Raw genomic sequence first — 72,089 nt, forward strand, 5'->3', positions numbered from 1 at the left:
CTTAGTCTCTTAAAACAGCACAAATTTATAATCTTACATTTTTGTACTTCTCAAGTCCGATATGGGTCCGCTAGGCTGAAAATGGCGGTGTGGACCAGGCTACCTTCCTTCACAAAGGCTCTAGGAGACATATGATTTCTTTGCCTTTTGTAACTTCTACAGACCATATGTATTCCTTGGCTTTTCGTCCCTTCTTCCTTGAAAGCCAGCAACATCACCAGCCTTAGTCTCAGCTGTAAACTCTTCTCGGTCATGAGGTTACAAATTCACAGGCTCTGGGGACTGAGATGTGGACATCTTTAGGGAGACATTATTTTACACACCATACCATCCAGGGTATTTTATAACCTGTCATTTTCAGCCCTGAAAGTTTGATTCAGATTTTTTCAGTTTCTCCCGTGTCTCTACTTAAACATGCTCAGTCTGTCCCCTGCCTTCTTTTTTTTTTTCAGTCTGTCCCCTGCCTTCTTTTTTTTTTTTTTTTTAAGATTTTATTTATTTATTTGCCAGAGAGTGAGAGAGAGAATGACAGGGGAGAAGGTCAGAGGGAGAAGCAGACTCCTCATGGAGCTGGGAGCCTGATGCAGGACTCGATCCCGGGATTCCGGGATCATGACCTGAGCCGAAGGCAGTCGCTTAACCAACTGAGCCACCCAGGCACCCCTGTCCCCTGCCTTCTTAAACATACGAGATATAGTTACAATAAGTGTTCCGATGTCTTTATTATCATCTGTGTCATTCCTAGTTCCGTTTCTATTGATTGGCTTTTTTCTTCTTCTTCTTCTTCTTCTTCTCATATCGGACCTTATTTTCCTGTTTCCTTGAATACCTGGTAATTTTGATTGGGTGTCAGAAACTGTGAATTTTATCTTGTTTAATGCTAGATATTTGTGTGTTCTTACAAAAATACTGAGTTTTGGGGGCACCTGAGTGGCTCAGACCATTATACGTCTGCCTTCAGCTCAGATCATGATCTTAGGGTCCTGGGATTGAGCCCCACATCGGGCTCTCTGCTCGGCGGGGAGTCTACTTCTCCCTCTTCTCTGCCCCTCGTGCTCTCCCTCTCTCTTTCTGTCTCCCAAAAATAAATAAATAAAATCTTTATTTAAAAAATATGGAGCTTTGTCCTGGGAAACAAATAAGTCACTTGAAAACAATTTGAAACTTTTCGATGCTTACCTTGAACCATTTTTGGGTGTGCCAGAGAAGGCTTATTCTAGAACAAAGTTATTCTCCTCTATAGAGGCAATACCCTTCTTAGTACTCTCATAGCCAATGTCCTTTGAATTACAAAGTATTTTCAGTCTGGAAGACTAGAAGAAAAAATAATAATTATTATAATTATATATAAATAATAAATATAATAAGTTATTATTATTATTATTGTTATTGTTATTATTTGGTGTTTCTTTGCCCACCTTTGGGTAGACATTTCCCATGCTTGCACACTGATCTGCTCTGGGCTTTCCTGCTGTTCGTGTCTCTTCCCATCACTCTTCCAGGAAGACCACCAGGCTCACACGTTCCTCCTTCCTGTGCAGCAGCCTGGAACCTCTCACCAGACAGTCACCTGGGGTAACCTTAGGGCTGAATTCACCTGTTTCCTCTCTCTCATGAATCACTGCCCTGTGTTGCCTCACATCTATGTCTGAAAAAACAAATTTTCTTGTATTTTGCCTGGGTTTTTGTTTTGTTTTGTTTTGTTTTTATTTTCAGTTTTTTTCAGGCTGATGGTAAACTCATTCTCTGATACTGCATCTCGGCTGAAAGTAGAAGTCCTTTTGCCTTTTCATTCCAGTAGAAGGGAGCTCATCTTAAAGACACTTGACATACCGTACCCTCTGAAGGAAAGGGTAACAGTGTGTATACTGTTCAGTGTCTTATGAGGATTTGATCCTGCATCGAGTAAATGTAATAATTTCACATACCAGTACAGATTTATTATTTTTTTTAGTTATAAATTCAAACTTTAAAGGAATGGCTATCAGGAAGACGACACAGGCTGGACAATGTGTGGGTTAAGGGTATTGATGTTAGAGATATTTGGATCCTGTTACTTTAAAGGGAAGCAGTGCAGTTGACCTGTTTGGCGCTGGGAAGACAGGAAGGAGGGGCTGCGGGCGGATGGTGCCAGGGAGCCGGGAATTAGGACAGCTGCCCTTTTTGTTTAAACTGCCACCGGCCTTGCCAACACATGTGAGCCTCTCACAAATCATGCAAATTTCAGGTTCTTTATGATGCCACCTTTGATTCATGCAGGCAGTGTGAGGGAGAGAAAACACTTGTGCGTGCATGCACACACCTACACACACGCTTGCAGGATTTGGCAAGGATTCTGTAACTGCTAAATCATGTGAAAAGAGAGCATGGCTGCTCTCACGCCACCGAGCCCGATGGCTCAAGGAAAGTGGACACTTTGCATTTCTCCTGCCAAAGGGAAGCAGAATTAGGGAAATGCATGACCTAGGCTGACCAGCTGTTCTGCCCCATTGGAGGATCCTGGAAATCCTCTCCTCGGGGATGTCTTCCCCTGACCATGGCAACACTCATTGGTTTTCCTCTTCCAAATGCCTTTAACACTTTGAGTCTGTCCCATGCAGTTTAGGACACAGCTGGCTTTTCTTTCTTTCTTTCTTTCTTTCTTTCTTTCTTTCTTTCTTTCTTTTTTTCTTTCTTCCTTCCTTCCCTCTTTCCCTTCCTTCCTTCCTTCCTTCTTTTTTTTTGTAGCTATTTCCTGTTGAAAATCTATTCTCTCTTCAGTCCAATTGAGTTCTGTCTCAGGACAGGACTTCTGGGTGACCCGTTTATGATGCCCCTATACCCCAGCTACCGCCCTGATTGTGTACTCCCACTTAAAGATGAGTTTTGGTTGTGTTCCAACCTCTTTTTCTAGAGGTCATCTTTGTATAGGCTAGTGACTCCTGCCTAATATCATCACCATCATCATCATCGTCATAGCAGTCAGGGTGCTGGGGTCGAGGAGAAGACAGTGACAAGGAGCCACAAATCAGCAGCCTCTTACAGCCTCTCCCTGACATGAGGTCATACGTCAGACTGCAGTGAAAGAAAAACTCAACCTGATTCCCGTTGTCCTCCCTCTCTGTCCATTCCTTCCTGTCGCATCGGCCTTTACCAGATCAAGTGTTTCCCAGCACGGATAGCTCCTAGTCATTGGTAGGTAAGCATTTGGGCCACTTTCCTATGGGGTCTGCACTTCAAGCAAGAGACCCTTTAAAAAGGGTCAGAATAAGTCCATGTGACTTTCAAGTTCATTTGGAATCTGCACAGTCAATGAATGCCCCCAAAATAAAGGGAAGCAGGTTGATTTGATTGAGGACAAGCAAAGTGATCCACATAAAGGATAACATTTGGAAGAAAACTCTTATCATCTCCCAAACTTGGAAAGGGGAGGAATAGTCCCATAAAGCACAAAAACCAAACAAAGAAATAAAGGGGAGTTGTCGTTCATTGGGTATAAAGTTTTGGTTATGCAAGATGAGTAAGTTCTAGAGGTCGGTGGTACGACGTAGTGCTTATAGTGAAGACTGCTATATTGTGCACTTAAAAAATTTGTTCAGGTAGATTTCCTTTTAAGTGTTTTTACCATACACAGATAGACACACACAAGAAAAAGAAAAAAAAAACCACAGAGAGGCCTTAGGAAACTTTGGAAGGTGATAGATCTATTGCATGGACCGTAGTGATGGTTCTGTGGGGGTATGCATGTACCCAAACTCATCAAACTGTGTTAAATATGTGTAGGATTTTTGCATATCAATTATACCTCAATAAAACTGTTAAATGTGTATGTGTCTGTATGAATAAGGATTTATAATATTTGATCATTTTAGTTTCAGAAAGCATGGGTTTCCTTTCCAAAAAAGAGTAGTCACCGCAATAATCGTAGTGATAATGAAAAATTGATCATTTAAAAGCATATTAATGGTTATTAAGCATATTAATGATTCCTCTGGACTTCACAGAATATTTACTTTTTCCTTTTTTCTTCCTGGATGTATAAATAAGGAGTGCTTGAGAGCAGACGGAAATACAAGATGATAGCCCCTCTTTCTGTTGCTAGTGTGGTCCTTTTTCTCTCCAGTGTCATGATTGGGAAGGAGCTGTCCGTCTCTCTGTGAGTCTGGTAGAGGGACTCAGATTCAGTTGCCTTTGAAATTTACCCCCTTCCTGGTTGGAGCTGAACAGTCAAGGGTCATATCTGCTTGCCACAGTGTAGCAGCTGAAATTCATTCCTGGTCTTACTAATTGCCAGTGTTTTTTTTAATTAATAAATTAATTTCATTTTAAAACCCATTGTTGCACACAGGAACCAAGAATAATGGTCTTTGCTCCTTCTTGATCATTACAATGACCGAGCAAACATTATTGGAGATTTTAGAAATAGTGCTTCCAACATGGTCCTATGTTTTGGATCATACCAAAGCTCCTTGCATTTGCTCGTTGTCTTGCAATACCATAAAAATATGTTAACTTTTCAGTAGAAAAAAAAAAAAACATGGATCAAAAACAAGGGAACAGATCATCATAGCTAAATCTATTCAATTTTCCAAATTCAAGGTAATTTTAACGAATACTTACCCCATCCACTTGGGAATAAAATTTTAGATTTCAGTCATCTTAATAAACACTGGGATATAATTTTTGCCATTAAAAATTATACCACTTGAAGCTCTAGCCTGGTAGCTGCAGGTCGAGGTAGTATATGTAATTAATTTAAACATTCCACTGAGAAAAGGCTGCTTGAATCTGTATTGTCGGTTTCAAGTTTCTATCTTACTCTTCATATACAATCAAATTCTGAGCGCATTTCCCTCGGGAAATACTTCCCGCTTGGAAGTTTGGAAAAGCCCTCTTCTGTTCATGGTCTGTTCACACGACACAGTTAAGAAAGGGATTTACGCTCTGATGTGGGACCATCCTCGCAGGCTTTACTGTATCTGTTTGGTCTGAATCATGATGAGGTCACGTTATCAACTCTCGGCTGTTCTCCACAAATCAAGTGGTGTGGGAAAGGGCGCCCATGGAGCCTCTCGCTCAGAGCCCGGCAGGACTTCTCTCTGGCACAGGTGCTTGTCACTCCAGGAGCAGCAACTTCAAAGCCTTTTCCCCGATTATACTGGAGCGATCACCTTATCAGCGTCTGGAAGATTTCTTCTCCCGAAGCACAGGTGTTCACTAATCAACACAACAAAAAGTCATCTAACATTTCCTCTCATATATGCAACATACATATGCGGAGACGATTTTCCTTCCGCCCACCTGCGGTTTCATCCATCTGCGATGTAAAGTATCTGCGGACAGGGACCCATCAGAGTCCCCATCTCCTCCCGGAGGCACCACGTCCTCTGTGCCATTTCATACAATAATTTACCCCCCTAGCTCTTTTTGCTTTCTGGAAAACATGCACACATACACAATCATGAATTTACAGGTAGTTTTTTCAAGGTTCTTGAAAATAATCCATGCCTCTTTTTGTTTAAAAATGTAATTTTCAGGAGTTCTCTATAATTTTGATCTCTGCTTTGACTTTTGCAAAAAAAAAAAAAAAAGAAGAAGAAGAAGAAGAACAATCTTTTTGTTGTTGTTGTTGTTGTTGTTGTTGTTGTGGTTATAACATTTAACATGAATGGACTGTAGGCACAAGATCACACACCAGATCTCTAGAACCTTATGCATTGTGTATAACAACGGAACCTTTATACCCGGTGAACTCCAACTCCCCATTTCTTCCAACCACCAGCTCTGGAAATGACCGTTCTACTCTGTTTCTACGAATTTAACTCTTTTAAATACCTCACGTAAGTGGAAATTACGCATTCATCGTCCTTCTGTACCTGATTTCACTTAGCGTACTGTCCTCCAGGTCATCCACACTGGCACATGTGACAGGATTTCCTTCTTTTTCTATGGCTGAAGAATAGCCCATTGGATATGTATATTACATTCTCCTTATCCATTCATCCGTCGATGGACGTTTAGGTGGCTTACATGTCTTGGCTACTGTGAATAATGCTGCAATGAATGTGGGATGGCAAATACCTTTTCAAGATCTTGATTTCAAGTCTTTTTTTAGATGCATACCCAGAATTGGGGTTGCTGGAAGTAAGCAGTATTGTGCAGTGGAAATAATTCTCTGTGCTTTCTCTGAAAAACTTCAATCGGTTTGCTGGAGAAACCATAACTGTTTGCTAAGTTTATTTTAAATTAATTGTCTTCTGTGATTATTTGGTGAGCTATCATGAAATTCAATATTAGAAATAGACTATGGGACAGTGCCCCAATAAAATAAAATGTTCATAATTCATTCCACTAATTCTTATTTGTACTCCTCTCTGTCTCTCTCTGTAGACAAGTATCCCAGTCACGTATTTGGTTGCCCCAGCATGGCAAATATTTTCAGTTGACAATGGAACATATCATAATGGTAACAATGTAAAAATATTTAAGAAATATAAGCAAAAGAGGCACTGAAAACATCGGTTTACTAAAGTGAGCTTTGCCTTGTGTATATCCTGTGAGCAAGGGTTATTTAACCAAATTGATCCTTTTACCTTGTGAGAAGCATTTAAATATACGAGTTATTAAGAGGTTTCTTCTTGGGGTACTTGGGTGACATAGTCCTTTGAGCCGGGGACTCCTGGTTTCAGCACAGGTCATGATCTCAGGGTTGTGAGATCAAGCCCTACATCAGGCTCTGTGCTCATCGTGACGTCTCCTTGAGATCCTCTCTCTCTCTCCCTCTGCCCCTCCCCACTGATCTCTCTCTTTTTCTCTAAAAATAAATAAATTAAAAAAAATGTTTCTTTACAGGCACACTATTGTATCTTGAATGACTCCTGAAACCCCCATTATAATGAGAGTAAAGGAATAAAGTAGGTGTAGAAAATAACTGAAAAAAAATTTTCATAGTATTTTCAGAATATGAGAAGACACACACACACACACAAAGAAAAAGAGCAAAATAAAGAAGATGGGATGCTGTGTAAAAGGAGCTCATAGAAATTAAATCACTAAACAAAACCTTCTGACCGATGTGGAAGACAAATGCAAGAAACTTAAACTAGGAAGCAGAGTCTGAGAATCCAAGATGAGAGGTAAGAGATACAGATGAACTTTCCAGGAGACCCACCTTTAGACTACTAGGAATTCTAAGAAGAAAGCAGAGAAAATGCATGTTAGAAAAATTATAAATGAAATAACAAATATCGCTAGAGCAGAAAAGAAGCCTGAGAATTTGAACTACAAGGTCCCACTGAATACCAATTTGGATGAATTGAATGGATCCATATCATGCTACTGTGAACTGACAGGTAGACCACAGAGAAGGTCAACGATATACAGCAGTACATCCTAATATGTTACCCAGTAAGATGAGAAATAATTAGGTAAGGAAAGGTCTATATTCACATACAACATAGAAAAACAGGTTAATTATAGTATGTAATATGCCTCAAAATGATAATTTACATAAGTATCTGTGGTTGTTTTATGTCTATTGAAAAGGCCCACCTTTGCCTAAAATAGTTATTAACAGTTTACATAAAACTTTAAATAGAGTTTTGAGCACAACAAATCAATTTTTCTTAGAATATTCTCACAATTCTTATTGTGAAACACTGACATTTTCATGCATACACACTTTATTAAAAATAGCAAAAAATTTTCTTCAAATATATATGATGTAAATATTATATAGTATATCTATATTATAATGAAAAATGGAACACTGAATTTAATAACAGCTTTTAAAATACATTCTGAAATTCAGTTTCTTCATCTGTAAAATGGGCAAGTGATACCTATAACATATGGTGACTTTTGGAAATAATTGCACTGATACACACAACGTGGGACAATGCCTGGCACAGAGTAATTGCTCAGTGAGCCTTAGGTACTATTGTGAAGACATGGGAAAGGCAGTTGCAACAGATATGGTTGTGGTAAAAAACAGAACCTCAAAGTATGTAGACAAATAAAAATGAATGTGTGAAAACTGGCTGATTATAAAGAACAAGACTGGGGATCATGGAGGACACAGTGTTTTTACCATTTATGTCCTTTTGTACTATTGGTAAACATATTCATGTGTAGATAAAAATTAAGTCTTTGAAAATTTACTTCCATTGTATGCATTTACTGATTCTGGATCTCTCAGGTCAGTACACAATAGACAGTAAGTAAACATTTGTTGATGAATTATGAAGGAATAATCTGGAGAATCTTAATTATCTATCTCACTCTCACCCATGACGTACAATAGAAATTTCTACTACACTTTGAGAGCTTAGATTAGCAAACTTTTTATACTGCAATAGGAAGTTAATTATTGTCTTCCTTACATCCATAATCAAAATGCTGAATTGGAAAAAAATTAAAATATGTTCATTTTAGGAAACACGTTATGTATTGTTTGTTTCAGAATCTAAATCATCCTTCATTTTCCTCTATCTTTTAGAAGGCTTTCTGTGAAAGGAAAAAAAAAAAAAAAAAACATTGCATGGCTGGAAATGTGGTCATCGTATCAGGTCCTGCCAAATACTGCCACCAGTTTCTGGTTTATCATTAGGTCCCTCGCTAGTTTTGCCCATGATTTGGGGAATTAAGGATAAGGCTCCTCTGATAACTGACCTCAAAGGAACATAGTGAAATTCTGCAACAGACCCCGAAGGGGAAGAATTGAACTGGAGTCCTGTGTTTATCATTTACCAAAGAGATCGAACTAAAAGTCAGTGTCTTCCTTCTCGTTGGAGATGGGTGCGGGAGAAGCAGCATTATATTTACTCGAAACATTCCTTGTGGGCTTTCACTGACAAGCGTACACAAGGGACTTGGAAACAACCAAGTTCTACCCCAAGAGCAATATTTAGCCCAGACCTAAAAGAAGCAATGCCAACTAGTATTCTGCTTGGAAAAGATACAATAGTAAAATTTGAAAAGAAAAGTCATAGTCGTAATTATCATGCAGTAATAAACCAAGACTATCTCCTCTGTCATCTAACTGGTAGCAATGAATAATATGAAATATTAGTGAGACTATAAAGTGTAAAGTTTCATAAACTTGGTTAAGCAACCCATGAGGTATTTTGGCCACCCCTAGTCAGTCTCACAGAGGGAAACCAAGAGGTCACATTCAGTGCATTTGGGGAACAAACAGTAAGCATGAAGTAAAAGTTGATTAACCTGTGCTTATTGATCCTGAAATTATAAAGAAAGCTTAGAAATAATAACTCACCAAGGAATATTGTGACTTTGTGATAATGTACATTTATGGGTACAGAGCTCTTTAGTGCAGTGCATCTTTAAAAAGTATGTTTCCAGGCTACTGTTTTTATAGATAAAATAAACCGACTGTGGCAACATCCTTGGTCAGAATACATTCTAAGGGTTTTGTCTGGAAGAATAATTTTGAAGGACAAAATGAGGGGGGAAGAAAAAAAAAACGGGCTTGCAGAAAAAACAAAATCACAGTTTGCCACCCGTTCTTACCCAAAAAGGAAAATGCATTCCTGCATTTAACCTGTATCTTAGATTATGTTCCTGAATGATACTCTAGCTTTGGCTGCAACATCCGCCAAATCAAACTTGAACTATTTAGTTTTCTTTCCCCACCTTGAAATGGCAATAACGACTCTTTTCCTGGGGGTAGGAGAGAGAGGTGAGGCTATAAAAGCTGTCTTAAAATAAGCATTTTATTTATGCTGTTTTTATTGAACCTAGGAAAGGTTGGAAGTGTTGAAAACTATTCAGGACCCCATGCCATCTGCTCTTATTTCATATGTTCCCTCATATGAGTTGGAACAAAGGAGTGGGCTGGATGGAATTAAAGAATGTATATAAAAAAAAAAAAAAGAAAGTAGTGATCAAACGGTACTGATAAGGCAAGCCGGTGTGCTCCTGGGTGATGTGTGTATTCAACTCCAGGCTGACTCCTCTTATGCTAATTCAGCCAATTTCCTCTTTTATTTCATTTCTGGAGCCTGAATCTGTGATCTCTGATAAGGTTCCCAAGGATACCGCCTTCACTCACAAGCCAGGAGGGGGAAGGGGAGTGGGTGATGGAGATGTGTGACTCGGGGAGAGCACTAGTGGATGAATAATTTAAAGCTCCGCCCGGAGATTTGAGGCAAAATGCAGAGATAAGACACACCACAGGGTCCTCTCTGTTTATTCAGAGCTTCATCTTCCAATGACAGCTGACCTCCAAGGTCAAGGGTATGATGGGAAATGGAACCAACAGTGGGAAAAGGTACTGCGCATCCCAGAAGAAAGTAATGATTTACTTTGTGTCAAATGAAACATTGATCTTTTTATTTAACTACTTTTTTGTTGCTCTCCGTCGATGGAAAACCCGTGATTGAGGGAACTTTGCATAAACCACGATATATCCCGGCGATGTGGAGACACTCCCCTGAGCTCCTTCTCGGCTTGACATGTTTTAATACTCTGTTTAATAGGGGAATTTTTAAGGTCAGAATCAACTTGAATTGAGGACCGAAAGTGGACATGACTTAAGACCTCGAGTGACAAACACAATATTTGGATTCAAAGGCAGTTTGATCTTTCGTTTCTCTTGGGCAAACGATATGTTTCCTTAGCTTCCTACCTTTTTAACTTTGCACCAAAAGAGGCTCCGCGTCTTCCCCTCATTACATTTTTCTGGAGCCTAACATAATCCCTTTTGTGGCATAACACAACATTACATACGTTGAACCTAATCAAATCTTTCTGTTCTTACTAGTTGACCGCCTAAATCCCTGAATCTAATAACTTCTTGCAGTTCGGAAAATTTGAAGCCATTTGTCCTGGCTGAAACCATGTTGTTAGTTTTAGGATCTTACAAATTCTGACAGTAAGACACGCACCTACGCAAACCCTGCTCCCCATTATCAAAACCGTCTGCTCCGTCGTTCCTATTTGTTTCAATAGACTACAACCATGACCTCTGTGGGGAGAGAGGCAATGTCAAATGTTTCCAAGGGCTGGTTTACATTTCCCTCATCGTCTTAAACTGCTGTTTCTGCTTTCCTCTGTTTGACTGTTACCCATGTTTTCATTCCTGAGCAATCATACCTTTTATCTTTTTTAGATAAACATGAAAACATACTAAGGTCACCGCTGGGTGAGAGGTAAGATGTGCGTGACTGCCACCCAGCCTTACCGAGCCTTTTTTTTTTTCCCCTCCCTTCCTTGACAAACACCCCTTGAGGGTTCCAGTGGAGTGAGACAAGTCACAAGCATGATTCATAGGCTGGCCACATCGAGTGCCCGTACAGGTTGTCCTTCCAAGCGCCTCATTAGCATGGCGCCAGCCTGCTTGGTCTTTAGCACGCACTTTGCCCGTGTCCCCCTTTCTTTCTTTCTTTTTTTTTTCCCCCTTCAGCATTCTTGTTTTTATGTTTAGAATCTATCAAAGCAAAATGCAAGGTGCGCTACCTTTTACTGCTTCCTGGGTGCATTGCATGCCCTTCTGCCAAGACTTGAAAGAAAACACTCCCCATTATTCTTGGCTTGACTTTTTTTTTTTCTTCATCTTCCCCCCTTTTTCCCCCTTTTCTTTTCTTGTTTTTGAGTGGTAGGAAGAGCAATGGGACAGCACACACACCCACTGGAATCCAAGCTAAAGTGAAACTCAGAGCCTCCGATCACAGTGGGCCCCGGACCGCTGGCATAAATGAAGCTAAAACACAACTTTTTTGCTGTTGATGAAACGTGGGTCTTCAAGTTAGTCCCATGCAGCCCTCTTTCATTGACCTAGAAATCAGATTCATGGCTTCATTTTGACCATGAGGATCATTTTCATAACAAAAAGGCTGAACTTCGATGAACCACTAGTGAAAATAGCAAGTTCCTCACTATATGCCGCTTTCCTAGAGATTGTGGTCATATTAGCTTTTATATTTCAAAAAGTTTCACATTATTATAATCATCTGCAATTAACCGATGAGAAAAGTGCTCATTTGCTAGATAATATTTAAACTATGTTATGTTTCTAAAATGTAGACTGCAGCATCACAGTGGGCTAAATACCACATAGATCCCCACGATGGGTGCTATTCGTTGGGTTCTAAAAAGGGATTTGTTTTTTTAAATTACTGGCTTCCTCCGGGTGTGTTTCTACTCTTTTTTGTTCCTGAACTATCGTTGTTTATAATTTCTTTTATTTTTCACCTTTAAAGCACCTAGTGCTCAAATACAGAAAATTCAAGTTTTCAATTAAAAGTGATATTCAGGGACACCTGGGTGGCTCAGTCGATTAAGCCGCTGCCTTCAGCTGAGGTCATGATCCTAGGATCCTGGGATCGAGTCCCATGTCGGGCTCCTTGCTCGGCAGGGAGCCTGCTTCTCTCTCTGCCTCTGCCTGCTTATAAGCACCCTCTCTCTCTCTCTCTCTCTTACAAATAAATAAATAATAAATAAAATCTTTTAATTAAAAAAATGATATTCAAATTGAAAGAGGACATCAAAAATAATAAAGTCAGAAGCATAAATAAACGAAACTCTAAGAAGAAGAGTCTTCAGCCAAGAGATTCTTCTGCTCAAGTCAGTTTTTAGAAAAATAGATTTCCTGTTCAAAACAGTAATTAGGACTTTGCCCATTTTCAGGAAGGTATCTATCGGTAATTATAATATAGTAGACTTAGGCAGACATTAAAGATACCCTCGTACGAACTTTTTAAGAGAAATTAGTGATGAGGTTGATACTAAAGCCTTTATCTCCCGCTAGCCCAGTGGTCTCTCCACCCATTCTCAAATTACTTTTGTTAATACGATTTAGTGAAAATGCCAATTGTCCCACATTGCATCCGAAACAGGGCCAGAATTCACTCATGTTCTTAGACCCTTCAAATCCCTGAGCTTCTGATTTCTCTTTTCCAGAAACAACTGCTCCATTCAAAGCCCAACTTTGAAACGTCTCGGCCACATAATTCAGTGCCCAGGCCTGGGTCTCTTCGATAAATTGCCAAAGCATTAAGCTTTACGTTTTCTTTTCTTTTCTTTTTCCTTTTAAAATGTGTTAGTTCAAAAATAATATATTTGAACAACAATAACAGTTGATGTTGCTGGTGACTGTGAGTACCATCATGTAGGAATGGGCGAATGAGAGGGAAATGGGCAAAATTATCTTATAGAACTTATGAACAGACATCTGTGCTTACCTGTTAATGCAAAATAATTAAATAAAAATAAAAAAGAGGAAAATGAATTTAAAATGGCAACAGGTATTATTATTATTATAGAGAAGGCATTGAAAGTAAATCAGCAGGATGACCTAAATTCAAAAAATCATCAATGAGAATTTAAGCCCTAGAGAATAGTTCATTTAATTCATTTAAAATATGAATTCCTTGAGGCACTGAGAAATTAAGGGACTTGCCCAGGACAGCACAGCTGGTTTGTAACAGAGTTGGAAACTGAACTCACGTCCCCTAACTCTCCAGTGCAAATGTAGACAAGATCCCTATGTGGACCTTTCTCTATACTCCAGTAACTCCTTGAAAATAGAAATGGATATTTTCCCTGCAATTTTTCTCACAAAGGCCTTTTTTTTTTTTTTTGCAGTGATGTTTCAACATTCATCAAATCTAATCATCTGTGCATGCCTCAGCTTATCATAATCCCTCTTTTCTAGCCCCAAATCAATGATCCTAAAGTGGGAAAATACAACTTCCAGTTTTAACAAAGATGTTTCCCTATAACATGGTATTACAAGGTCTTTGAGTTTGTCTGTGGGTATATTTTTTAATTTAAAATTTAAGTTAGGGGCGCCTGGGTTGCTCAGTGGGTTAAAGCCTCTGCCTTAAGCTCAGGTCATGATCCCAGGGTCCTGGAATTGAGCCCCACATCGGGCTCTCTGCTCAGCGGGGAGCCTGCTTTCCTTCCTCTCTCTCTGCCTGCCTCTCTGCCTACTTGTGACCTCTGTCTGTCAAATAAATAAATAAAATCTTTAAAAAAAATAAAATAAAATTTAAGTTAAATTTGGATATATCTTAATGAAAACAAAACAAAACAAAACAAAACAAAAAAAAACACCAGTCGGAGTCAAGCACACAAACAGGCATCAAGCCCGTGTTGTCCTTTGGTGTAGGATTTGTTGACACCCACACATCACTCTACATCTCTGAGTTCTGACATGGTTTAGATATGGATTCAGATTTGGTTAGGGCCTTCAGTTACCATAGAGAAGATTCTGGAGCATCCAAGAAGCCTCATTTGTAGGTTTCTTATGACAGAGGCGTTTTTACCGAGTATAATGGTGCAAAGCACTTTACTCCACCTATGGGAATATTGGCCATAGGGTGTTCAGTCATTAAATTAAGGAGAACCACATTCCTCTCAGCTCTTTCCTGTGGAAATGAATCTGGCTGTCTGTGTCATACCCTGTTTCACTTCCCTTGGGTGAATTAATCCATACCTAAAACCAAATCTGTGGGGGTGGTTTCCCTCTTATCTCTACTGTTTGGATTCAGTTTCAGATTTGGGAAATTGGTTTGATCTAAGAGCTTAACTTTCAAGGTCACTCTTTTTTCTACAGTACTCAACATTGCTAAAGCATCAATCATGCAGCGCGGGTTGCTTAAAATCTATAGCTCATTATTGATATTAATGCATTTGGATCACTTGTGATATGTTAGCATTATAGAAGATTACTCACATGTAGTTTTATGAAATATTATTCCACACACAATTTAGTAGTGAATTTATGTCTTAGTTCATTTTGACAAACCTAAAAAAAAAAAATAGTCTGTACCATTTTGTTCTTTGTAAACTTCATCTAGTGTTTACATGTAGTTTTACTTACACGGTATATGTTAGTTAAAATGTTGATTTTAGAGGTCAAGAAAGCTGAGAAAGCATGTATTACCTTTAAATTCTGAGGTTTTTTGCATACGTTCACTCAGTTGAACTATTCTACATACAGCCGACTTCTTTCTCTCTCTCACAGAAAGAAAAAAATCTTAAATAAACATGATTTTTCTGTCCGATTTTACTGGTTTCCTTCTTTAACTAGTCCTTTTATGATATACATTTATAAAGAAGAGACTAGCAGATGTTTGGGGCTTTATTACTTAAAATTTAAAAATGGTATTTCCTTTAAGCACAAATCCACATTATATTTTTCAGAATTAAGTTTTCGTAAGTTAAAATCAAGCTAGTGACTAAAACTAGCCTTCCGTGAGCAGACATTTTTCCAATCTTTTTTTTTTTTTCCTTTATGTTTGGAAGGACATGACTTTAGAGAAATGGTTTTAATCTACTTTTTTAAAAAAGCAAGTATATTACGGCCTCTTTTCATGAAATAGTATGAAGACGTGTCTTTCCGTCTAGTTACGGATGAGTCTAAGAAGACAGCACCTTGGCATGTCTTAACTATGACCTTCGTAGAGTTTCTTTTCATGATACTATTCCTAAATTTGAGAATCCCATGACTCTCTCTTCCTGTTTTTCTGACAGAATATGCATTAGTGCTGGTCAAGGCTGGCAAGCTGGTGAGGGTACCTGTCCATTCTTAATTAGGGAATAATGATCCCCGGGGTCTGTGTGTGTTCTCTGACTAGGACTCATGTTTCATATTCACCCGCCTACCCAAACTGTCACCTGCCCCTCAGACTCACATTTGGATGCCGTGGGTTTTACACAAGAAAGATCTGCAAAAATCAAGTGATGCAATGATCAGAGGTAGAGCTTGATCTAAGGAGATATTAGTTTGCTCATCAGGTAGGAAAAACACATGAGAGAGTTAGAAAACTGATTTTAAGTTTGCCAGATAACATTTATGGAGTATAAATTAAATAGTGCTGGTTTTTTGAGTATCTTTAATATATTTTCAAAACTACTCATACGAAACCCAGAAGATGTTTTACAAGATGGTATCGTGTTTTTGAACTAAAAGGGAAGTTTCGGTTTGCTAAACTTAGAATCTAAGCTTTCTGGGGAAGATAGCCATGAAGGGAGTTGTCATCGAAACAGTCAGTGCTAAAAAAAAAAAAAAAAAAGAAAAAGAAAAAAAAAAAAGAAACAGTCAATGCTACTTTGGACATACCTTTAGAAAATTGTCACTGTTTTATCTTGAAACTCGCAGATAATTTCATGGAGCAACTGTTCTAACAAAATAAAACTATTTTGATAATATCTTCCCAAACTTGGTGTTTATCTACCAATTATACCTTAAAGCAGTTACCTTTTGTGAGAACAGAAAAACTTGAAAATTCCTACTTAGGTACTTATGAATAAAAAAATGCAGATCAAAACAATATAGTAGATAACCGGAAAATATTTTCATAACAAAATACTAACTGACAATTTTGAAGCACTGAAATGTCATGTATTGACAAATTAAACAATCTCCATGATTTCCCCCTTTTTGAAAACATCCGTAAAGGAGAAATACAGTCAAATCACACGTAAAACTTTCCATTTTACATAAGAAAACAGCAAAGGAAGAGACCGGGCTTGCCCTGCACCTAGGTAACTGGGTATTTGCTAAAGCAATACAACTTTATTCAACATGTTCTATTTGGAAAAGCCTTACCTGCCAAATCACAGAGTTAGACAAAGAATTAGAAGAAAAGAAAAGAGAAAGAGATAGCATTTTAAAGAGCAAACATTTAAAATACACAACGTGAGTGCCTAATTCAGGGTTTGTTTAAATGTTATTGATCCCAAGATTCTGAACTAATATAAGGGGCATAAAATGCTAGATATTAAAAAGAACACTAATAATAAGAAAATGTTGGCCAATATTACTTTCATCCTTTTTCTCTGTGCCAGTGATTTTTTTTTTACACCCCAATGCCTTATTGAGTCAGTGTCATATCCTGTGTCACTGCACGATACCTTTTTTTTATTTGGTTCCACGGGATGCAAGACTGACGTTCTGATTGCACAGAGAAGATAGGGATTCATAACAAAGGGCTCAAAATTAGGGTGTTTTCTCCCCCATCAGTATTGCAATTACAGATGACACTCGGTTTTCAGAACAAAATTATCTGTAGTTTAATTTGATTCTGTAACATGTTTAGAGGCTGAAATTTAAGTTCACAGATAAAGTAACTTCTTGTGGGTGAAACTTCAAGAGATGAAGAGAGATAAAATGCCCAGGGCAATATCAACACAGAGCAGGTACCACTGACATAGATTTCAGGATGGAACAGACAGGGACAGGGAGCTATTTTCAAGTCTCTTCCTTGGGATCCCACTCCCCTTCCTTAACATGGCGTTGGCCACGTGTTCTTGCTTATGTGGTAATGCATTTGTGTTTGTTCAGAACAAATTTTATTGATGCAGCCTTCAGATAACGGTATAGCTCCTTATTCTCCGCTACCGATTACAGAAAGATGGATTGCAGGAACAGGTGGAGAAAGCCAGGTGGGATTTGAGGGGCTCCATAATTCTGTCCTAATTGAGCACCCAACCTCTGACCCTCAGATCAGTCAAGGAAGGACAAAGTGGACCATCAAGATTCCCTAGACCCTGAGAAGGAAAGCCCTTTGCACTGAGTCCTCAAAGGGCACGCGGGGGTTGAGGGAGCAAAGATGGGAAGATGGTCAAAGAATTGTCAAATAAACCACTGCCTTTCCATCTTTCTTTTATCTAGATTCCGGCCTTTAAGATTCTAGGAAATCTGCCCTTTACTTGTCTCTACAAATGAACCGAATCGAACCATCACAAAGAAGAAAACAGCACTCTCAAAGGTATAGTGAATTTTCCTTTGATTGCCGTTTTGTTGTCTTGTGTTTTTCCGCCTCCTAAAGCCACTTTACATTTGCACGGCAGCGCACTGAAGCGCAGTCAGCGTCACAAGCATCACCGTGATTTTCGATACGTCTCTGTAAAACCCAGGACAGTGATAGAGTAATTCCCGCTTAGGGAATGGAAGCAGGCAGACATCAGAGGCTCAGAAAACTCGGTGGCTTCTCGCTCTGATCCTGAGCCCTTTCATTTCTCGGTCATGTCCTTGACCAGATGATCTTGGCTTTCTCTATTTTCTGCCCTGGAGATCTTACCACTTCCAAGCTTCGTCCAGGCTTGGAGCACCGTCCGTTTGCCGGTAAGTGGTCAGCTGCTTTGACCACACACTGAGTTACGTCGCTTGCCGTGTAAGTGTGCTGCGCAGACTGTAGGCATGTCCAACAGGTGTGTCTTACGTGACTTCTATCTTCATCCAACAGAGGATGTTCAGTCTAAGTACTAGCACACACTGCTGCTCTGCTCAACGGTCATCATAAAATAAATGTGGGCCTTAAGAGGTTTAACTAGACCTGTCCGCCAGGGAGGATTTATAGCTGCAGAAGTTACCATGTCTCTCCTGCAGTGGAGAGTGAGGGAGTATATATTCAAGATATCAAAGGAGGGGAAGTTGCATTTCCTGGTATAAACTAAGCTTAGGGTAACATTAAAAAAAAAATTAAAACTTTAAATTGTAGAAATCTTATGCATCCCTTCTTAAGAAATAAGACATCCACAGCTAAATACATTTAAAATTGGAATTAAAAAAAAAAAAGATGGCCCTTCAGACTGTAGAAATGCAACTTACCACATAAAGAGGTAGGAGGTTAATATCCAACTGCTTGAACGGCCGTCGTCCTTACTGCCATTCAAACTACACTTGTTTGGGGGCGCCTGGTTGGCTCGGTCAGTAGCACATGTGAATCTTCATCTCAGGGTTGTGAGTTCGAACCCCACATGGGGTGTCGAGATTACTTAAAAATAAAATGTTTTAAAAAAAAGAGAAACTACACTTTATCCACCCAGTTTTCTTTTACTCAGATGACTTCTCCCCACCTTCCCCATTTTTTTTTCCTTCACTAATTCTTCACTGAAATTCAGCCTAAGACCCATCTCCTGCAACTGGCTTGTCTTTTCTCACACAGAGTTCACAGCAAACATTTTCTCACTCTGCATTCCCACGGCACTGATTAGTGTTTATGTTGTACTCGCTTCGTTCTGCCTCTGTGTTCGGGGTACATCTTCTGTCCCTTACAAGACTGTCTACTTCTCCAGAGGTTTCAGTTAATTTTTATTCCTAAGGATGTGGGTCAGTGTGACGGCTGGAGTGGACACTTGCGGTTGATGGAGGAATGCGTGTGCTCACGAATGGGCCAACCGGATAGAAGAATATTTGCATGGAGAAAAAAAATGCTAAGAATCAAGTTGGAGCAATGAGTGTTATTAATTATCTCAGCACTGACTGGGTTGCATTAAGATGAGGAGGCTGGTGTGTGTTAGGATCTGGTAAAGGATTGTTTCCTAATTCAATATACGCATCAGCAAACGAGGAAGGAGACTGCTTAATTTGTGATGAAGTATTAAAAGGGACATGGCTGGATGTCTAAAGATAGGGAAATCCCGCTCTCTGAACTCACAAACTCTTTAGTTTGCTAAAAAGGATTAGTGTTGCGCAGAAAGAGATGTAGAAGGGACAAGGTTTCCACTTATATCTGGGGAGTTAAGTATACAAACAAAATAATTTCCAGGCAAACGGAAGAGTTTTATGCTTTCTCTTTTCATGAATCCATTCAAAAGCAAGAGACAACTACAAATATTTCTACTGCAACTAACTACCCAACACTACCTATGTGTGCTTCTTGTATCAAAAAAAGCATAAAGTTTACCAAAAAAAAAACCCAACAACAACAACAACAAAAACCAGAGAGTGTTAGACGTAGGGGTTGTTTGTGTTTGTGAAGAGAAGGAAATAAAGCTAATAGCTCATTTCAATCAGCTTCAGTGTCTTCGTCACTCATTCGATAGTGGTCCTGTGTTTGGTCCCGTACGGAGTAAATTATGAAGCCATGACCCTCATTACCATGCGTTTATAATTAAAATATGAAACTAACAAGCTGATGCCAAATTTGCAAAGTTAAACAGTGAGCAAATACAAAAGGTAAAGTGCTTAAGTGCATTAGTGCATTCTGAGCAATGATGATTGACAAGGTAACAGCAGAAGTTGTATTTTTAGTTGGTGAGGTCAAGTGGAAATCACTACCTTTCTCCCCAGGAGTCAAGGAAAGTTGTATTTGTGGTTTGACACCTACTCCTGCCAGATGTCTAAGTTAACTCTGTGTGAAATTGGGAGAAAAAAAAAGCCCCAAAACCTCCCTTCAAAGAAGCTCTGAGATCTCGGTGGTAGGTAGTGGTCATGAGGAAGGTTGGTGCAGAGAACAAGCAGGAAATCTCTCCAAAGTCACGGCAGGTGAAGGCTTTCTTCAGATGGGGTCCTCCTGGGCGGCCTGTAGCTTTTATCACTAGACCACCCGTCCTCAGTGAAGGAATCGTGTACATTTTGTAACTCCTCAAAGCAGTTTCTCAAGATGATGTGGTTATATCCATTTCATTTCAGAAGAGCGTAATTGAATCTACATCTCCAACCTATGTCTCCTTTCCCTGTCCTGCACCCACACCTTTGTTGTTGGAGGATGGCTAATATCTCCATATTTCAAGATCTAAGTACATTTTTTTTTCTAATCAGAACAAATTCATGGGTGAGTAAAACTCAACATCTACTGTTCTTAGTCAAGATCACTATGTCTTTTGGGCACAGGGTGTTGGCTGTATTGGTTAACCTTATTAGCTAAAACAAATTTCATTTCAGTATTGATACATGACCGATTAGTTCAATGTTAGTTTAACACATGAAAGATGATTCCAGTTTCCATTTAAATAGAAACACATTATGAGAAAGTCCACTTTCGAGCTATTAGTGAGGAAACATCAAAGTCTAAAAATACTGCATTTGGAATTTAGTGTATAAAACCATTTTAATTTCTCAGAGCCACACCAATTCCCCTTCTAGCTCACATGCAACATCCTCTTATTTGGGTCCAGATTTTGTAAGGAAATTAAAGTGCCAGACTGGGAATAGGCCATATCAGGAGAAGTAGATGCAGTGAATGTCTCCAGATAAAAAACAATTAAGGATATTAAATTGATTAAAGTAGATCAAAGGGAGTTAAAATAAAAGGGATAAAGAAAAACAATATTCCCAAGGACAAATAATTTGGGAGTGAGTCATGATCGCCCTGGAGGGAGGAAAGTGGGTGGTTCCATGATAACAGAGCTCGACATTGCCAAAACTCAAATGAATTCGCTGCACACTGTTCCAAATAAGTTAGAAATCTGACCTTGATGCTGCTTGTTTCTCATGATATCCCTAAGTAGATGGGTGCTGTTATCTCTCGCCGCCCCCCTCCTTCTCTCTCGCCTCCTGCCACACACAGTGTTTCTAAGGCAAAAGGAAGTTGAAAGTCATACAGAAAGTGCAGGAAATGGGACTACAGCCCATGTCACGATGGAGACTAATCTATGTCTACACTTGAAAAATGGAGGGAACGTTTGTTATGAGCAGTAGATACAGATTTTACTGTTAGTCCAATAGCCACACGAAACTGTCCCACGTGGGGATGTTTGGAGACTATGTGTCAATTATAAAGACCAGTCCACTCCTGACCAACAATCTCAGTTTCCTTCTGAAGTTCCCCACTACTATTAAGAGTACATCTCTGGCCACTGGTGTCATTATTATTATTTGTGAGGCGATTACTGCTGGGTAATGACCCAGTTATGCGAACTAGTGGCTATTGCCCACCGGAAGCTGGGTGCGAAGGGACAGCATGAGAATCAAGAACAATCCTCTGGGCCCAGATCCAGTAGACACGGTGCTACCTGGTGAGTGTCCTGTTCCAGTCACTGCTCTCCGTGATCAGGAGTCCCTCCGTGCCCCTTGCGCTATGGCCCCAAGGCATGGTATCTGTTCTGTGGAGCTCATGCTCCCTGCAGCCGGGACACGTTGTTCTATGGAGGCCTTCCATGTTCCCTCCTGGTGTTAAGGTTGGCTGAATTTTGGTGCTTCAGTGAGGCTGAGAGGGAATTCTGACACTTGGGCTTTGTGGTCACCTGCCCTGGGAGGAGGGGAGAAGAACTGCTGTCCTAGTCACTCCCGTAGAGCACATTGGTGTGGCTGGTCAAAATATGGCAAGTTACTGGGAAACGAGTTGCTTTTCAGATCTAAACAATATCATTTAAGAGAAAAGCCATGATGACTTTAGAATCTATATTTTTCCATACTCATACCCTTGGAAGAAAGATTTCTTCGTCCCAGAGGATTTCACCAGTGTGCACATCAGTGGTAGAAATGCCTATAGTATAGATATATACTTCAAGGGAAGTATGGTCTAATCTCACTATAAAATTTTCAACTCTGCTCTAGAAAACAGCCACGGATCTGCCAGAACCATCTATGTGCCGTTAGTTTGCAAACCCATTGGTTTTTTTCAACCACCATTTATTTGGCAATTCTTCCACAACAGTACTTAAAATTTGACACCCCTTATAAACCATAACTCTCTCGAGGTAAATATTTTCTCCGAATCACTTAGGAAGGTATTGAAGCGTTAGAATATACAGCTAGTTCATGGAAAGACTAGGGTTTAAGCCCAGGGCTGTCTTATTTCTTCAGGTGAGCTGCCCTTGAATGGGTGACACTATAAGGAACCATATTAGAAGTGCCAGACTGAGTAATTCTTGTGTCCTTGCACAAAATAAATGCCCCTTGCTATAACACTTCAATAATTTGAAATAACAAGGTACACTCTTACTTCTCCACACTCTCCTTATAGTAGTCAGACGTCTTGCCCTCCATCCACACTTCCTCCCCTGCCTTTGGCTCAATACACCTGTCCCCAGCTGTCCTGAAAGGCATTCGCATTCGGCTGCTCTCCACCGTCGTCCCTACCACCCTGACCCGTCGACCACCGTGGACATAACTGTAGATCTAGAAGTGTGATACCCTTTTGGTTAGTGCTGAGGACAAAATCTCAGTGAGCCAAGTTTTGGGGTTTGGAAACGGGGGCAGAGTCGGTCCCCTCCTAGTGGCCTCCAGTCCCAGGATTCTCACGAATGCCCGAGGGCCAGTCGTGGTTGGTAATCTTTCTTCGTGATCAACTTCAGTTTACACTTCAGGTCCTTCTGCAAGGGCATGATTGCTCTTGCATTGATTAATCAAATCCAGGCAGCGCTTTGGGTCCATTGTTGCATAAATTCAGTTTTTGATTTAACCGGTCGATTTCCTAAAGTTTGGAGCTTCAGCAAGAAAGCCTCAAAAAGGCGTCTTTGTGTCTTCATTATCTCTAATCCCTAAGAGTCCCTGACCCGAGGACTTGCTTGGTAGATTTTGGTGACTGAACACATCACGTCGTGAACCATCTTCCTTCAGTCCCTGGACGGCTGTGGGATTCTTACGGAACCTTGCCCTTCAGGGTTCCTGAATTCCATAGTCCTCCCCGGCGCCTACACACCAAACCAGTGGCGCTCTTCCCATGTGCCAGCACCCACGCAGGCTGTAAGGTTTTCTGATTAAAAGCAATATGCCACAGCCTCTTTCTGTGGTTTCATAATGGACAGCCCCGGGAACCGGCAAGGAGAGCCCCGCTTCCTATTTTAAGGAAGCATCAGCTTTTCAGAGGTATTTTGGTGAAACGATATCTGTACAGAAACAAAAGGTTCAAGTGTTATTCTTTGACAAACACTTCCTTTTAAATAAAAGTACTCTGGAGAAGCTAAGCATGTATCAATACATTTATGAAGGTTAATTGAATATGAATGTCTTTGGGTAAAGGGGATGAGGGTAAAAGATTAATAAGAGAGGAGGGGAGGGGAGGCAGGGTCTGCAGCAGGAGTCTCTAAATGGCAGATACAAAGTGGCATGTGTAGACCAGGACGATGTCAGAAAAAGTCAGATATGCTGGAACAAGGCAGCCGTCGGCAGACGGTGCTGGACACTTAGTTCTATTATGACTCCTACTACCACGACTACCCCGCTGTTGCTACTAGTGCTCGGCGGCTGGCTGGCCTGATGGCCTGGGCGCCGCCCAACACTATGTTCATCTTCGCCTGTAACGCTCACAATGCGTCGATGATTAGCTGCATTTTGCAAAGGAGGCTTCTGGAGCTCTCCTAAAGTCACAAATCTGGTAAGCTGTCAAGTTGGAATTTGAATCTAGTTTGTCCAAAATGTGAGGGTGCTTTCCAGTGCACCAGAAAAATTACGCAGGTGACATTCTTACCCCGGTTTTCACTTTGTCAGTTCTTCTCCCTTGTACTTTGCCAAAACGCAGCGCTGCTCTTTCTGATTTTCTTTCCTCCTGGGGGCTAATGGTCTTTTTAACGTCACCTTCCATCTTATCTAAACTTAGCCTCAGGGTATATGAAATCAGTTTGTTCTGTATATGTCCCAGAAACACTAGTCCATGGGGTGCCTGGGTGACTCAGTCGGTTAAGCGACCCACTCTTGATTCAGCTCAGGTCATGATCTCAGCGTTGTGAGATCGAGCCCACGCACTGGGCATGGAGTCTCCTTGAGAGTCTCTGCCCCTCGCCCATAGCTCATGCTCTCTCCCTCTCTCTCTCTCTGTCTCTGTCTCTCACAAACACTCTAGTCCACGTGCATATTCACCTAATGAATCAACAAGTAGAAAAGACAAGGACATAGAGTTGTCAGACTCAGGTTAAAGAGCTCTAAACCTCATGTATATTTCAAGTAAAAGCCTCCCCAGCCCCAGCCCCCCTATTTGTACAGTGGGGCCCAATGCATTTCTTCTGCCTGCCACTTGGGGGATTGTAAGGAAAAAAAAAATGAAATCCCATATATGAAAGTGATCTTTTATTGGACAGGGCTCTGCAAGGTAATTTTGCATGGGCTTATTTAACAATTTAATGACTAATTAAGGGTTGAAAGGCTTTGACTTAATTTATTGAATTTCAGCCACGAATGAAGAGGTGAGGAAAGTATCTTGGGTCAAAGGAGTCATTTCTGATACTTGGAATCAAAAAAAGTAGCTATTTGCCTTTTCTAGGTTTGCAGAAGTACAACCGTTAATTAGGCAGAACGAGAATGCTTGGCGCAGGGAGTGGGGCGGTGGTCTTGTTCCAATGCTCTCGCTCCACCGGGTCAACACGAGGTTGAGCCTAAGGGTGGCCCTCGCTGCCCCGTGTGGTCGGGTGTCCGGAGGGCCAGTGGGTTAGGGCTCTGCTTCTTTAAGTGAGAAACTGAGTAAGAACACATCTGAGCAGACTTCTTGAGCTCTGAGGTAGGGGGTACAGCCTGAGCTGTAGAGGCTGTTGGAAGTGGAGCTCGCAACACTAGTCAATTAAAAGGGACTTTCAGAGGCATTGCTACTTAAGGACTCATCGTTTGGGGGCTTCGGAACATTGGATGAATCATGACATTATAGAAAAGTGCAACTCGTTTTCTTTGAATAAATTGTACTTGAAACCATCGGCAGGGTAGTGTCTACAGTGTTTTGGCTGCAGTCACTGGCTCCACAGAGACCCAGAGATGCTCTCACCATCATGGGCTCTGGCTCATATCTTATACATACTGTGGGGAGCGGGGGATCCAAGAGCAGAAGTAGTGTAATAAGCATCATAGAAGTAAACAAAGAGAACAACAACAACAACAAAGGTGATCCTGAAAACACTCGAGACAGGTAAGTGTGAGCACGCTCTCCCAGGGGCAGGTTCACCAAATTGTCACGCTATCCTCAGTCTCAGATATAATCTGTGAACACAAGCATATGCCAACAGAGGAATTTCTGCTGAGGAATTCCCAGGATTTCTACTTCCCATTCTGATTCGAAATTAAAATATAGGAAGATCGGTCTTCGTAAAAATGATGCGAGTAACAGAAATGCTAAAAAGTATAATTCTAGTATTTTTTGTTTATTTTTTTTTTCATCCCCTGTTTGTTGTCTCAAACAGTTATCCACTGTAACAACCTTGAGGCCAGGGTCCATTTCAGGGTCCACTTCTAGCGGTGTCCAGAATCATCTGGTTCTCTCTGCCTCAACAATTAAATGATATGATCTTTCTTTTTTTTTTTTTAAGATTTTATTTATTTATTTGACAGACAGAGATCACAAGTATGCAGAGAGGCAGGCAGAGACAGAGAGGAGGAAGCAGGCTCCCCGCTGAGCAGAGAGCCTGATGCGGGGCTCGATCCCAGGGCCCCGGGATCCTGACCCAAGCCGAAGGCAGAGGCTTAACCCACTGAGCCACCCAGGCGCCCCTAAATGATATGATCTTTCAAAGGCCCTCCTAGCACCTTGTAACTCTGTAATTCAGAGTTCCTTTTTACATTCGGTTATATGATTATTTGGGGACCGTCTCTCTATTGGATGGCATAAACCGTAATGCCAGATCACATGCATTCTTTTTCATCACTGCATCCATAGTGCCTAACACAGCTCCGGGTACATGGTGGATTTTCAGTGACCATTGTTTTGAATGAGTGACACAGGAATAAACACATAGTTGACTGTAGACATTCGGGGTTTATTGAATTCAACTGGAAAAATTTAGTATCACATATCTCTGTTAAATTTTTTATATAATAAGCTTTGTTGGCCATTTCACAGAAATACCCATGATATGAAATTTAGCTCACATGGGGGCGCCTGGGTGGCTCAGTCAGTTAAGCGGCCGATTGGTGATTTCGGCTCAGGTCATGATCTCAGGGTCATTAGATAGAGCCCCATGTCTGGCTCCGTGCTCAACAGGGAGTCTGCTTCTCTCTCTCTCTCCCTCTCTTTCTCCGTCCCTCCTCCTGCTCATGCATGATCTCTCTCTCTAAAATTAAAAAAATAATAATAAATGTTAAAAGAAAAGGAAAGTTAAGCTCACATAAATGAATTAAGCAGTGACAATATTTTTGTACATGCTAGCATGAGAAATTTCCTTTTGCACTGAGACAACCTTCTCAAGTTCACATGTGTTGGAAACATTGCTAGTCGTCTACCTAGAGCCATCTCCATCCCCTATTAAGAGAATGATGGTTTTGTTTGAAGAGGCAATGAACTACATTCTTTTAAGCACTTAGATTATCTAGTAACTAAGGATGTCTATGTGACACGATCTCAAGTCCAGTGAGATATGGTGCACACATATGGAAGCCTATCCCTCCAGAAACAAAAAGACTAAGGCTTTATTCAGAGAAACCTCATCAGTCATTTGCTCTGGTTCTGTCGTCCACTTGAAACATGGACTTCAGTCTTGGAGACACAGCAGCCATTTTACGACCATGAGATAGCAGCATGAGGGCAGGGGATTAAGTAGTAAGGAAGTCGGAGGAGAGAGATGAAAAGATCATGGGTGTCTCCTGCTATCAATGGGCCACTATACCAGCTTTGGGCCGCTGTCCCCACACCCCTGCTTATGTCGAGAATACATTTCTCACTTTAAATAAATTTCTTTCTCTTTGTGCAACTATTCTCAGGCATTATGTCACTGAATGGATGAACAGAACAACTAAAGTAATAGACTTTTTAGAATTTGGTGTAAAATCATGACATTTTAAGCATTCCCATTGACTAACACACCAAATTAACAAAATAATCCTTGCCACTTAAACCAATTCTGCATTTTGGTGAAACAAGCTTCATAGTGTTTTTCTCAAGGTTTTTATCTAATTTGAAAACATATCTGTGTCCATTAAAAATATTTTCTCTCCAATCTCTTCAGACTGCCTAGCCAGGTGGAATTTTCCACGTAATTGGAGGATTTTTCACTTTTGAGGTTCTTTAACTGCAGGATCCCAGAAATATACAAATTATGTACTAAGTGCATTAAGTTGGTAGAAATCGACACCTTTATTAGAAAGTAAATCCGCATATCTGTTCTGTGCTGTACAGATACAGAAGTTGCGACTGCAAGAGAAATATGTACACAGTTACAACACGATAAATCTCCTTATTATGACTATGGCTCTCCATCAATAACTTTCATTTATATGGAGAAACTTTTAGACTCTCAAGATAACCAAATCTGGATCAGAAATGAAAGGAAAAACATAAACACTATTCTTATCAGAAAAAAAGGATAAGGACGGCTACAAACAGTGCACAATCAGATTAGCAGTATTTTCTAGGAAATAAATGAAAACGCCTGTAGAACAGTGGAAACTTGGAGCCCACTCTCGTTTCCCAGTTCCCCTGACCCGGTCTAACTCCTCTCCCCTCTCCCACACCCGGGCACATCTCAACATCTCTGCTGACTTTTCTGCAAACGGAAGAAGCAAGTTGTTTCCTGGCATCCGAAGTGATCTGCCAGCACCTAGCACCCATTCTCCAGACTTTCAAATGTGTAGAACCAATGTCTGCTGTATATTATTAGCGCTGAGAAAGTGGGAGGCAGAGTCATGAAGCTATAAAGTGTGAAATCAGAATGGACTTGGAGAAGAAAGGGTAGGTGCGGCAAGATAAACGTGGTATTGCATTCCCTGGCCCCAGAATTCTCCCTCCTTTTCCACATTCAAGTCCTCTTTCTAGCCATTCAAAACTTTGCCTCTACTCCCATCTGGTATCTCTAGTCTGCGTCATCATAGGACTCCAGATCGCCAGTAATGGCGACCATGATAACATACCCCACTCTTTGAACATCTACCATATTCCACATACTTCATACTCGTGATTTCTGATCCTCATGAACTTTCATGGGAGATTTATTCCTTTTCTATTGACCCACAAACCAAGCAACTTAAAGCAACTCATGTCTATTATTCTATAGGGTCTGTGGGTCAAGAGTCCAGGCAAGCTTTCACTGAGCTCTCTGCTCAGGGCCTCACAAGACCGCAGTTGACGTATGTGGGTCAGGCTGCCTTCACAGCATAGCTCTCTGCTGCCTCAAGGACTGAGGAAAGTGTTTCTCTTAGGAAAGGAAGAGAAGGAAGGAGGGAACCGGTCCCTGTTTTGAGGTCTTTCACCTGATTAAGCCTGGCCCACCTTGGATGATTTTCTTTTTTATTAACTCTGAATCAACTAATATGGGACCTTGATCCCCTCTGCAAAATCCCTTCACCTTTGCCATACAATGTAACCTAATTATACAGTAACGCTTGTCATATTCACAGCCCTCCCCCTCCCATACACATTCAAAAGGAAGGGATCATGCAGTTTTCCAGGTGGTGGGAATTTGGAATTCTCCCTACCACAGTCCATCTTCTCAACCCCAAGACGTACATCCCTTCCCCATACAAAATACATCCACACTTTCCCAAGTCAGTCTGTGAGGTACAGCTCCTCAGGAAGAGTTCTTCTCCCTCTAAGAAGATAAGACATGTGTCCCCTACATATCAATAGTAATAGCTGTAGTATTTTCAACATACAAATGAAAGATATGAAACCCAAGGAAAGATGAGCATCTCAACACACAGAACTCAAAGTTATCAAAACCCAAGTTTACAGATTAATTTTTGCCATCATCTCAAGGTATCACTCCACACACTTTTACTTTTCTCATTTGTGATCATTGGCCTCCCTTTGAAAACACTCAAGAAGAAAACACACCGTCAGTTACCGTAAGAGGAGATGGAAATGACTAGCTTACTCCTAGTAATTTGTTATAATTCTTTGAATGAATATAAGTAGAAATGCTTTAAAATCCTTAAATATTTAGAAATATTTTAATATACATTAAATGGTCTATAACTTTGAGAATTTTACAAAAATATTTCTTTAGTCTATACACTTCTTCATGTAATCCTAGCAGCAGCTTTAATCAAAATACTACCCCTAGGTGTATAAGTACTTCATGAAATCAGCTACAGTTTAGTGAAGGACAGTTTTTAAATTTTATCTCTGATCAAGTCATCTGCTTCAATGGGACTAACATTAGATGCATTTGGATTCATTAGTGCTAATTCAGGCAAATGATAATTACAGTGGTTATTTCTTTTTTTATTTTTTTAAATTTTTATTTATTTTAAAGATTTTATTTATTTATTTGACAGACAGAGATCACAAGTAGGCGGAGAGACAGGCAGAGAGAGAGGGGAGGAAGCAGGCTCCCCGCTGAGCAGAGAGCCCAAAGCGGGGCTCGATCCCAGGACCCTGGGATCATGACCTGGGCGGAAGGCAGAGGCTTTAACCCACTGAGCCACCCAGGTGCCCCTACAGTGGTTATTTCTGAGGTCCTCAGCACTGAGGGCTGTCTCCGATGGACCACAGAAAATCCCTGGGATCTCAGTCACTTCACTGCATCTGTTGGAAAAGTAGACATTAAAAGTTTTATTAAATGCATTGAAAACCTCCAAAGGGAATAACAGTTCATGTTACTAAAGTCACCTCTTTTTGATTTTCATCTTCTGAGACGTTATTTGTATGAGCTATCATAGCATTCACTGTATCTAAATAAAAAGCTTATTTCAAAATAGAGGAGGTGCATAGTTTAGTCTGTCCCTTCCTATCACATCTTACTCTTTTCTATTTTGAATATAAGGTATGCATTTCTTCACTGCACAAAAAGACACAGACTTTCAGTTGTAATTTAAAAACTAAGGGCTGGTTTCTCACTGACTGAACCTATGTGTAGAATTTTTTACATGAAATAAAATGGGTGACTAAATTAAATGCATTTGAATGAACAGAAGTGGCATTGATATCAATGTCTCAATCTATGTATTGGGGAAAATGATTGACAAAGTTCTTGTCAGTTTTAACTATTTGATCACCAGTTTACTTTTAAGGCTACTCCCGAATGGCGTGAGTGTGTGTGTGTGTGTGTGTGTACATATTTGCTTATAAGTTGATATCACTGCATACATATATATGTATGCATACAGATACATATACACCGACATATATATACCACAATGATACTGAGTACCTTGAATCTAATGCATAATTATCTCTGAATCTTTTGGTTTGTAAAGTCACTTTTCTAGTTTTCTGTAATTTAATTGTATTTAATCATCACTACTAACCTCCTTTCATAGCCATTTCAATGAACTTGAAATTCTCAAATTTTCTGTCATTTCCTTTTTCTCTTTTAGAAAAAGATGGGGGGGGGGTGGCTGGCCTGTTGAGTAGGAAGCAATACAGATATGCTGCTCTAGGACACTCCTGTCTGCCAATTATAATAATATGACTTTTAAAATGCCTTTTCTTTCGAGTCAGGGCTATACCCTGTTTTCCGGCTGTCAAACCAGGAAGTCACCTATAGGCAGGTCCATTAGAACAAGAAAATAAGAACCAGTGTTTCCAAGGCTAGTACTGCTCTACCAAGTGATAAAGCCCTTCAGGGCAGGAATTATGTCTCTTTAACCCACTACAGAAAATATTTGGTGTACTTTGTAAACAAATAATCTGGATGATGGATGAGACTGTGCTGTTAGGAATTTGTGTCATTAGAAGATGGGGCGACAGCAGGACAAGACGAGGAGCTCAGCTCTCACTGTTCCTCTTCTGGAAAAATACTGGCTTCTGCTAGGAACGAAGGCAAGGTCCTAGAGCCTTTCCTGAATGAAAGTTAACTTCTTGTTATTTTACTTTATTATGATGCTTATAATGATCATTTGTTATGTTAGTATTAGCGGTTTTATTTATTTTTATTTTTATTTTTTTTTGGTTCAGAGACATTAATTTATCTGGGACCACTGCTGTCTTGTGATGTCCGCCCTCATCTGTATGTGAGTTTAACCAAAAGATGAGAACTTTCTAGTTACCAACACAGTACACATCACTCCCTAGTCTTGTTGTTTCAACAGTTTTACCTGAAAATACCTGCAGATTGGTTTCCATTGCCTAGCTTGTTCCCTAATTAGCAGGTTTCTCCTGCAGGCAAACACCTGCACTGTCTTAGTCTTACCTGCCGGCCTGGGCATGTGAGGGGAGAAAAGTCAACGTGTACTTTGCAAAAAAGACCCCAAACACACTTTTTTTTTTTTATTGTTTTCACAACCACATATGTAGATTTGATATATATTGGAAGTGAAAAGTGGGATGGAGCATCCTCACATATTTCTTCCTGGAAAGTCAAAGGCAACCCAAATGCATTTCTCGAAAATCATTTAAAATATTAATAAAAAATCAACTACAGATTTGAAGAAATGAGTGGATTTTCCCCATTTGACAGCTTATCTGTAAGTTGTCGTTTAAAATGTTTTTTTTACCCGGGGAGTGTAACTCAGTGATGATAGCCATGTATAATTCATAAAGGAAAATAGATTTAAATAAGCCTGCTCAGTAGTTCCGTGTGTGAAAATTCAACAAGCTCGTTTCTTTTCACTGTGACTTCCCCATGCAGGCTCCCCCATCCCATATTGTATTTACTTTTTGTATTTTGGATCATAATATAATTTGTTTCCAAATGTATATTTAAAGAAAGCAACTTTGAGTGACACAAGAACAGCACAGTAAATGAAAAGGATGGTATTTTCATGTAAATCACATTTTATAAATATTTAAATTACTTTCTTTTGCAGAATAAAAGTGTATGAATACACTTTACATTTAAGCTACAAATTATGCCGAAGGAGTTTTACATTGTAGAGTTATTGTTCACAACAATGTATATTAAATTTTTTCTGTTCTTACATAATTCTTCTAGACTTTTTATCGACTGAGGTCTTGAGAAGGCCAGAGATAATCCATCTGAACGTGATCAGAGTGTCATCACACGTAACATCTAAACGATCATTTATTCTTCCTCAAAATTTTAAAATTCGATACAGAGTGACTATCAAAGCCACCTTTTATTTGGAAGCGGGATTCTAAAATACGCGACTTAGGAAAATACAATCTAATCTCACTAATTCTGATCCTGCTAATTTGGATTTTGCAATAATCTGAAGAAGATAAATACACATTAGGGGGGAAAAGCATATAATTATAAATTATAAATTATAAAAAACCATATAATTTAAAAGGAAGAGCACCAGTGCATCAGATCTGAGGATTTTGAATGCTCAGGGAATGAAATGGTGGTAAAATAAAACTATCATTTATTATATGCTTAGTACATGTCAGGAATTGTGATAGGGTTAGGATAATACTTCTGTGTATATTCAAACACTTATGGGGTACATTACATTATCCAAATTTCTCATGATGAAACTACAGCCCCAAGAGGTTGATTAATTTTTCAATATCAATGGACTAAAAGTGATAAGGTCTAAAAATTCCTTTAATACATTTGTTTTCCATTTTTGTTTTGAACTACTAAGTTTCCTGTGTAAAAGGACTTTTGTGTGGTAAACATTTTATTAATTGATATAGATCTATTTTGAATGATCATTTTCTATTACTTAAATCTAGGTCTATATTTTGGTTGCTAATACAAAATGTACTTAAAAGTAATAAAGTCAGAAAAGTTAAATCATTCCGAGTTCTTCCCCATTTTGTTTAATCAGTAAGTTTTACTATACTGAAGATGCATCTCTAAAAATAATTTAAGAAGTGGAATAGTTATTAAATAAGTTTCATGTTCCATCATCCTAAATGAAATCTGCACCAATTACTTAAAATTAGATTATTCTGCATCAAATTTGAAAAAAACAAACAGCAAACAGAATTTTATCTGAGCAGGTATAATTATCATTTTCCTATCTCTAAGCCTTGGATGATAATTTATACTACATAAGAAAACAAATAAATGTCTTTTAAGTAGATAGATCATTATGCAATAGAACTCATAATAAAGTTTCAGGAATAGTAAGTTTTCAAAGACTTCTTTAAAACAATAAGTTTTGAAACATTGTCCCTCCCCAAATATCCTCAATGGGTTTTTGTTTTGTTTTGTTTTGTTTTACTGATTGAGATTTTAAGGTTTGGACAAAAGTGCCCTAACCCTCAATTTTCCATGTTCTTTCCCTGCAAACCAGCCATCAAAATCAGTGAATTGATGTTCGAAAATGACAATATAATAAACTACTTTGATAAAACGTGACTAATTCTCATTAGATCTCAAATGCTGAAAAAAGTACTTTTTTCAGAAAATAAACTATAGTTATGACTATAACAGGTTCTGAATTGCCAAGGCCATCATGTTCCCTATTTTGAAAATCTTTGCGGGCTTTGCATTTGTATGGTAGTTTTTCAGGTGAAAGTTTTTGTTATTACAGATCTGTACTGCTTTATATTTGACAAACCTGTTAACCTAGTCAGCAATGGCATGGTGATGAGACAGGAGAAACTAAACAATATTATGGCAAAGACGCGAAACAATAACGGCTTAAATAAAATAGAAGGTTCTTTCTTATTCTCTCACATACAAGTTGAGCTTCTGGGGCAGCTCCACTCTGCAAAAGTTCTCATGAGCCCAGGCTCCTTCTTTCTTGTTATTTCCACCATTTTAGGGGAATTATCTTCATTTTCCAGGTCCATGGTTATTACCAGGCCTACTTTCCAGCCAGACAGAAGAGGAAAAAGGGAATGAAATGTCTTTCCACTCCCTTAAAAGTTATGATTTGGAAGTTGTACATTTCTGCTCCCTTCCACACCCTATTGGACAAAACTTAGTCACATACCCTACCTAGCTACAAAGGGTTCTGGGAAATTCCGTCTTTAACTAAATAACCTTGTGTCCTGAATGTTCTATTATTACCTAACAAGCGGTAAATGTGTAATTCGGCTGTCTCTGCCACATACAGTATTCCTAATGAAAGAGACAATAACCACCTTAAAATGAACATACACTACAGTTTGTAAGACGGTGGTATCACAATTGTAGTTCCAAAAAAAAAAAAATTGTTGATGACATTTTTTTAACTCTATGTGTGTGTGTTTTAATTAATCAGCTAATTTTTAGAGCAGTTCTAGATTCATAGCAAAATTGAGTGGAAGGTACAGAAAGTGCCCATATCCTCTCTGCCCCTTACATCCGTATTTCCCTTTACTAGGCCACATCACTGGATGTTCGTCCAAACACATAGAATGGACAACGCCAAGAGTGAACCCTAATGTACGCTATGGACTTTCGCTGATAACAAGGGGTCAGGGTACGCTCATCAGTTGTAACCAACATACCACTCTGGTGTAGGATGTTGGTGATGATGACACTTTTCAGATTAAGTCAGGGCATTCAATTTGCCAATCTATGGCCTCTCCGCTCCAGAGAAACTCTGCATTGCCCTGTTTGTGCTTCCTAACCATCCTCCCGGCCAGCTAACACTGTAAAGCTTCTTCCTCGAGGGTGCCAGAGGGAACTGCCCGGAGGAGGAAGGGGTTCTTCGTCCCGGTCCCGGTGTGAGCTCTCGCTCTCTCTGCAGGCTCCTGCAGTGTGTGGCAAGCAGCAGGGCATGACATCCCCTTGAGCACAATCTTCCCCGACACCCAGAGGGAGGATTCCCAGTGTACCTTTCCCACTGAGAGATTCCAAGTGAGTTTCATATGGGTACCTCTCAATGGATGACTTCTCTCGGGCGCCTGAAAGGGCATATTGCTTGTGAACCCTAGTGGTCTGGAAATGGAGCGGACTTCTTCATCCTCTGGGGCATAGCCAGGCTCTCTCCAAAGAGCAATGGATCTCAGCCATGGCTGCAGCATCCTCCGTTAGATGCGTTCTTTCCTTGGGTGCTCGATTTCAGCCTTAGGGGTAGACTCTGTTCTTCATATATTCTTGACTTATCTTCACTTCCTAGTCTCCAACCTCTGTTACTCCTGACATCGGATGTAGTTTATATATATATATATATATATATTTTTTTTTATTTTACACGTTCCTTGTTGAATTTACTGAATAGATTCTGTTTCCTGGTTAGATATAATAAGGAAAGCCAGTCATAGGAACACAGTTGAAAAGGATTCACCATCTCCTTTGTGAAATGTGAAAGGCAGTGGGGGAAATGGGGACACGCTGGCGTCCTTCTATATCATTTTTGAGGTCTACGGTCAGTGTTAATGCTCAGATATAGTCAAGAGAACATGCTCTAATAGCAAACAAGATAGCAGTGAACTGTTTATGTATTAAAACTTGGCGTGTCTGAAAGCGTCGAGACTTCGTGGGAATAGAATTCGTGTGGGTGTTTGAAAATCCAGCTGTGCTTTGATATTTTTCCTTCTTTATCAAGATCAGATGAGAAATAAGCCTTCAGAGTTCCTCCAAAAGTTGTGTTTCTTCTCCTACACTGTATCATTTACATGTTTAGGGAAGAACATTCACATGCCATGTGAGAAAAATGTTTCATTTTGATAGGAAATTACCCTGTTTTCTGCATGACTTCATAACGATACATTGTTTTAGGTAGGTTTGTAAGCTGCTCTGTATCTCCCTAGCCCGGATGGGATCTTTGAAAGCTGTAGCTCTGGAAACGAAGTTAGATGTAAGACAGAAATTTAGTAACTGAGCTTTTTTTTTTTTTTTTTTGTAACTGAGCTTTTAACTGGAGTGGAATACCGAGAAATATTATGGTATTAATTTTTTCCCAAAGTACCATTTGACTTAAGAGAATAAGAACAGATGTGTCAAGTCCTTGGAGTCAGGTGTATACTTCAGAAGAAGCATTTGCTTCCATCCAGTTACCATTCTTCTTGTTCATTATGAGTGTATGTTCAATAAAATTCTGAAAAATCACTGTTTATGGGCTTAAATAATTATTTTATAATCATTTCAAATATATATATAAACTAAAAATAATCTATTTCAGATTTATTAGCAATTTTTGCTTTGTATGTTTCTGGTAACTGACAAAGCATTCTTTACTTCAATTCAATTTTGTGTATTTCTAACACTGTCACCTGAATGCAGCTTTGGTAATATAGGCTCTGTTGCAACAACTGCTAAAATGTAGAGAATTCTGCTTTCAATGAATAATGTTTCATTGGTCATTTGCAGAATGAATCATGTTTATTTATATTCTTATTTTTCTATATTTTGGACCAACCATCTTGATGTTCTTAAAGGTTTCCTTTAGCAGTTGTCAGTGGAACAAATTTTCTATCAGAGAAACATTATATAAAGTTAGGCCAATCTTCATTAACTTTAGTTAGAACTGTATATAGGTAGCAGAAGGTTAAGTTAAATGAATTTTGACAATAGGGTAGTTGTATATGGAAATTTGGACATATTTATAACTTATTTTCCCAGTAGGAACTTTTTCTTTTTGAATTTTAATATATCATACATATCACTTAAGTATTCAATTCCTTATTTACTTATTTATTTTAGAGAGAGAGCACGAACAGGGAAGGAGGAAGGAGAGGCAGAGGGAGGGAATCTCAAGGAGACTCTGAGCTGAGGGCCGAGTCCCCCTTGGGGCTCCATTTCCCAACTGTGAGATCATGTCCTGAGTCAAAATCAAGAGTCCGTACCTTAACCGACTGAGCCCCCCCCACAAGTATTAATTTCTTTTAAATGCAGCATTTTCTTCTCTGAATTCGTTCTTTTCCTGCAAGAGATACCAAACTACCTTTTCAAATTCTTTCTCTTGCTTCTCTTTCACTTTGGTCTTTGAAGTCAGTAAGAACCCCATGTGAAGGGTCAGATCTGAGTAAGGAATTCTAGGAAGCTGCTTCAGCTGAAAACACAGTGAGAATCATGGAAGGGATGTCTACCACCAGTTATAAATCCCAGGATCTTCTGAGTAGGGTTGCGAAGATGACTTATTTTTGTACATGTCTCCACATTATCTTGCAATCGCTAACTTCTCAGCGTGTGTTTGTGGGGAGGATAAAGATAGTCTAGGTTTGTGCATAGACCTTCCTCAACTTACCATGGCATTTTGTTTGGATTCACCCACAGCACGTTGAAAATAGAAAGAGTAAGAAATACATTTAATGCACTGCACCCACTGAATACCACAGCTTAGCCTCGCCCACCTAAAATGTGTGCCCAACGCTTACATCAGTCTCCACTTGGGCAAAGTCATCTAACACAAAGCTTGACACAACTTGTGTGTCGACTGTCTCACGTAACGTACTGAATACTGTATTGAAAGTGACGAAGAGAGTGGCTTTAGGGGTACGGAATGTTCATCCATGTATTGGTTGTTGATCCTCAGGAATCACAGGGCCGACTGGGAGCTACGGGGCCACTGCCCAGCATCACCAGAGAGTATGTGCTGCGTATTGTTGTCCTGGGAAAAGATCAAAATTCAAAGGATGATTTCTACCAAATTGCGGTGTTTCTCACCGTCATGAAGTTGAAAAGTTCTAAGTCAAACCATCATCAGTCGGGACCATCCGTATAGTGTCTTTAAAAATAGAGTTCTAGACTACCTCCTAACTCAGAACTTCAAGGATCTGAGTCAAAGCCAAACCTTGAAAAAGTTTTCAGTCGGAAAAGTATGAAAATGGCTTATGTTGACATCTAACATTTAAGTCAACAGCACTGCAAAATTCTGACCAACACTTAATACTGAAGACACAAAAACAGTTACTGCCCAATGGGGTTTTAGATGCGTTGCTCTGCGTCTGTCCTCACAGCTCCTATTATTTCTTGCTTCTCGTTCTCACTCCGTATCTCTTGCATTTGACAAAACAAATTCCTGAACTGTTCATATGACACCGGGTCTGGAATAGTAACACCAATGTTCTACTTTATAAACTCAAATATTCTACAACAGCGGTTGAGATCAGAACAGAAATAGGTGTGGAATGCATGCATTTTTAATATGATTAGTAATAAATGACTAGTTAGTTAAACTGACTAAGTAGTTCCACACGAATACAGCTCAGCAGGCAGACTCAAGGAGCAAAGAGCCGGAGATGAGCACGTGTAGTGCAAATAAGAAAAAAATATGCATTAGAGCTTCTAAGAATACCAAATTGTGTGCCGATTTTTGTTGTGATTTGGATGGACTCCAGCTTTTCTAGGAGAAGGCATTTGTTTACATTTTAAGCAATATATGACAGAAAAACAGAAGGTTAACAAATAGCAACTTTTTTCTTTTTCTTTTTTAAAGATTTTATTTATTTAGTTGACAGAGATCACAAGTAGGCAGAGACGCAGGCAGAGAAAAGGGGGAAGCAGGCTCCCTGCTGAGCAGAGAGCCCGATGTGGGGCTCGATGCGGGGCTCAATGCGGGGCTCAATGCGGGGCTCAATGTGGGGCTCGATCCCAGGACCCCGGGATCATGACCTGAGCCGAAGGCAGACACTTAATGACTGAGCCACCCAGGCGCCCCAAAGTTTTCACTTTTTTTTTTTTTTTTTCAAGTAAGCTCCACACCCAGCATGGAGTTCAACATAGGGCTTGAACTCACAACCCTGAAATCAAGACGGGAGCTGAGATCAAGTTGAGTCACCCAGACAACCGCATAAAAGTTCTTTTAAAATAAGAGTCGTTGTGACTCAAAATGTTAATACATACAATATATACATACCTTTTACATATGCTTTGAAATTTATATCCTTTTTTTTTTTTTTTAGTTTTGAGGCTTTTTTAGCAAATCATGGTTTATTGAAAAGTCTGACATCACTGAGTCCAAAGTAAATGAAAAGTTACTTATGTGCCAGAGGACCTCTGTAGCCTGATTAGCAGGAACACTGAGGAAATCAATCTCAGGTTAACTCAATTTTTATTTCAGCTTTCTGGATTACCTTTAATGCATTGTAAATCTGCATTCATGTGGAATAATATAGATATGTGTTCTACACACTAAAGTTAGTCTCTCTTAGGTAAAATAATTCCACTTATAGAAAAAAACACAGAACACAGTCTTTCTCATAAGATCTCATTTCTCTTTATAGCCTGCTAAAAACAAATAACAATGCAACACTGAAAATCTGCCTATAAAATGTCAACAGATGCCTAACACACACAAAAACAGGAATACTGTGAACTATGTAATAGGTAAGAGGGTGGATAAAAAAAAAATACTGAATTTCTCTCATTTGTCTAGGGTAATCCTACCAAAATCTATTAGAAACACAATTAATTGATACATGGTATCTAGACATCAGCTCTTTGAAAGCACCAGAAGACATAACCTTTTAAGGAAAAATACAATGCTCTTCTATTTTGATGAAAATTGCTGAAAAGTGAGACAATTTAAATTGTTAATAAATTCAAAGCTAAAGAGCCTCGGTCAGCCTTCCTTTGAAATTTACCCGGAAGACGGAATAATTGTTTCTTACATAGACGCAGTAGACGCTGAGGGCAGCAAAGTGATGGGAAAATATGACATATGCCTCGTCACACTGAAACGAAGGGAAAAAAATCTCTGCCCTGTCTGGTTCTTCTTTTACAGTTTATATGTTTGTTAAACACAGACATGGGAAACTCGCCCTTTGCTTTAATCTGGATACCCTTCACCAGTATGATCATGGCTTTGTTATGAATCATATCAGCACAACTGTGTTTTAGTAATGCTATGGAAAAGGAATGGCTAAACCATTGGATTTTTTAACCAGTGGTAATCCCCTGATATTGTAAAGAGATGGTCATTTAGCGTCAACTCTAAGTACTTTACATATCCATTCAAAAACATTCGTAAGCATTAACTGGTTACTGATCTTTTCATTCTATACACCCTCCCAGGAACCTCGAGACAAAATAGTAAAACTCAAAGTTAAAATGAGAGAGAATTTAAAAATGAATTTTGTTTGCCTTTCAGATATCTTGAATTATTAAAATAGACGATAAAATAAGCAGTCATTGTGTTTTATTTTCCATTGAAGAGTCAGGACAAGCTGTCCATCCTCGTTGAGTTCCCCGGCAACACGGAGTTGGAGGAACATGCAATAACGCCCATTGCCACTGGATGGCAGTGGTAGCTTTTGTCTCTGAAATGCTCGCGGTGCCCTGGGTGCATTAGAAGCACCACAACTCTTCAGCAGGACATCAAAGTGTAAAAATGCACCGGGTGCCTCTCCAAGGGCTCACAATCCTTTGCGATCCTTTGCCTTTGGCCCACTCCATCCTCAGAGAGCCAATAAAGCTTCCTTACTTGCAGTCACTTTTTACTAAGTTGATGATGTTCAACAGAATGCCTAGTTTGCAGAAGTTGTTAAAAAAAAAAAAAAAAAGGAGCAAAAGGAAGTAAGAAGGTTAAGAGGGAAACATACATGGAGGACCAGATTCCCTTCAACCACTGAATGGTGCTAAGCTTTCAGAGGACCACAATTCCTAGAATATAATTGTTATTTAATTGCTTTCTGGCAGACAGCTAAAATATCCCAAACTTTCCTTCACCATATTCTGTTTCAGATTACTTCTCATCACACACACACACACACACACACACCAGCAAGCATACATGTCTCAAATAACTGTTTGTGGTTGGGGCAATTAACTGATGACAGTTTAATTTTTCGGAGTGAACTGGCTTGCAATTGACAATGAGCAAAAAAATTACTTTGAAAAAAGTTTCAGATACAGGTAAGCTGACAAAATTTTTAGGGAAAAAATTGTAGACTTAAAATATGTCAAAATCTGAATTTTCATCAATTTAAAGGTTACTGATAGTTACGAAGGCATTAGATATAATCAGAACTTGAAGCAATGAATTGATGTGTTTTCTTAGGGAAGGAGGGAGAAGGGCCTTTGTTTCTGAACAGTTTTGCTGGTTATATGGGTGGAAAAAACCTCAGATTACTTTTCTGATGAGTGGTTTAAGGTGACTGTATTAGTCAAGTTAAAACGAAGAGAGATGAATTCTTTCATACATATATGGAATGAATCAATAGAGATAAATGTAATTACCCTTATTTCAGAGAACATACCTATTCGTCCCTAGGATTCCTATTTTAAATTCTGAGAAACGTAGCCTATACCATGTCGTACCTTTCTTAGTAAATAAAGCTTAAAAAGTAAACTGTACAAATTAGCATCTATGGGAGGTAACAATTTTTATTAAAGAAATTTAATATGTGTTTTTATTTGGTTTTAAAACTACTTCCATACCTCTTTGATGGAAGTTGAAATGGTTGAAAATATTACAGAAAAGCAACAGCAGCAACAGAAAACACCAGAATGGGAATTCTGGAGCATTTTGTAATATGGTTTGAATTTTGCAAGCACCAGAAAAATAAGAAATTTTTAATTATCAAATTTCCAATTAAGTTTTATTTTTGTTTCTCTTAACACAGAAACACTAGCTGAGTGAGAAAATATTATTCAGTGGTAGAAGTTGGGATATAAGAGGAACTTTTGGAATTACGATTTGAAAAGGTACCTTGCATGTTGTGCGAATAAATTTTGTTACTAAATGGAGAGATATGCTTTGTATAGGTAGTATAATACATATTTGTGGATCTGCAAAAAAAACAAAACTAAAGATGGTTTCTTATATTTATATTTTGTTTGCTTCCCACAAGGACTCCACATACACGGGCTAGACATCCGTGTATATAGTCCATAGTTGGAAGGCAACTAAAAACAAACAAACAAAAAAAAACAAGCACAGTTGACGAAAGAAATATTTAAGAACCAGGGAAGGACAGGCTTCTATCTTTGCACGGATCGGTCATATTCTCACATAAAACTATGGCGCAATTCACTAACATTTGGGGATAATCTAAACAAATTGATTTAGTGCTCTCAGATAACCAGATTGTGAAGTAACTAGTTTCTGAAACTTGTTTCTGCTTCATGACACAGCCGGATCTAAATGAATAGAGTCAAAGTACTTGAAATATGCTTTGCCCTTCCATTTATTTTCTTTTATTTTGATGTAATACATAAGTAGAATTTTATTATTAAATACCATGTGAGTATACAAAACGCATAATTGAATAATAGCTAAAAAATTTCCAAGAATGTGAAATACACATTTTTTGAAATGATGAAAATGTATCCATGAAAAAAATATAAGATGTTGCATGTATATACAATATTTATTTCTATATATATAACATACATGAATATTATAAAGTTGAGGTTGCACTGACCAAACTTCATGTGAAGTAAGATACATTTGTAGCATTGTTCATGTATGTACAGATGATTCAAGCCAACATAATTCCCCTGGGGACCAGCATCCTCTCTCCTGACTGTACATATGGACTTACAGATCAAAACACTTGAAAATACCCTACTGTTCCACTTTTTATATTTTTTAATGTGGAGTCTTAAGTTTCAGCTTCAGGTATTTCAGGGGAAGTTAATCAAAGGCTTTTGTATAAATATCTTAAGGAATAAGAAATGGAAAGTGAAATCATGACGAATTATTTATTAGTATCTATTTACCTTACATCTGACATGTGACTTTAAAATTTCTGAGGTAACTAGATCTCCTGATTCCAGGGGAAGCAAATATCAGTGTTTTAGAAACATTAGAGGCAAGATTCTCTTCTTCATTTTTGATACTTGGTTAGGCTATAAAAGACAAAGGGAGTGAAGGGTAACTTGAGTTGTATATACATACGTTCAAACATGCTAGATGGGACCCGGGACTTCTGGGACCATCTAATTCAGAGCATGGCTCTGTGGTTTCGTAGCTTGATATTGAAATTTGGGCGCTGTTACAATACAAACATACCTAAATGTTGCATGAGGTGGCATTTCCCCATATCTGTGTGTACGTCAGGTAATACACAATGATGAATGTCAGTTGCATGTATATAAGTCGTTTTGGAGTAGAATATTAAAATTTATGCCTACATGGTGACTTTGTGGCTTGTCTACACACACCTCCAATTCCCTCCCCAAAGAAGATAATACAGAGAGAACTCTGATGTCCTAAGATCTTAAAAATAAATGCAGTGCTCACTACAGCAGTGCAAATACTAAAATTAGAATGTTAATAGAAGATTAGCAAGGTTCCTGAGCAAGGATGGCATGCACATTCATCAATTGTCTTGTATATTTAAATACGGTGCAAATTTTAAAAAAGATCTTCTAATCTGTCTCTAGCCTACAAAATTTTCAGGTAGAAAAAAAGACACTTCCCAAACTTGGTCATATCTGTGAGTAAATATTTTTTCACCAAATCTGGACACTGTGAATATATGCATTTTACTGCAGAAATAGTCATGAGACCATTAATTTGAACTTCTTATTCCCAGAAATCTATGATGATTAATAAGTAGATGGATGACTGATAGATAATGATAGGTGCGAAGGGGAGGCAAGGGGACAATTTTTTATTAAATGAAAGGTGAATCAAAAATTTTTATTGGGAAAAAAAGACAGATTTTAACTATATAATAAAATCCTTAGACTTCTAACTCTAAAGTGCACTTAAATTCGGTATCTTTATCATGAGGTCCTGATAAAGGTTTTGAAGTCCTTGTTGGCTTAAACCTTTGTGATTCTACAAAACAGTTCCAAACAACTAAACTTCAAATAACAAATATTTCATGATTTCCGCTCTGTCCTGAAGAAGAGAAAGACGGTTAACATTCACTGAGGGCTCTCTTGTACCCGTTGTGAGGCACCCTACATCTATTATTTATTTGGTTTTAGACAGGTTCCTAAGCTATTGAAGTAAAAATTAGAATCATTTTGCAATATTTCCAAATTGCTGTTGAAATTATGGGAACTGTTCAAATTAAAAATCAATTTTAGGGACTGAATATGTTGGAAAACAAAAACCTATTTTGTTTACTGGAAAAAAAAAAAAAGAAAAAGGAGACGAGTGCGGGTTACATTTCCCCAATCCTGTTATCCTGGGCTGGGTGTGTGTTACAGGGGCACCGGTTGTCAGCAAGGGAAGGGAATCGTGCCAGACAATGTTTTAGGGAAGTTCTTTAAGAACAGAGAAGAAAGTAGGAGGTTGGATTTTTAAAAATTGTACAGGGTATTTTATGTTTTTAAATATTAAATATTTCAGAGATTAAAGTAGGACTTTCAATTCTGATGGAAAGAAGTGATAAAGTCAGGCACATTCTCACAGTATTTAACAAATAGGTATTCATGTCATGTGTTTATATTGCCGAACCAATTTTCTCCGCCCACCCCCCTTCATCGTCCCCTAGGCATTGCCAAAGGGAAATTCTCAGTCCAATTAAATGTACAGGCACCATAATTTGCCTCTCTTCTTGCTTTGCCTTCGTAATACTTATTTCCCTTGGTTAATATTTGTTCTCAGCACTTTCCTCATTCCCTGTGTTGAATCAAGTCTTCCCCAACGTCCACTTTCTCTAGAGGTCTCCATACTACATCAATAAAAATGTTTTTAACTAAGCTCATTAAAAAGCTCACAGAAATCCTTCCATGATTTTAAGAACAGTCAACAATTCAGACGTGAGCACCAGTGGGAAAGAGCTGCCAAATGGAGAGCCCGGGTTCTTGACTCCGTTTTCTTGTCTCACTTGGAAGTTAATACTCACTGATAAAATACTAAGATGCCAGGAAGCATATCAAGCATTTGAAGCAACGGAATGAACCGCCAGAAGATTGGCAACAGAAGAATAGTCACAAATACAGGTGTTGTGTGACTGGAAGAAAATACCACAATGTATGCCTATCCCCCCCCCCCCCCCAGTCTGGGTGTTTCTGCATTGATCAGTCAAATGATACTAAAATGACAACAAAATAATAACAAAAATAAGAATTGCAGATACTTTCTAAAACTCACCGATGTCTGGACTCTTTCTACTAGAAATGACCCAATTTGATGGCTTTTAATGAACAATTTCAGATTCTCTATTTTAAACACGCAAATGGATTTTTTCAATAAAATAAAGATCATAAGAGGAATAGAGCAGAAGAAATGAAGAAAAGTTTATAGAGTGAGAAAAAAAATCAGGTTTAAGAAAAAATTTACTGTATTAAAAATTCAGAGAAGATTAAATCTGTTCTCTTTGGGTGGCATTTTCCTCAGTTATTTATTATTACTTATTCTTTAGCTTAAGTCAGAATATTTAAGCCTGCTATATGGTCACATCCTAAATTTATATCTACAAGGTTTAAATACATCGTTATAGCTAAATGCTATAGTATTGCTATATTTAGCCTGTTATGCAGGAGAACAACCTCAAGATTGTATCAGTGTTTCCCTAGTATTGACATAGTTCAGGGCAGCCACCAGTTCTTTCGGATTACCTTAATTTTAAGTGAATATATCCCCATTTTTCTTACCAATATCCTTGTCTTAACATACTAATTTTACTGGTAAAATGGATCACTCCAAACTCATATTCTTCTTAGTTAGGCAGAAATTTTAATATTGTCATCATACCCTGGGTGACCAAGGGTACTTGATTTTAGCCACGTGAGAATGGAAGAGTATCCAGAAAAACCATATTGGATACTTCAAGAACGAAATCATGTTGAAGGCAGAGTTCGTACGAGGGACCCATTTATCTAGGCTGTGTTTGTGGTCTCTCTTCTGTTGAGATAGCACCATTTCAGTGGACCTAGCGATGCGTGTTCACAAATCTGCATCATATTATAGTTGTGTCTGTACTGTCCATATCCCACATTTCCATATCCTTCCACCAAACCCACTGAAAACTTTCTTAGGATAAAATATCCATTTGTTTTTAGTATTGTATTTCTCAGTTTCTAATATGGTTTCTCACAGACAGACATTCCGCACGCAACAATTATTCGCTGAGAGCCTACAACAAGCCAGGCACTATGCTTAGTTAAGGGGATACAGGAAAGAACAACATGGGAAAAGCTGCTTCTTACACTGCAGGTAATACACCTAGAAAGCAGCATACACAGAAATAAGCATGCTGATTTTGTTCTTAGATCTGAGTTCAAATCCTGCTTAACTCCTGTGAGTTATGCTCTCATGTCATGGCATTATTTCTGTTCCTATCTATTCATTAGTGAAAAGGGGGATAGCACTTACCTAAGAGGCTTACTGCAAATGCCAAATCAGATGATTAAAGTAACTCTCTGAATGTGATGCTGGAATATATGAACCTTATAATAAAAGGAACTTATATATTATTTAATATTGTTAAATTGTGTCATTTTTTTCAATAACACAATTGAAACACTGTCATGACAGTGTTTAGTCAGAGATGATACAGAGCCATTGGGTAAAATATTTATGGCATATCATTGTTTTATTAATGAAAACTATGCCACATATCTCCTTATTGATTTTGGTAAGAGAAACGTTTATGGGTTTTTTCTAAGAAACATTTCAATATTTCATTTTGCAATTTTGCACTTTGTGAATTTTTCTGTCTTTGCCTAAATGCTCTGTGACTGCTCCAGAACCAGAAGTATTGTGGTTTATATTTTCATCTTTTCTAAGATATATTTATTTTATAAATTTTAAGCTTTGTTTTACTTGAATTCATATTAAAGTGTAAGATAAGAATCAGACTTCTGAACTATTTTCCAAGAAACCAACTATTGCAAAGTTATTTGATGACTGTAACATTTGCTCATAAAAAGTTCATAATATATTCATGATCATACACTAAAATTTATGTCTCCTAGGAATAAGAATTATATTGTTACTTATATTATTCATGGTATTATGATACTACTTCTGTCAGTAGTATATATACAGCTTTATTCCAATGTGAGCCTCTGTGGGGGTTTTTTGCTAACCTTAAACAAGTACACTTTAAACTAATAACAATCACTATACAACACAGTAATTTCTGATTCAAATATCTCATTCTTCAACTTTTCATATTATTCATCTTCACACTGCTGACGTTTATTTTTAAGTAAAAATTTCAAGGAATGTATCCATGGACGGTTTATGTTTTGAATTCTGCAGATCTAAGCATGGAAGTCATTCTGTTATTCCAGCACATTAACCACTTTGTGTGTGGTCAGAATATATTTGGACCACAGTATCCTTCTCTCAAACCTCTGTTCTCATTGTTACATTATATCCTGGCACTCTGAGTTAAATAGAATCTGAAACCAGTGTAACTTCTTTTACTTTTTGCCCAAGTAGTTGTGGAATTTTTCATTTAATCTTGAAATTCAGAAACTTTGCCAAGTTTATTCTAAGTCCCTTCATTCACATGTGTTGTGGGGACGGGTTTTTAGAGAACTTTTTGTCTCGTGTACACAGGTAATGTCTCTTGGTGTCGCGTTGTCACTAAACTCCTGCAAAGTGTTCCCTTAATGAATGACTGTTTAGCTTCATTTGCTTTAGTTCTTTCCCAGTGGATGAATTATTCACGTATTTTATTTTTGTTTTCTTTCCTCTATAGGACCAATTAGTATTACTTTTCTGTATTTTCAGAAAGCTGTCATCTTTATGTGTGATTTCTTTTTCTACAATGTCAATTATGCTTTCTACTACAGCTGAAGCCAACTTTAATTTTTCCATCATTATAGCTTCTTCTCTCCCATAATCTTTTTATATCTTTGCCAGCAACATTTACATTTCAACATTTGCCCTGTTCTCTTATTTTTTCCATTTTATGTTTATTTGACATATTTACAACAAAGATTCTTTCTTCAGTAAAAACTGCTTTCAATGGCTCAAAGTCAATTTTTTTTTTTTTTGCTTTTATTTTGGGGGTTTTATTTAACCTTGAATGAGGTAAAATCTATCACTGTTGTTATATACAAAGGGCTTTACTCCCTTCAATGGCTATCGCTTTCTGTCTTAGTGTTTTCAGAATCTCATAATCATTGTATCTGCTCTCTCTGGAGATACGTATCTGCCCCAGTCAAATTCCAGGATCAGGCAAACATTTAAATAGCTTGGTTCCACAAAAGTTATGGCAGAAAACTATTCTGTGTCTCTTGTCCTTCTTAGCAGATAAGTTAGTTCCTGGGGAATTTAAAGTATTCTGTAAATTCTCAGAATAGATTATTTTCAAGATTTTGCAGAAGTTTTCTAATTCCTGTTACCTCCTTTCTAGCTGAGGGCACAGTGCTCCTTGAGCCCGTCCGTTTTTCAGTCCTGGGCAAGGGAAAGTCGTAGACTTTCACACAATGGAGACAGATAATGGCAAGGTCAGGAGAGGGTGGTCCTAACAACCTTGAAATGACAAGTAAGAATTAAGAGGAGCCTCAGACTTTCTCATTGGCACGCTGGTTTACAGTCTTTGTTGGATGTAATTTTTCTGGATGAAATCGTCTTCTCTGTAGTATAGCTTTCCTACTTCAGATATTAAGACGTAGATTAGCCTCTAATCATTTACCAGCCTATATAATCTTTCAGTCCTTAGATTTAAAGGTATCCTACCAGTTTGGTTTCCTATGCTGGAGTAGCTTATTTTTCTGTATTTCCATGAGCATAACAGACATCTGGCACATGGAGGTAGCTATGATGGGAAGGTTACCCCATGACTTTCTAACACAACTTTCCAAGTCTTTCATAATAATGAGTAATGCTCTTTATTGTGCCTGTTGATACATTTGCTTTAATGATTAAGATTTACCATGATATTAAAAACTCAAATAGTGTAAAATTTCATGCCATTCCCTTCCAGAAAATTCCATGTGAATAGTTGATGATATATGCCTTTAAAAAAAAAAACCTGTGAAAATAATTTTTCTTGAACTTTGGAGAAGTGTAACTTGAAAGAAAAGTCTACTTTTGTTTTAAAATTCATATTTTTACGATTATGGAACAAATTTTGTGCAACTATATAGAAAAATATGAAATTCCAATTTAGAATTCCATCATGAAACTACACCATTCTAATTTCTCCATGCCACGGTTTGTTAATATTCCACAAAGTCCCAGGATGCAACTATAAGACTGCATTCAAATCTATGAACATGAGGCAGTCATGCTCAGCAGAGTATAACAATAATTATAATAGAGATTAAATAAAAATAATTAGAAAAAGTTCATCTAGTTTTGATGTATTAATTATTCTGACCCTGTTCTATTCAGAGTCTAATTATCTGGTTCAGTGAAAATGCCAAGATTTCTACGACTCATAAAAATTACATTCAAGTAATTATGTCAGCAAACTAAACAGTATTCATTTACCATGCCTTTTTATGCACACATTTGAATATGCTTTTTTAACTGTTTTTGCTCTTTGTTCCTATTCATGGGAAATAATACCTGTAGAGAAATTTGAAAGTCAGTTGCACTCCGAGCGTAATGTGCAATTCTCGCTGATACTCTTCTTTTGTAAGACTGCTGTAAGTCTCATATAACCTTTGTTTAAAAAACATGAATTAAAGTTCACTCTTCAGTTGTTTCAAAGAAATCTTTAAAACCTGTAGCTGTAGTAAAAAAAAAAAAAAAAAAAGTTTAAAGCGGTAATACAAAGCATCTCTTAGAAAGTTTGTTACCTTGGGTAGCTCAGACGCTGGCTAAAATAGGTCTCCACAGTTATTTCTAGTAACCATATTTCCTTCAGAGACTTATTATGGCATCCTATAAAAAAGTCTAGATTTAGTGGGGCACCTGGGTGGCTCAGTGGGTTGAGCCTCTGCCTTCAGCTCGGGTCATGATCTCAGGGTCCTGGGATCAAGTCCCCTGTCGGGCTCTCTGCTTGGCGGGGAGCCTGTTACCTCCTCTCTCTCTGCCTGCCTCTCTGCCTACTTGTGATCTCTCTCTGTCAAATAAATAAATAAAATCTTTTTTAAAAAAAGTCTAGATTTAGAAAAAATTATATGTGTGTGTATCAGTAAAGTCATCAGTAAAGTGATAATGTAGATAAGAGATTCCAAATCACTCAGCACTTTAAGCCACAAGAATTTTTACATCAATATAGCATAATTAGGAATTTCTTGATGCTAACAGCTGAGTAACTTCATGTGACAAAGACACAGACTTGTAACGGCGAGGAATTCAATTTCCATTACATACCTTATGATCTCTTTTACTATTTTTTTTAGTAAAATATTTGGTGGACTTTTTGAGCAAAAATTTCTTGCCTTAAGTATGCAGAGTATTGCTTTACTTCTGTTTTATTCTTTGTATGGACAGACAGACACAAACAATTGAAAACATAACCTTCAATTACATTCATATTGGGAAGAATATATTAACAGTTAAGATCTGAATGCTTTCCTTGGTGTTCTAGTAATAAGATATATCTCTACAGACAGATGTGTATATAGTTATAGCCCATGTGTTAAAAGGGGAAATCTGTGTTTCTTGGTTCCTAGTTTGTCTTTCAGGCACTACGAATTAGTCAATTAGTCGTCGTAAACTTTATCCAAGATTGGGAGGGGCAGAACAATCAAGGAGTGCCATTGAAACGGATAGAGTTGAAATGAGACAAAGATGTTAGAGAAATTTACATAAAGTGCACCCGCAGCCAAGGCCAACAGGACAAGTCTTTATCCTGGCTGTCACTGCTCTGTGTTCATTTAACAGATCTCGTCTAGATAAAATTGAAGGGAAGCTAGTCATGGAGCTGGTGGTAGAGACACGTGGTCCCAATGACACAGTTCCTTTGTGCTTTTGTGTACCCATCAGAATGACGCTGCTGGGAGCTTCATGGTAGAACTTTTTCTTAGTTTCCACTTTCACGCATATGTTGAGGTGTTGGTAAAACTTAATGAAATGCCTGAGACATGATAAACGTACAGAGAAAATACCCTTCTTGCAATCTGTCGACTGCCTTCAGTTTCATAACATGTCCTAGAATATCAGATGTTGGAGATCAAGCACTAGCATTTTGTAAGTAGCATCTACATCCAGACTCTGTGGAGAATGAGAATCTTCACACATCCCTATCGTCCTATGTATGCATCACTTTCCCTCTACTCCTGAAATAGCGGCATCATGAGGCGTACTAATTTTTGTGTGTTTTGATGGAGAATGTCTCATTTTAACACCTGTTAAGCAGCCCCCTTGAACACACAAGGGGCTCTTATTTCTTACTGCTGAGAAATAGAAAATAAGAGACTAATAGGAACATACACTTATAATTCACCGTCAAAATACATGGCCTGGACAACTGAGTTTGCAAATGGGATTTTACAGAGGCTTTGGTGGAGGGGTAGCTCATCTTACTTGGTTTGGATGAACAGTCTTGCCACATACGATGCCTTTATTATTTCACTTGTATGAACAAAATTCCCCAAGATTGTCTTGGGGCACTCCCCCTGCACTTTAATCAGCTGCTCCCCACGTGGGATATTGCAGGGCAATTGCTGGTGGCACTGGGAGGAGGGCTTTCAGACACTCCCCTGCTCAATCTGTCCATTGTATTCCTATCCTGCCCCCATGGAACCCGACCTAGAGGATAGAACCTGCTTAAACCTGGGTTCTAGATGTCCTCCCAGTCCTGTTTGCTTCGCTGTTGGTGAAGCTATCATTTTGGAACCACAGACATTGTTGTAACAGTCAAGAGTGGTAATTAGGACGATAGAGTCAGACTACTTGCTTACAAATCTTTTTCTTAACAGCTCTATGACCTTGAGAACTCCTACTGTTTGTAATGTGGGAAACAATGGCTTCTACCTCATAGGTTGTTTGAGGTGAAATGAGTGAATAGATATGAAGCTTTAGAGAAGTACCTGGCAATGAGTTGGCACTATGCAACTTTTAGCTATAAAATGACAATACTATCTCACATCAAAAGGGTTCTAATTAATGGTTATTACCATTCCCTATTTAGTGATTTACTTAATAAACCATGCCCCAAATCTGCCAGACTTGGGTCTTGGTTTTCAAACAAATAAAGAGGCCATATATATATTTTATTAGAAGGCCATATATATATTTTTTTCTATGTCAAATGTGTGGAGTTTGTAGATGAAAAGCATTTGGATTTCGGATCATTATTCCTATTACATGTTTATGTCAACCTTCTTGAAATGTTTGATGGGATTTTTGTTTTAGGCTATGCCCACCCTTTATCCAAGGCCAGGGATGACCTTGACTCACCTCTGAAAGACCTCTAGTCAATACAAAGGAATATGAAAAACAAAAATAATCCCAGCTTAAAAATTATAATTTTATGTATAAATTTGTCCAATGTCGAAGTCTGATGACAGAGAAAAGGAAATTTTTATAGCTACCAATAAAGCAGGAGTTTTCTTTTCTGGAAATCTGTCAACATGAATTGTACAGATATTTTCGGGGCTTTCTCTTATAGGATCTCATCAATCTTACTCTTTTAGAGAATAGACATTATCTTTATGAAGGCAATGAAACTGATATTCAGAGAAGGTAGAGAATTCAGAGAACTAGTAAGTGAGTAGTGAGTAACAGCACCAAGGTTTAAATTCATGGTTTTTACCCAAATGCCTGTCAAAGGATTAATAGATTAAAAAAATAAATAAAAAGGTGTGGTATATATACACAATGGAATATCAGTCAGCTATGAGAAAGAAGAATATTCTGTCATTTGGTACAACATATATGGACGTTGAGCACATTATGCTAAGTGAAGTAAGTCAGACAAAGACAGGTATTGCCTGGTAGCCTTCTATGTGGAATCTTAGAAAAGTCAAACCTGTGAAAATCGAAACAAAACCAAAGCGGTAAAACGATGGTTACCAGGGAATGGGAGGGGGAAGACAGTTTTTAAGGGTACAAACTTGTAGTGAATATTGATTAAACCATAGAGATCTATCTAATGTATAGCGTATTGAATATGGACAATTATTCTATACCATAAGTATGCAATGTGAAAAATACCGTTACAATGGCAATGTATTACACTGTAGTGTAACCAGCAACTGTATTACACTATGTAAATGTATCTAACACACTATACACCTTAAATTGACACAATGTAACCTGCCAAGTTCAACCAATAGAAACACTTGTGTTTTCTAATGCTGGGTGACATTTCTTATTCCATAACTAACTATGCATTATTGACCTTCTGCTCAATGTCGGTCTCTCTTCCAACCTATGCATTCTTTGTCCAGTCATCAAATGCCCTCATCCTATGTATTTTAGAATTTCAAATTTTAGTCAAGCAATGCATCATACTGGAGTTACAGTACTTTGTCTTTCATGATACAAGGAATTTATAAGTTTGTTTTTGTAATGGTTGGAATCATATCTCATAAGACCATTTTCTCCCATCCTTTATAAGAGAGGGAGTCAAAGAAGTGTTTATTGACATAATGCACCCTGGTTGTTAAACCATAGGCTTCAGGGAGGTGGTTCTGGTGTCTGAATGGGCTTGCTATCCCGAGACTTAGAGTCTGGAAGCTCTACAGATCTTAGTACTATTAACTTACTTATTTTTACCATATTAACTGTTGCCCAGAGGGTGCTCATGGCATGAATCATATGCATCCATGTGCAAACAGATTCCTGAAGGAATATGTATTCAGAAGGAAACTAAAAATGGCAATGGTGAAGAAATAAAAAGTAGCATATAAAAAACTCTGAGCATCATTATTTTTAAAGAATTTTTTAATCAAAGGCCAAACATTTCAAGAATAAGAAGCCATATTAAAATTTTGCATAGAAAAATTACCTTGTATCTGTATCTAAGCCTTACATAAGTTTTAATAATTTCTGTAGGGAGAGCAGAGGCAAACCAAGATAAAAGTGTAACTATTGATAATATATTTTGGTTATTCCAAAATAATCAGCAGAAATAGATGAATTAATTTAAGCTTTTATAGATCACTGTTTTAACATAAAGGTAACCATCTGACTCATCTAAAAAGAGATAACTCACTTTCCTCAGCCTTCTGGCAAATGGCAGTTGGGGAAAAACTAAACTACTTTATGTAAGAAGAATAGCTTTAAAAAATGTTTTCAGCTGTTTCCAAACTTAATACATACATGGTAACAAGTATCAGAAATAGCAGAGAGAAGGTTATAGTAAAGGTATAATTCCCATCTCTGAAGAGAATAGTGTAACATTTTATTACTAGAATATTCTATACCAAAATCTCTAGAAGCAGTCTCATCTTTGAAAACCCCAAGTGAGTATACTTCATATAGGATTACATACATATATTCAGAGTCATACTTCTATTGTGCTTAGGATGTATCTTTTCATATTGTGGTGATGAATTATCTTTCTTGAGAAGAAATGAAAAGGTAAAACAAAGATTCTTTTTAAGAAGATTAAAAGGAGAGATTTTGTTCATGTTCTCATAGTAAATTCTATGTCTTCTTTATCTGGACACATTAAAATCCTAAAGGTAAATGGATATTTGTCAATAGAAATACAGAATTTTAAATTTTTTGAAGTGTCGGAAGCAGTGAAATAACAAAGAATAAAGGTATCTAAGGTTAAAAAAAAAAACCCTGGATTTATTAATTGAAGGAACTAGAGAGCAAAAAGGAGGGGATTAATCCTTTGAGGCTTTAAATTTTACCACAGTACCTTATGAAATCTTAGACTTTCAACTTTTTCTAGACCTTAGATCTCTCACCTAAAACTATTAATGCAAGTACCAGACATTTAAGCTCCCTTCATGCTTTTTATTATGAAAATGAATTACATTAATTTGAAGCAAATCTTTTTTTTTTTTTTTTTTAAATTTTTTTTTTTTTTTTTTTTTTATTTATTCATTTGACAGAGAGAGATCACAGTAGACAGAGAGGCAGGCAGAGAGAGAGAGAGAGGGAAGCAGGCTCCCTGCTGAGCAGAGAGCCCGATGCGGGACTCGATCCCAGGACCCTGAGATCATGACCTGAGCCGAAGGCAGCAGCTTAACCCACTGAGCCACCCAGGCGCCCCAATTTGAAGCAAATCTTGAACACATTTTTTAAAACCATATTTTAAAAATTCTCAGTGCAAGGAAACAATGTTAGTCATTACGATGCAGGTGAATTTTGTAAGCTAGTTTACACAACATGATTCTTCTCCATCTTCCAATGGAATGCTTTTTGATTCCACAAAATGCTATATCATCTCAAAAATTTTTTTTTGCATTTCCTTTAGAAGCAGATCTTTTTTTCCCAGTAATGTGTAGGGGATGGATGAGACAGAGAGATCAGTTTCTCTCTGAATATAATCTTTAATTATGTCTTGCCTTTGGCTTAACCCTAATGAGGGAGAGGTTAACTTAGTAAGCTGGGAACTGATCTCAAAGTAGAAATTAATGTTTTAATGCATTTCAAGGTTGTAGATCTTTTTTCAGCTGGGGAAAAAAATAGATGAATTCCTGAGTTATAATGTCTTACAACTTAACGAGGCCTCTCATCACATCCGGTGCTGTAAATGCTCGAGCCATTAGCTCAATTTACTTCTTCCTAGCAAACTCACTCAACGATGCTTGATTTTTACCTGTTAGAAATGTTCATGTATGGGGCGCCCAGGTGGCTCAGTGGGTTAAAGCCTCTGCCTTTGGCTCAGGTCATGATCTCAGGGTCTTCGGATCAAGCCCCGCTTTGGGCTCTCTGCTCAGCAGGGAGCCTGCTTTCTCCTCTTTCTCTCTCTCTCTCTCTGCCTGCTTCTCTGCTTACTTGTGATCTCTGTCTGTCAAATAAATAAATAAAATCTTTAAAAAAAAAAAAGTTCATGTACCTGGAATATCAACAAATAAGTAACACATATATTATAGGAAATATTTAAAGTCTCACATCCTTCTCTTACTCTAGATACTCTACTGAAATAATTTCATCTTGTTTATGTATGAAAGGAAATGAAATACACGTTCCCTCTAGTCTAATTTTTTTTAATATTAAAAATGTTAAATGCACATTTAAAAGTGTTAGTGTCATCCTTCCATCCATATTTCCTCCCTCCCAGACATACCATGATATTGAAGTTGGTGCTTTTCTTTCCTATCTAGGTTCCTACACTTTTGCTTTATAGGTATGCTTACATTATATGTGGTATTTTTGAGTGTTTTTAAAATTGACAAAAAGAATGCCATATTACATGATGTTTTTGTAACTTGCTTTTTATTCCACATGATATTCTGGGGATGTATATATATTGATTAATGTACACATGATTCATTACTTTTAACTGCTTTATTACATTATAAAAATAGAAGATTTTTATTCCTTCCCTTATAGACATAATGTGATTTTTTTCTATAGTTTTTCTTGATTACATTACAATGTTCTACAGACATCCTAGCACATTCCTCACTGTGTACATGTATACCTTGTGCACATGCAGAGTTTTTTAGGTTGTGGACTCAGTAATAAAATTTCTGAAAGGTATATTACCACTTTTGTTTTTATTAGATATTGTCACATTCATTTCCAAAATGGTCAGCTAATTTCTATTCCCATTAGCAACTTATGAGAGATCCAGTTGGTGTTATCTAAGTTTATCTATCCATCTATTTACTCATGTATAAATGATGTTTTTTCTTTTATCAATTTGTATTTTCAGAAAATTAAGTTTAAGCATATATTTCTCTATTAGCCCTTGGTTCCTTTCTTCTCTGAATTGGGCTTATGGAGCAGGAGATACTGAGCAGAGATGGAAAAGAGTAAGGGAGAAAGCCATGATGATATCTAAAGGGAAACTTTCACAGACAGGGAGGAAAATATATACAAATGTCTTCATGGAGAGAGAGATCAGTGGAACCAGAGAGCAATTAGCAGGTGAATTAAGAGGTTGGAAGTGATTAGGAATGTATAGTGGGAAAGGCTTTATAGACAATTGCAATGATGTTGACTTGTGTTCTTAGGGCAATGGGGAGTCATTACATGAATTTAAGTTAAACAGTGGCATGAATAATTTAATTCTACCAAGATCACTCTGGTATGCGACCAGACAGTGACAAAGAGGGAAGGGAAGGAAGGGAACTAGAGATGGCGTTATTATAGAAAGTTAGGCAAGAGATAATAAGGGGTGGGATCAGGTGACAGAAGTGCTAAGAATTTGAATATATTTTAAGACATACCTAAAAAAAATGTATTGAGAGATTTGATGTTGGCTATAAGTGAAAAGGATGAGTCAAGAATGATTCGAGCTCTTTGAGTTGAGAAAGAACAAGAATGGAGCTGCCGTGTACTGAGATGTTTCCAGAGTTCTAGGCACTTCAGAGAATTGTAATATGCCAACCGGCATAGGTATGGTTGTAGCTGATTAAATGTTTGCTGTGGACTCAGAAAGCTTCTGAACTTTGAGTGGAGACATGAAATGAGAACTCCAATGGAAGAGTCAACAGTTTCGGGAGAATTTCTGTATGTGGCAGTGGGATAACAACCACCTGCCCCCAAGAACTATTAGGTAAACTGGGGGTGCAGGGGAGGGGGGAGGCTTATGTATAAAATATGTTTGAAGTCACTGGAGAGCAACTGAGGGCTGGAAGGGCCAAGATTCCAAATGGCGGTGACCCTATTCCTGGCACTGGTGCTTATTTCAAGGTATTTTCTGCTTCCCAAGCAAATACTGATACTTTGAGAAACTGTACCAAAGTCACGAAGAGATTGGCAGGCTGAGAAGATGATCTAACAGCTCATTACCGGAGGAATAAAAGCTTGGGTTTCAGGACAAGAGAAAGGGGTGTCATGAACACTGCAGGGGTTCAGTTGGACTGTGCAGTGCCCTTCCAAAGGAAGAAAGGGTGAAATGGAAATAGAATAGCTCCTAGAAGGACTGAAACCCTTCTTTAAACCACCTTAATCTCTAATAGACTGAGTTGGTTTGGAATTGTTAGTGCCCTTCGTCAGTCCGCACAAAGTAAAGGTAAATCCTCTCTAGGAGAAGGTAATGTAATCCTAGGTCTCACATTCGCTCTCTAAATTTTAATATATAATGGACAATATTCATTTTAAAATAATAAGGCACAAGGGAAAAACAAAACCTGAATGAAAGCAGAGACAAGAGACAGAAGAAACAAACACATAGGAATCCAGATAATAGATTTATCAGATGCAGACAGTGAAATGACAGGGATTAATAGGTTTAAGAACTTAAGTGATAAAATGGGGAATTTCATTAACTATTAAAAACAAGCAAATGGAAATTCTAGAACTGAGAAATCAGTAAATGGAATTAACCTAACAACAGGAGAGTCTGAGTTGTTAACTGTGTATCCAGGTGGAAGCATAGTAAGGCCAGGTAATACCAAAACCAAAACAAAACAAAAAAACCCCAAATAGACAGAAACATAAACGACAAAGGGGTATGATAAAAAAATACAATACATACAACTAGAGTCACAGAAGAAAGGAAAAAAGAAAACAGTATGGGGAATCATTTGCAGAGGTGATTGCAATGAATTTTCCAAAAACTAACAAAAGATTCTGAGAGATAATCTTGAAAGTTGGCACACATCAAGCAGGTTAAAAACAACAACAACAACAACAACACACATTTAGATGAATTATAGTAAAATCTAGCCCAAATTAAAGTAAATCAAAAACAGCCAAAGAATGTTTTTTTTTTTTTTTTACTTCAAATAAAGAACATTAAGACTGAGGGCTGATTTTCAACCAAATTAATAAAAAAGACAATGGACTTATATCTTTAAATTGCGGGGAAAATAAAATTCACAACCTAGAATTCTATATCTAGCAAAAGTGCCTTGCTAAAAATAAATAAGGTGAAATAAAGACTTTTTCAGACAAATGGAAACTGAATCTGTCACCAGCAGACCTGTGCAAAAGAAAATGCTTTAGGTAGAAAGGACAATAACCAAGTGAAAAAGCACCAGGTGTTGTATGCAAGTGATGAGTCACTAAATTCTACACCTGAAACTAATGACTGTGTGTTAACTAGCTGGATTTTTTTTTTTAAGATTTTATTTATTTATTTGACAGAGAGAAATCACAAGTAGGCAGAGAGGCAGGTAGAGAGAGAGAGGAGGAAGCAGGCTCCCTGCTAAGCAGAGAGCCCGAAGCGGGACTCGATCCCAGGACCGTGAGATCATGACCTGAGCCGAAGGCAGAGGCTTAACTCACTGAGCCACCCAGGCGCCCAACTAGCTGGAATTTAAATCAGAACTTGGAGGTAAAAAAAAGCCCAGAGATGCAAAGAGGAATGAAGAACTTGTAGTGTTAATATGTGAGTAAAGCTAACAAATGATATAAATGCTATGTAAAACAATAATTATAGTGTATTTATGAAATTTGAACTATGTAAAGGAGACTAAAATGTGAAAGCCAAAGCAAAAGCAAGAGGAAAATAAAAGAACTAGTGTTTTAAGGCTCTTGAAATATGTGAAAATTAGTAAAAATTCAAATTTATATTGGCCTGAATAGATCAAGAATGCACATTTTAGTCTTTAGGATCTTTACTAACACATTTGTGAAAACAAATAAAACTAATTAATTACTAGATAGAAAAGTGGAATAGGAAAAAAATAATTAATTGAACAAAGGTAAAAAAAAAAAAGTTGGGGGAGGGAACACCTAGGTAGCTTAGGTGGGGAGCCTTGATTTTGGGTGGGACTCTTGATTTCAGCTCAGGTCATAATCTCAGTGAGATCAAGCTCTGTGCTGGGCATGGAGCCTGCTTGGGATCCCCTCTCCCTCTCCCTTTACCCCTCCCCCTTGTTCACTCTTTCTCTCTCTCTCTTTCTCTCTTTCAAAAAAAAAAAAAAAAAGTTGGGGAAGAATAAAAGATGAGGAGAATAGAAAGTGGTATATAATAGATACTAAGTTAAATATGTACAGAGTTAAATTAAAGGTAATTAACTCCATATTACCATTAAATGGCAAAGATTTTTAGATTAGATTTACCCCTCTCCCCCCTAAAAAAGCTAATGCGTATGAGACACAAATCGAAATTACCAGGCTGCACCAAAGTTAAAAATAAAGGACAAAAATACACACAATATAAAGAAAAATCCAAAAGAATCTAGTATAGCTATGCTGATATCAGACTAAGTAGGCTGTAAGCCCAAAACCATTACTGGAGATAGAGAGGAACTTTATAATCATAATTATTATTACATTAGAAATTATAATCCAGGGTGCCTGGGTGGCTCAGTGGCTTAAAGCCTCTGCCTTCGGCTCCGTTCGTGATCCCAGGGTCCTGGGATCGAGCCCCGCATCGGGCTCTCTGCTCCGTGGAGAGCCTGCTTTCTCCTCTCTCTCTGCCTGCCTCTCTGCCTACTTGTAATCTCTGTCTGTCAAATAAAAAACTAAAATCTTTGAAAAAATTATAATCCAATAGGAACATTTGAAAATTTATAATTTATATACACTAATTGCACAGTCTCAAAAGATATAAAGCAAAACTAAAGTTTTTAAAAGAAACAAAGGCACCATCTATTTAATTGGGGGTTTCTAATCTTGAATAGATGTTGAATTTTGTCAAATGCTTTTAAATTTAATCAGAATAATTATATTTTTTCTTCATCCTGTGTTTATGATAAATTACGTCATTTTATGATTATTTGAAGAAATTTGCATTCCTGGGATAAGCCCAGCCTAGCTCTACACTCATGTTGTAGTACCATTTGGGGGGATTTGTTTTTGTTTTTACCTATTTGCCAGATGAGATTTGCTAATCTTTTATTAAGGATTTTTAAACTGTATTTATGGAGTCTATAATTTTATTTCTTCTTCTACTTAATTAGGTTTTATTAATAAGGCTTTGCTAATCTCATAAAATGAGTTGGAAGTGATTATCTCGTAAAAATTTGTGTACGATTGGTATTATTTATTCCTTAAATGAATTCATCTTAAAAGAATTTGCGTGTGAAACTATCTGAGCAAGGAGGTTTATTTTCTTCACTTTTTGTGGCCTCATTTTTTTTTCATAAAAATTCAATTTATTTCATGTCTACTTCAAATTTGCTATTTCCTTTGTGCTAGTTTTGTTAAACAGTATTTCTCATCCAAGTTTTAAAATGTATTAGCATAAAATTGTATGCTTCTTATGTCTGCAGTATCTATAATAACATTCTCTTTTATTCTTGCTATTAGAAATTTATATTTTTTCTCTTATTTTCCTCATCCATCTTGTTAGAAGTTTATTATTTTACTTATATTTTTCAAACCACCAGTTTTTGTTTTATTATTTTATTCTATTGTTTTGCATTTCATTGATTCCAGCTCTGTTCTATAAGATTTCCTTCCTTCTGCTTACTTTTAGATTGGTAATCTTTTTCTAGCATCTTAACCTAAAAACTAGACCTCGGAGCAGAAACCAACCTTCATTTCTACTAGAAGCATTTAAAGATGTTAAGTGTTCTTCTGCACCCTTTTTAACCTGCTTTCGACACATTTTGATACAGTGTATTTTCATCATCATTCAGCTCAAAACATTTTCCAAATTCACTTGTAATTTCTTTATTAACTCGTGCATTATTTAGAAGTATGCTATTTGCCTTCCAATATTTAAAGACTTTTTTTTACATATTTCTTGATTATTGATTTCTTTTTAAAAAAATTAAAGTATAATCAATAGCGCTATACTAATTTCAGGTGTACAATAGAGTGATCAATCAGTTCTATACATTAGTCAGTGCTCATCAAGAAAAGTATACTCTTAATCTCCTTTATCTATCTCACCCACCCCCCACTTTTTCTCTGGCAACCAATCTGTTCTCTATTTAAGAGTCTGGCTTTCTTGTTTGCTGGATTCTTTGTTCATTTGTTTTGTTTCCTATTTTCCACATATGCGTGAAGTCATATGGTGTTTGTCTGTCTCTGACTTACTTCACTTTGCATTATACCCTCCAGGTCCATCCATGTTGTTGCAAATGGCAAGATCTCATTCTTTGTTATGGCTGAGTAATATTCCACTGTGTGTGTGTGTGCGTGTGTGTGTATGCGCACACACGTGCGCGCAGATGCCAAGTCTTCTCTATCCATTCATCTATAGCTGGACACTTGGGTTGGTTCCATATCTTAGCTATTGTAAATAATACTGCAGTAAACAAAGGAGTGAATATATCTTTTCAAATTAATATCTTTGTTTTCTTTGAGTAATACCCAGTAATGGAATTAGTGAAACTATGGTAATTCTATTGTGGTTTTTTTTTTTTAAGATTTTATTTATTTATTTGACAGACAGAGATCACAAGCAGGTAGAGAAGCAGGCAGAGAGAGAGGAGGAAGCAGGCTCCCAGCTAAGCAGAGAGCCTGATGCGGGGCTTGATCCCAGGACCCTGGGACCATGATCCGAGCCGAAGGCAGAGGCTTTAACCCACTGAGCCACCCAGGCGCCCCTATGGTAATTCTATTGTTAACTTTTAGGACATTCTGTACTGTTTTCCACAGTGGTTGCACCAAGCTGGTTCCAGTCAACCAAAAAACTCTTAAAAGAAAACATAGACAGTAATTTCTCTGACCTTGGCTGTAGAAAAACTTTCCTAGAATATGTCTTCTCTGGCAAGGGAAACAAAAAACAAAATTAAACTATTGAGACTACACCAAAATAAAAAGTTTTTACACAGTGAGGGAAACCATCAACAAAATCACAGGTAAACCTACTGTTGGGAAGAAAATATTTGCAAATAATGTATTCAATAAGGATATAATATTCATTATTTCTTCCTTACTGAATTTCCTTGCAGTTGAATAACATTATCTATAAAGATAAAATCTCTGGAAATTTATTGGGATTTGTGTTGCGGTCCATCATATGGTCTAAATCAGTGAACATTTAATCTGCATCTAAAATGGTGTGCATTCTGCAGTTGCTTAGTTTATATTTGAGAAATTTCATTTAGCTCAAGGTGATTAATAAATGTGATTCAGAACTTCTGAATACTTACTGATTTGTCGTCTCATTCTACAAATTATTGAAGTAAGAGTACTTAAATCCTAAATTATGAGTATGGGTTTATTTCTCAATTTTTGCTTCATGTGTTTTGTAGCAAAATAACTAGTTATTAGTCATTTCCATATTTACTATTATAGTAACAAACTATTGTGTTATTGTTATCTCCTTATATTATTCTTTAACTTAAAATAATATTTTTATTATTTAACAGACTCTTCAGTTTTCTTATGCTTGTTTTTTGCATACTATAACTTTTCTATCTAATCTAGCTGTAATTTATATTTGAAATGAATTTCTTTTAAAAATTATATAGCCGAATCTTGTTCTTTTCTTAAAATTTCCTTTTAAAAAAAGAACATTCTGCCTTGTAATGGTGATTTTTAGTCTGTGTATACTTATTAACTATTGACATACTTGGTCTAAATCTACCAAGTAATTATTTTCCTAATATCTTTTTAAACACACCATTTTCCATTATTTTTTACTGGTTGTTTAGTTGTTATAATCCTTGTGATATCACCACTTAACTTGACACTTGGATTTGAAATTCCATCATTTCACATAAAAAATAAGATTCTTCAACTATAATACCATTTACCCTTCTCTTTTATCTTGTTATCATATATGTTATATTTAAATATGTTATCAACCTACCATACAGTGTTATGATTTCTGCTTAAATGTTCTTATGTACTACAGAAATTAAGAGAAAAATGTAGTCTCTTTTATTAACCCACATTCTTACTATTTTTGGTGTTCTTCATTCCTTTCCGTAGCTCAGAATTTCATCTTGTGTCATATCCCTCCAGTCTGAAGAGAACTAACTCCTTTTAGCATTTCTTACACTGTATGAATCAATATATTCTTCCATTTTTCATTCACATCCAGAAGTTATTATTTGCCTTTATTTTTGTGGGATAATTTCACTGGGTTTAGAATTTCTGGCTAACATTTTTTACAACATATAAAGATGCTGGCCCTTTGATTTCTGTCTTGCATTTTTTTTTTCTGCCATTGGTTTCCTACAAGTATTTGAGACAATTTCTTTATCTTCGAGTTTTAGCAATTTTACTAGGATATATGTAGGTATAGTTTTGTTTTCATTTATCTTCCTTTCAGTGTATCTCAACGTTGTTTATGTTTGAGAAATTTTTATAGATATATTTTCAAAAATAATTTTTGCCATGTGTTTTCTATTGTCCTGGAATTTCAAATACATATATACTATATGTTGTCTAATAGGTCATTGAAGCTCTGTCTTTTAAAATATCTTCTCTTGGGTGCCTGGGTGGCTCAGTGGGTTAAGCCTCTGCCTTCAGCTCAGGTCATGATCTCAGGGTCCTGGGATCGAGTCCCGCATCGGGCTCTCTGCTCGGCAGGGAGCCCGCTTCCTCCTCTCTCTCTCTGCCTGCCTCTCTGCCTACTTGTGATCTCACTCTGTCAAATAAATAAATAAAATCTTTAAAAAAAATAAATAAAATAAAAATAAAAAATAAAATACCTTCTCTTCCTTTTTTAATTAGTGATTTTCATTTCAGCTTTGTTAAGATAAAACTGACATAGAATATTTTAAAAGCTTAAGGTGTACAAAATAATGATTTCATATATGTATATATTGCAAAACAATTAGAACAATAAATTTACCGTCACCTCACATATTTATAGTTTTTTTCCGTTGTGCTAAGAACTTTTAAGATCCACTCTCTTAGCAAACTTCAAACATACACTACATTGTTGTAAATTATAGTCAGCATGTTGTATATTGCATTCCCAGAACTTATCTAGTAACTGGAAACTTTTAATATTTGACCACCATCCATTTCCTCTAACCCACACTCCCTGTCTCTGGCAACCACAAATCTGTTCTTTTTCTGAGTTCAATTTTTTTGTTTTTGTTTTTGTTTTTTAGGTTTTACATTTAAGTGAGATCATTATATTACCTTTCTCTCATTTTGCTTTTCTTTAGATACTTTCCTTCAGTATAAATTATGTGACCTAAAACTTTACTGAATTTCAATTTCACTACTCTTTTCAATCTGTTGTCTATCTAGTGAATTTTTTATTTTAGATACTATAATGTTCAGGTTGGGAATTTCTTTTTTCTTTTTCTTTTTTTTTTTAAGTTTTCAGGATTTTACTGAGAGTCCCTTTATGTGCCATAATTATGAAATATGTTTTTCATATTTCAAACATATTTTTAGAAGATGCAAAGAAGCTTTCCTCTAATTCCAACATTTGTTTCATCTTGGGGTCTATTTCTATCAACTATATATTTCTCTTAACTCAGACTACTTTTCTCTGCTTATTTGCAATTCTAGAAAATTTTATCATATGCTGAAAATGGTAGCTAATATATATATTATATTATAATTATATATTATATATTATATTATTATAATTAATATAATATATTATAGAGACTCTGGATTCTGTTTTCTTCCTTTTAAGAATGCCAATTTTTATTTTAGCAGGCAGTTCACATGTTGATACTCAAATCCCAAACTCTGTATCCCCGGTTTTGGACAGCAGTTTAAATCTCTGCTCAGTTTTGTTTTGGGGGGTGTGTGTGTGTGTTGATTTCCAGCTTTTGATTTCTGTTGGCCTTGCACTCTTCACCATGTGTACACATTCCGTTTACAGATTATGAAAATTTGGGGGTTAGTTTCTTTGTGTCTCCCTGTTTTCCACTTTTCCATGTTTATACATACACACACACACACACACACGCACTCTAACCCTTTGTTAGCCCTGAATTCTGTTCTTGAATTCCATAAATCAGTAATGAATTTGGTCATTCAGTTAAAGTCTATGAATATTCTGATGTAGAACCCCCCATAACCTGAAATATTTCTCACTACATTTTCTTTGATCAATCATCTTTGCTATCTATGGTCACTCTCTAGTGTCTCCAAGTAACTGATTTTTATTTTATTTTATTTTATTTGTTTGAAAGAGAGTGAGTGAATAAGTGAGAGAGATCACAAGCGGGGTGAAGGGCAAAGGGAGAAGCAGACTCCCCACTGAGCAGGGAGCCTGATGTGGGACTCGATCCCTGGACTCCAGGATCAGGACCTGAGCCAAGTGTCCCAAATAACTGCTCTTAGTACTTTTTCTAGAAGTTATAATTGCTGTTTGTGGGATGTCCATAAAAAAGTTAGTCAGATACAGGTTACTCTACCATTACCAGAAAGTGCATCTCCAGTTTTTATAATAGTTTACAGTGCCTGGTGGGGTCCTCTCTCAGCGTGGTTTTACAGCAAGCCCACAAAGACCCTTCTTTTATTCTTGGTGAATTACACAAAGGAAAGAGCTGATGTCTCATTGGAAAACTATTTATGTGTCTATTAAAATAGCAAGAATGGAACTTATCTGAGATCTTTGTGGGTAGAATTTAAACTTATGTCTCAATAGGATGTACAAACACAAGGGTATCCAGTGGAGAATAGCCTGGAGGTTGCTCTGTTATACTGAAGGATTTGTGGATTCAGTCAGCAAGCTTAAGCTGGGACTAATTTTCTTACTCCATAAAATGAGAGTAATTAATACACACCTTCACCCAAAGGATACTATGTAAAGATTTTTGTCAGGTCTTAAATGTTTGAACTTCTTTAAGAAAAAGACTATGTAAATAGAAGATGTGTCTTAAAAGAGAAATCATTTTGTTCAGTTTTCTAAACAACTCCCATAATGCCCTTTCTACTGATGCATAACTAGTATTTAATGATAATAGTATTTGCATTTTAAATTACTTTGTGTGCCCTGGATATTTACTCTGATCACAAGAAGTATATTGCCTTGGGTTATGCTGCAGTCATAATTAACTTTTGCTTAAAAGTACTATATGATCTTAGAAAATAAAGAAACCTTGTTAACAGTACCATATTTGTTTTTCATCATACAGCAGAAAATTAATACATAATTTTCTCTTGGTTTCTTTTGATATTCTCCACCATTGCCTTAAACCAAAGATTGTATTTTCCTCAGTTATATGTTATTAATTATTAAATTAAAGACAGAGTATTTCTATGACCATAAACATAGAGAATTTGAGAGGCTTGCTGGAATTAATCCACTTCCTATCACTCTGTAACAACATAAGAATTAAAGTTTACAATTAGAGTAGTAAGTCCCCATTTACACTACTGCTCCTTTTTTCCTGAATAATTTTTAATAGTATCCCATTACACTATCAAAATTTTCTCTGTGTGAACAAAACATATTTTTTTAACATTTTTTTTTTTTGGTTACAAATTACAAACAAAAGTTTCCCCACTTACAGTATCTTGCTAATCCATTTGTGACATCAGTGTTCATGAAGTAAAGCTATCTGTTGTCTTTATTATTAGATTCTGTAAAGAGACACTATTATCTTTCTCAAAATTACCTATCTTAACTATTATAACACAAAAAGTCAGCTAGCATTACAAATAGAGATGCTTAAATGAATATGAAGTAATTTTATCTGTATTAAAAATAAAGAATTCTTAAAGTCACATAGCAATATTAAAGAAATTAATGTTTGAGAAAATTTTAAAGAATACATCATTTAAGATTAATGAAGAAAGAAGCACATGCGTAAGACTGAATTCAGAATATGAAGATAAACTAATCCAGTGCAGCTCAATCTCTGATTGATTTTTCCATGTACACGGTTAACGTGTAGACTAATGTAAATTCACGTCATAACCTGGAGCAGAGGAGTATCATATGCAATACTCCTTAGATTTTTAAAATTAATTTGGGTATGCTTTATATTTCCTTGGAACAGAAACATATGCTATTAGTTTGGTAGTGTTGCTATAGCATTACTGTTTAAGCAATCGGATTTTATTTAAGATAAAATGCCACACAGAGTTGTCAAGTTGTCTCTTCCTTCAAACAGTGACACAGAGCATCTGGTTTCCTATAGTTAATATTTTTCCGAAAGAAGAAAACATTTGACACATCAGAATATCTGAAAAATTACTGTGTATATTCACAAACATAAACAGTCTATTTTGGGTAAGGTCATGAAGCATCCTTCTTGTGGCTCCTTGGGTAGAATATGTCCTTCTTATGCAAGTGCAAATATATTTGGACTGGTGACCATATTGGGGGAAGATAAAATTAAAGACTAAATCAAAAATATAGGCTTTTTGTGATTTATTATTACCAATGGCTAGAGAAAATTTCCACATACTTAGGTCCCAGTGACTTCATGTCAATTAAATTTAAAAGCTCTACTAAGTACTGTTGTTTTGAAAGTCAATGTGCTGGCATGATAGAGAACCAAAAGTTAGCATCTGTCCTCTGGGAGTTTATATTCTTTACTTCCAATTACAGAATAAGCCAGAAGTTGATAAAAGCCAGGAAAAAGGTACAAAGGGCTTTCTGAGGTACAAAGTAGGCTTTCTGAGAAGGACGGGAATGTATCTGTAATGCCACTGGAAAAGTAATTTAGAACTGTATTTGGAAAGGTGTTGCTAAAATTTGGAAGGAATTTATAGACGAATTCAATAGTTTGAAGGATTTATTAAACAATGTTTGAGCTAAGAATTGACACCATATGTTCCTGATTAAATTTCAATATTCAATCTCAATGGCTTTAATGTTACTAATTTTTGTCACTGAGGAGTTTCAGCAGAATGGTATTCAATGACTTTGATTCTAGACCTATAAAATTCATAGCAAAAGTATGCTATATTATGAACTGAAATGTTAACAATAGGAAATATTCATTTAAGCTGAATGGAAAAAAATGTTAAATACATTTTTTGGTCCAGTGGCTACACTAATAATAACAGATAATCAGTGAGTACAACAGCAAGGATTAAAAAAAAATCACACAAGGTCTGTAATCTTTTATCTGAGATATAAACCCAGCTTTTCAGTCTCTTATAACCTAAGACCATCCCATTGAACTCACAGTCGAGTGTCATTTCTATTTTTATCAATGATTTTCATACTGCACGGAAATAAATCTTGCAAATATCTAGAACTCATCTTGTTATCCATGAACTAGAAACTTCCAGGCAGAATTTCATCATTATTTAGAAGTTTGTAATGAAAATCAATGCAATTATTAGTATCAGTTATAGCGTTGGTACCTGAGTGATTTTCTGCATCATGGATGTGTGCTTTGAACAATCCTTTTTCCATAGCATACTGATTGTTCACAGTATAAGTTAACTCTCACGTAAAAAGAGTTTAATTGTCAAATTATCTTGGGAAATTTAACATTAAATACAATTTTTAACTTGGCACTCAAAATTTTAGTTGCTCCCCCCGTAACTTTTCAATCAAGGATAAATAATACGACATTTTACTAACCTATGTAATCTCATGATTCATTTCTGCATATGTAAAAATACATACACCTAGCTATATATAAAAATAGTCACCAGAAATATTTTAAACTTAATGTTATATATGGGTAAAGAGAAATCTGTTATGTGTCCCTAAGAATTCAGTGGTGTTGAATTTTGATTTTTACCGGCTCCTACCCTAAGCTGGCTCAGTTTTGTTTAAGCTAAAATAGCCTTTAAAGGAGGCATGTAGCTACAGCATAGGGCAGGTACAGAGCTTGTGACCAAAATGAGAGCCAGTAAAAGGGAACAATCCAACCTCATGATTTTACATTCTGGCTTCCCGTCTCTCCTCCTCCAAAAATTGAGTCAAGGAAAGGTATTATCCTTCTTTTATGCTACTGGTTAAAAATATATTGTGCATGTTCCTAGTTTCCCATACTGGCTGTGCATTTGGCCCAGTTGGAGACGTTTCAAAAATTCCGGTACCCAGGCTTTACCCGTGCCAAATATTCAGGTAGCCTCTGGTCAAGGGCTTTAGCCTTGTTTTGTTTTGTTTTTATTTTTGTTTCTGTGTTTTAACCTCTTCTCTCTTTACGTGAATCAGTGATAAAAATGTAGAGCCGGGGTTGAGAAGTACTGGGGTAGAGGTACCTGAGATCGAGGGCGGAAGGCTCTGTTCTAGGCTTGTGGCCGTTCGTCAGCAGCTTTCCAGTAAGACACATGCATGAAGGAAACTCCTTCCACTGCAGGCTTTTCCGGCCAGAAGCCTGATCGCAATCATGTATCTCTGACATCGTTGGGCTACTTGATCTTATATGTAAAGTAAGATAAAGGGAAATGGGCATTAGCATACAGAATTTTGTACTATGGAAACACTGTCTTTTACACATGAAGGACTCTGTTCAGTGCTTAAAAGTCAAGGTCTTTAGGTCAGCTGGACACCGGAAATTGTATTACCATGAAACAATTCCTACTCCAATTTATTTATTTATTTATTTATTTATTTATTTATTTTGCTTGTTCATTTCCTCTTTAAATGGAGCTGAAAGCAAGGGGTGGCTCAGTCAGTTAAGTGTCTGCCTTTGGCTCAGGTCATGATCTCAGGGTCCTGGGATCGAGCCCCTTATTGGGCTCCCTGCTCGGCAGGAGAGTCTGCTTCTCCCTTTCACTCTCCCTCTGTGCTTTCTCTCTCTCTCTCTCTCAAATAAATAAATAAAATCTTAAAAAAAATTAATGAAGCTGAAAGCAGCACTTAGAGATGATCTTTCGTATGAAGCATCTAGTAAACAGTACATCTTAGTTGTTTTAATCATCTTCACATTAGCAAATAAGTGTATAAACATGCAGAGATCCCAGCGTGATCTTCCTCCTAACAAAGTGGAAAGTCGTCAGGGTATTAGACAGAACTGCCTCCTCTCTGGGTTAGTTCCACAGTAATGGTTACTCCCCAGAGCAGACAAGAAGACTCTTAAGATCGAGCGCCACGCAGCCTTTCTGATTTTTCATTACAATCCTAAAGAAAACAAATCAAAACCATATAATATTGAACTATCATCATGACTGGCACATAGAATGCCTATTCCTCCCTCATATCCATTTCTCTGTCCGTCCACATCCATCTGTGTGGATCCTAGTGATTGTTCAACATCCGTGTGAATTCCTGGCTTCCTCCGGGAAGACACTCCCCTACCTACACTATGTCCACTCTCTAGCTCTCGTAGCACTTGGGTTGTGTTTATACTATCTCTCCAATCAGTTAGTTCATAGTATAAAATGTAAGCAATATGCAAGAGAAGACACAAGACTTTCCTGGTCTGACTGAAAGAAAAGGTTATCTAAACATATTCTTAGACTATTCAAGCCTTGTTTCAGTCAAAACCCAGAACAATATCCCAAGTCAGAGATGTATAAATTATGGGAATGGTATTTCTCCCCTTTCAGGAGGGAAATAGCTCTTGCTGTTATATTAGGGCAAAAATAGTCAAGAGGAATTTAAATAAATTATTCAAAATGGAATAGGAAATGGTATAGGGACCCCATTTTGGTTGCCAAGAAGGATTATCCAAGTTGGATAAAAAGGAAGGAGTTTAGAAAATTTAAAAACATTTTCAAGCACTCTGCCCTTAAGGATTTCCCAAACCCCAACAATGGGAGTAGCTACAGATTTCTGATGGGATCACAGCAGCCCTAATCAAACTGAGACTAATGTTGCTGCTGCTGGGGGACAATAATGAGTGTGGTGTCTTTGGCTGCAATTATTTTTGGTGTCCATACAAATTTCTACTCTCAGCATATGACTTTTTATCCTAAGGACCCAGGAGAGACTGACGGTATGAACTCTATAAGCTACATTTAATTATGTTCTACTAGAAAGCTGGGGTACTTCACATCGTAGTAACAATAAGTTGATTCACAGGTTTTCTTCTGGGAGGCCAGCCCTAAACAAAAGTGTCATGTTAGCTTTCTTAACATAATGCCATGATACCACCTTTAACTGAAATTCGTATTATTAGAGTCACAAAAGCGTTAGATTGCAAAGCTGGGTCATTGTCTCCAAGAACTACCATTGTAATGTCTGCACAGGGGAAATACACAGGAATGATAGGATTCTTGGGAAAACTGCCAGAAAGACACATGTTAATGGGTAATACACATCAGAGAAAGGGCAGGGAAATTGTATGATCATTAGGCTGCTAAATTTACAGGTAAG

The sequence above is a fragment of the Martes martes genome, assembly GCF_963455335.1.
Source record: "Martes martes genome assembly, chromosome: 8".
Lineage (NCBI taxonomy): Eukaryota > Metazoa > Chordata > Mammalia > Carnivora > Mustelidae > Martes > Martes martes.